At 41.3% G+C, this 72089-nt stretch overlaps 2 protein-coding genes and 1 long non-coding RNA gene across 6 annotated transcripts in view; 1 reads left to right on the top strand and 2 right to left on the bottom strand.

Annotated features, from left to right (window-relative positions):
* Positions 1-2011, bottom strand: part of LOC132992780 (neurexin-3a) — a 78131-nt gene extending 76120 nt beyond the window's left edge. For 3 of the 4 annotated variants that reach the window (XR_009676378.1, XM_061062283.1, XM_061062284.1), the window contains exon 1: positions 1711-1842. The gene's annotated coding sequence lies outside the window, so the exon portion shown is untranslated. Of the gene's footprint in view, positions 1-1710 lie in introns of all 4 variants that reach the window. The other variant, XM_061062286.1, reaches the window with a different exon arrangement.
* Positions 2012-12423: 10412 nt separating this feature from the next.
* LOC132992782 (uncharacterized) lies at positions 12424-14821 on the top strand. Its single transcript, XR_009676379.1, has 2 exons — positions 12424-13635; positions 13716-14821. It is a non-coding gene; the product is annotated as an uncharacterized LOC132992782 (long non-coding RNA).
* Positions 14822-46969: 32148 nt separating this feature from the next.
* LOC132992781 (neurexin-3a-like) lies at positions 46970-71378 on the bottom strand. Its single transcript, XM_061062287.1, has 5 exons — positions 71063-71378; positions 59544-60646; positions 49690-49710; positions 48869-48895; positions 46970-47469 (listed from the first exon to the last, which is right to left on the bottom strand). The coding sequence occupies exons 2-5, from the start codon at positions 60226-60228 to the stop codon at positions 47336-47338; spliced, it is 867 nt and encodes a 288-aa protein (XP_060918270.1). The 5' UTR covers positions 60229-60646; positions 71063-71378; the 3' UTR covers positions 46970-47335.
* Positions 71379-72089: the final 711 nt, after the last annotated feature.

The raw sequence follows: 72089 nt of genomic DNA, 5'->3' as shown, positions 1-72089 counted from the left end.
CTACTTAGTTTGGTTTCTTGAAGTTTAGAGTTTCAGCTCTTGCTCTCTTCTCTTCGGACTTCGGTCCGAATCACTTCTTTTAAGTTTGTGCCGTAGAGACGAGTCTCTGCCGAACTTTCTTTTTCACGCACAATTTTTGGAACATCAATTCTTTCTGGCTCAAGCAAGGTTTTTGAACTTTCTTCTCCAAAGTCTTTGCTCTTCAATTTTGAATGCCAATTACTTAGTTTGGATTCATCAAGATGGCCATACGGTTAATCTGAATTGGAAATCGACGTATCAAAAGACTCTTTAATATTTTTTTTCCTGTTGGATCCTCTTGGAGCTTCTGAGACGATGGCTGAACCGACGTACAATCTCCATCCCAGCTGCACACTCCGACCAAGTTGTTAAGGCATCTAATCTGGGCCTGAAAAGAACCGCTTGCCAGAGACTGAAACGCGGGACCAGCCGGCGGAGTTCAATTGAACACATCTCACAGTAAGACTGCTGGTGGCAAGGGGTGTTGGAAGATTGAGTCTTGAGTCGTGTCTATTCAGAGCCCTCCTTTAAATCCAAATAGAATCCCAAAATTCCTTTATCAACTTTTTCTTTTTGACCATTTTCTGATCAAGTCATTCAAACAATACCGCGTCTTATCTCATTACTAAATATATAATGTCACCATACATTATAATTGCATTATCCTGATCATAATAATCCTATTCTTTATCTGTTTCATCTATACATTATTGTTTACCCCTCTTTATATTAAATTTTACACATAAAATTCAGGACTTTGTCTGTGTGTTTTCTTGTTTAACATTTCCAGAACTTACTTCTTTCAAGATATGAAACTGACTGATTAATTAATTAACTTAAACCATTAAAGTTATTTTCTTCCTTTAACAGGAAGTGGTGCCCCTTCTTAAATCCGAGGTTAAATAAAGATATAACATCTTAACAATTTAATTACGCTACACCTATCTCATAAATCTCTTTTTGCCTTAAAGTATGATTTGTTGTGTATAAAAATCAGTTTTTATTTTTCCTCTTCTTGGAATATGTTTGTGTTCTGTGAATAAAATCTGATTTCTGAGTTAAATCTCAGAAGTTAAATTGATATTTCAGTATAATCCTCTCTACTAAAGATTCCAATAGGGGAGGTCAGTGAACACATCATGTTGGGCAGCCGGACCAATCTGCTAGACCTTAAAGACAAGTCACACCAGCATAAATGATCTAATTACTGATTTATAAATGGAGGTCAATGAAAATAATCCTGGCTTCAAAATCCATCCCTGTAGAATTTCTAGATTATTCTAGATTATGTTCTCACTTTTGGTCTTTGAGTATAACAGAGACTTCCTCAATCCCGCATTCAATTTCCCTTTTGTGAGCTCTGACACAAATCTATTCTACTGAGGCAAGCAAATAGTGCAGACAATGAAAGGAATGGTAGGTATAGGAAATTATATTCATCGAGCTGTGGCATGCCATCCAGTTATAAACCTACTTCAGATGTACAAACTCTTCAGTCAATGTGCCAAGTTGGAGTTCAAATGCAGCAAAGTTAGGGAGGCTGTTGTAGGTGGCTAACTCAATGCTAATAATAGCTAGTATGTAATAACTCAACTGGAGTAAGGCATCATCAATATTCTGTATTAAAAAGGCCAACAACCAACCATTACATTCACTATTTTCCATATCACCCTCCACCTCTGTGCATACCTGCCGCAGGTTGCGTGTCACTTTGACATCGTGCCACGAGTTGTCGTTGAACTTCCCATTGACTGGCTCCACGATGGCCTCAAACGCTCCTGAGCCCAGGTTGATGACGAGGGACACGGCTCCGTCCTTCAGTGCCAGGTTGACGTAGTCAGCTGACTTGCCCGTGTGGAGGATAAGGCCATTACGTTGCCACGTCTTGAAGGAGAGCGTGATTTCGTCGCTGCTGCTCTGGATGGGGTTCTGGGAGAGATCGTAGCAGAAGTACTCCGAGCCCCGGAAGGTGGCCACGTTCTCTTCCCTTGCTGTGATGAGAAGAAGAAAAGAGGTGTTGGGAACAGAATATTTAAAATCATCAGACAGCATGGCAGATTCAAATTAGGCACAAGATTCAACCAAGGCTCAAATTCTGTCAAAGCAAGTCCAAAGATCAATAGTCCAGTCAAGACAAAAGTCTCCATCAGACAACTGAAATTCAAGTGCATCTCTTTTCATGCTCTTGAGCTTGTATATCACTTTTCTAATCTTCTGACTACTCAAAGCGCTTTTACACCGCAGGTCACACCTACCCACACAGAGGTTGCTATGTAAAGTGACCATCAGTAAAACATAATCCCATTCATACACATTCACATGCCACTGACAAAGCAGTGGGAGCAACTTGGGGTTAAGGGCGCACTCACACTAGGCAAAGTTGTCCTGTACAGTGCTGAAGCACAATTGTCCACCCTCACCATTCCCCCGCTGGCCTGCACTCACACTGCTGCAGGAATAACCGGCTCTGAGCACGGCTACCTCTTGTACGGTATTTAACGTTGTAATAAAACACATGCATGGCTTCTTGAAGCGTGCTTAGTCTACAAAACAGGCGGACTCCCAAAAAATAAAGTGACAGCCACTTTACTGACTTTGTGTCTTATTGTGAGTCATGTTAATCAGATACAGACAGAACACTCCGGGATTTCTCCATAATGAAGGCTGTCCATGTTGTGAACCCGTGCTTGTACTCATTCATGAACTGTCCCATGCCGAAGCACACCTCTTCCAAGCGTGCCAGGGCCAAGGAAGTGTACTGTGCGGGGCACTCAAACTAACTGGACTTTAGGGGTGAAGCGTGCTTAGGATTTCCTAGTGTTTGTGTGCCTTAGCCAAGGACACATCGGACATGTGGCTACAGGAGCCAGGGGTTGAGAGACGACCAACGCTTGGCCCTAATGCTGAGTTGTAGACAGCCTTCACCTGGTGTTGGCTTTTCAGAATGGAACTCAAATGGAAAGGGAATTCAATTATTACCTAGAAATCATGCAACAGGGAAATTAATGTACCATCACCCAAAACCATAAACAGAAAATGTTGACAAGGCGATAAAACATGTTGTACTTTTGTGTGGGGAGTTATAAATCATTAACCAAATAATTATCACTGTATAATTTAAGTCCTTTCTGACTGGAAAATAAATAGATCTGGAGACTGTCCAGAAAATTTTAACCTTCAGAAATATTCAGCACATCACAGAGAGAAATGCCTGCAATGGCAGAAATAAAGAGAGACCGCCGATAGCTATCATCTAACGACATCAAAGGCCTAATCTTGCCAGTTGAAATTGCCATTTCCTGTCAAATAGCCGGCTTGTGACACAGTGGTTACGCTTGTGATGAGATGGAGAGGCAAAGATGGGAGGAAAGCCACAGAGAGAAGAGAGGAGAGAGAGAGCCCTGACTGTATTTTTCACTTTTGTAGCAGAGAAAGGGGGAATACAGGGATGTGCTGATAGAAAGAGAGAGGGCTAACACAGAAAAATGGTTCAGTCAGAAGTCGTTATCTGTGAGATCATCCTCAATTAACTCTCTGTCGCTTAAGCAAAAAATACCAGACTGTGAGCTCAGCCACAACACAGCAGCACAGCACAATCTATCAGCCAGCGAGACGCTACGAGGATCCGCATGAGTGCAGCTTTCATGTGCTCTGCAACAAAGCCCCACCCCCACCCACCACCCCACGCTGAAAAAAAAAAAAGAAAAGAGGGAAAAATGAAACAAAATGGCCACGGCTTTCATCTCCTTAACACAGACACCTCGGGCATCACTTCCTCAAAGAAGACTCATCCCACACAACACGGGCCGCTCCATCATGACCGAGGGAGTGAACGCTTCAGTGTTTCGTTTACGGAGGCTTTGAAAGCTCAAATGAAACGACGATTATATCTGCAAGACCCAATTAGACTCAACCTCACGTGCTTTCACCTGCCACCCTCCCCTTGTCATTACTCACAATGCAAAAGACGCAAACATGCATGATTCAAACAACGATGTAGGCGAAAAGGAAAACTTAAGATTCATGTGGCTGTCAGAATCTTTACGGCCTGAAGCTCAAGACTATTTCATTCATGGACAACCAAAATATGCATTGACTAAATACAGTGTAGACATGGGTGTAGACTCTGGTATAGAAAGTGAAGCCAAGGGGGGCGCCAGATAGCCTAGCAGTCATATGGCACGCCCCGTGTACAAAGGGCTATTGCCCTTCAAGTGGGCAGCCTCAGGTTTGAATCCAACCCTCGTCCATCGACTCCATATCATTCCCCACTCTGTCATCCTTGGTTCCCAATCTATCCATGTCTGTCCTATCTTTGAATAAAGGTGAAGCAAATGTAGAAGTGCTTTAATACTGCATTTATTCTAATAGCCAGCAGGGCGGACTCCAAATCCAAAGATATAGATGCAATAATACATATAGGCTACTTCCTGCAATCCCAATAGTGTGAAAGAGCCATAAATCTGCATAATTTCGAAAGAGCAGAAGGGGGCAACTTCAGTGTTAGCAAAAAGATGTCCCTTTGTTTGAAACCAGATGGGAAAAGGACATTTTGACCCATGATTTGTTACCACAGTAAACATTTTCCAAATGAGTTTAAGGTCTCTGAGTCATTGATGTCAAGGCTTCCTTCCAAACAGTGCCATGTTCACTTGGTGAATTACGGTCCAATTAAGAGTGATGGAGCAGGGTACTGTATATAAAGGGTATATTTAAGGGCTTGGTAGCTGTGGTTGACAAGATGCTACAAAGGTATTGTAACTTCTTTGAATTGTAAAGTTAAAATCCCTGCTTGAGGCTTCAGAAGTTCTGTTCACAAACCAATTGGTGACGCCATGGAGTCTTCGTCCACGTCTTGTATTGACCAAAGAGTCTGAATCAGAATTAAAATCAGGGCTTTTTGTGTGTGTTTTTGTAAGTGTTTGTGTTTCAGAGCAGGAAGCATGGAAGTAGTAAAATCAATGCAGAGTTGCCTTAAACCTGCCCTGCACCCGTTGTCATGGGTGACCCCAATGGTTGCAAAAAGAAGTCTGATTGTATGAAACCAGACGGGAAAATGTGTACTATATACCTGTTTTACCTCTCGAAATGAAAAATTATTTTTAGCAGTTGATTATCCATCAATATTAAAAATCTAGATTTCAGTTATCTCAAAAATAAACTCAAAATGTCACAAAAAAAAAAGGGCGAGCTTTCACAGTCCTTCTAAAACCATCACAAGTTATCTCAATGTCCTTCCAGTACCTGAAGTCTCTGACAGTTTAACTCTCATAACACCTCCAATGATGGGAGAATGATCAATTATTTATTTACAGGGATGATTTAAACAGAGCACTCCTTTATTCACCGGGTCTTTAATGCATAATGTATTGACAAGAACTAGTGAATACGCTGATTTACCACGAGTGTAAGGCCGGGGATAAAAACGTAAAACGAGGAGGGGGTAAATTTAAAGTACAAACTGAACAGGGAAGCTTTGATGTGAATTCAAATACTTCCAAACCATATATACTTTGTAAGAAAAATAATTTAGGAAAGCTAACTACAATGTAATATGCCAAAAATACCAGGATATCCTCCAGTATGAAAGCTACAATATACATAGTGGAAGATCTGTGACATCCACTGGCAATGCAACAAATCTAAGGGCATCAAAGGTCAAATTCATGACATGTCCCAATTATATGTAAAGATCTTCTGAGGCACTTAGTCTGTTTGGGCAGCTGCAGTACGTCATATAGCGTGATGAAAAAGTGAGTGGTTTCTAACACGGGGACAGTCACTAAGAACTGCAGACGCTCGGCCCCCTCAGTTCTCCGCTGCTTTTAACCTAATGGTGTGATCTCAGCCTGTCATCACACAGAATTAGTCCCACATACGAGCAAATCAACAAAACACTCTCTTAGTGTCTGCAGTGCACGTGGGCCGAGCAGCGTGACGAGGGGAAAAAAAGGGACAGAATGTGTAGAAGAAGGACAAAGAGAAAACGTGGAGAAGAGAAGGAAATACTTTTAAACTGTACGTTCATATTGATTCTGTGGCGGCGTAATAATGGCGTCCCAGTCTGTAAATTCATGTTGCGTTTCGGCACAGTGGGAAGTCCAAATAGACGCACAGTGCTGAGCCCTCCCGTTGGCTCCACTGAAACCGTCTCGCCCCTTTAACGCCTCTGTGACTGACTCTGAAGACAGTGCAGAGGGGGGATGACTTCATCCCTTCTTTACACCTCTGCAGCATTCAGATTGAAGGTGAAACATCACAGGGGCGTACATAACGCGGCTTAAAATGACAGTCTGAATAGAGTTTAAGATTTCTATAGTAGTATGTTGTATATATAATTTTGTATTAGGTTCCATATTTAAACCAAAACCTAAATCTTTACCTGAACATGGCCGACTAGTTTTGGTTATTTTTGCTTTTTCAGAAGGTTCACAACATTTTTATTATTCTTACCAATACACAAAAAGTCCAGTTAAATCCTGCTGATTGATACGCATGTGTAATAGACGATCGGGCATTTTTATTCCAATAAAAGTCAAGTCTGTGTGGAATTACTTTTTACCTAGTTGAATTCACACTCACTGGACATCAACTGTTTATGGTATGGCACCAGAGATAAGAGCATTTGCTGTTATCTTTTGGCCCGCCAATGGGAAACTGCTGCATGTTTAAATGGCCTCTAAAGGTGAGAGAGCATACCTGCTTCTCTCTACATCTACAACCCTATCTGAGGAAAAAACAGCTCTGAACTCCAGCTGCAAGACTGCAAGAATACTTCCCTGCCTTTCATGGCTGGTAAAAGTTTTGAAAAATCAGCAGAAGAAGAAAGGCAACTTTCCCTAAAAAACAATCAGAACTGCAAGTTTTCAGCTGTTATGTTATTTTCTATAGACACACAGACCTAAACATTTGATATAAGAGTATATAATCCTTGTATTTCTTTATAGAGAAAGAAAAGTCAGCCCAGGATTACAGTCACCCAGAGAGGTAGTCATAGCTATTTGGTTGGAATATGAAATGGTAATGAATCGAGAATGAAAAGAACTTCTTTATGACCGAAACGAGGATGGAGTGAGGAGATTGTTATCAGCCCATAATGGTTTTAATGGCATCCGTAAGCTGTTCCATTTGGAGCCTGCGCGTGATGGATGAGCTCGGATGAGTCCTGCGAGGGGTCATCCATTAAAATGTCACGAGTAGAGGTGGCATAAGGAAAAGTTATGGCCGCTGTAAATCTCCCACATATTTAGGAGGGAACGGGAGGTGGTATGCACCATGTGGCTAAGTGCTGAAAATGTGCCCACTTTTTTTTTTTTTACTTTAACTTTTTAACTTCATGTGATACAATGCACAAAATGCATTTTAATTCCAGCTCAACGTTGTGGCTTTAAGACCTATGATTGAGATAATTACACAATTTATTTTACATTATTTGTGTGGTTTTTTTTTTGTTCTTCTGCAGAGTGTTTCTTGAGCCCTAGCTCTGACACCATGATCTAAATCGCCTGCCCTCATTGGTGTGACATGACGTGGCTGTTCTGTGCAGCAGTAAGCTTTTAGCTGCTTTTCATCATAAGGTCATAAAGTTGTCATAACTCAAATTTAAACCCTTGGTGAGAGTCTAAATATGATGTAGTATGTGTCATTCTTGGGGGGATTTTTTCCATGTTGTCCAAATGATGGGACTGCCTGATTGTAGGTGATTTGGGAAGTTATGGCAGGTTTTATAAATGAAGAAAATGGCCAAACTTGCAATACAAAACCATTGTGTTTGGTCTGTATGCTCTATATGTGCTTTCCAACCTCTTTACGTGTGCAGACCCTGGAGATGAACTGATTGATAAATCCAGGGCCAATATGTTTGAAATAATTAAGCTGATGCTTGATACCGATGTTTTTTCATCACTGTTTCTTAATTCTTTGTGTCTGCTTTTCAAATAAGCTATGTGATTCGATGAAATTAAAATGTTTTACCAAGGCGACATTAGCCTAGTGGTTAGTGCGCACACCTCATGTACGGAGCTTATAGTCCTCCAAGCGGGAGGCCCGAGTTCAAATCCGACATCTGGCTCCTTTCCTGCATGTCATTCTCCACTCTCTCTCTCTCTGATTCTGACTCTATCCACTGTCCTATCTCTAAAATAAAGGCATTAAAACCCCAAACATTAACCTTTAAAAAAATAAGAAATGTTTTATGTATTCTAGAGATCGACTGATTAATCAGACAGTCGATAATAGCGACCAACGTTAGCATATCACTTGACTATCTGCATTGGCTAATTTAGCTCAGAAATGCGCTGATTTAACAAGATTTATTCAACAGTAAGACGGGAAGGTCGAGGGTTTGATCCCCAGCTCCTGCAGAAACAATGTGGCCTTGGGCAAGACACTTAACTCCGATTTGCTCTCGCTGCTTTGTGGGCGGTGTATGAATGGGTATGAATGGGGTTAGTTACTTCTGATGGTCTCTTTACTCAGCAGCCTCTACCATCAGTGTGTGAATGTGTAGGTGTGACATGCGGTGTAAAAGCACTTTGAGTCGTCAGAAGACTAGAAAAACGATATACAAGCTCCATTTACCCATTTACCATAAGGAAACTTTATACTGGCTCGACTTTGGGCTGCTTTTAAAATATTTTGTAATAAAGTGTAACAGAAATGAACATGGAGTCTCAGTTCGTAATGATGGACAGAAAAAGGCAAATGTGCATCTTGGAATAATCTCTAAATGTTAATTTAACTCTGCATGAGGGAGAACTTTAATCTGCTTACACTCCTCTAAAACGGGGAGTTCCAGTCCTAAAAAGGGTTAGTTTGTTTAGCCATCTTAAAGATTGAAATAACCTTCTTTCTTGCTTAGATTCAGATCTGTATCCTTTAAATGTATCATGTATTGGTCTGTTTCTTTAATTTGTGGTAGGAAAGCGTACCCAAGGCACAATTAAAAAAACTGTCCCAGTAACCTTTATTTCACCCTTTACTTGATTCCTCTGAGCGTTGTCAGATTTATTTTGTCATTTTGTTGGCAGACTTCTTTACAGCTGGCGGATGTTTCCTCATCTTTTTGCTCTAAATATTCACCTCAGGTATAAAAGTACAGAGTGTAACCAAGATGTGTTTGGAACTCAGAGGCTGTTTCAACTCCGACAGCTTTTAAGTGACAGCTAAGTACATGCATAATAAGTTTAATGACTGAAAACCTCTGCAGGATGAATAACACGCTTTGTGTGGTATCAATCATTGATGCCTTGACAGACCTCAGTAACACCAGGGTAATGGTTGTAGTCTGAGTATGAATCTGCAGTAAATAAGTCATCGGCCCATAAATAACTGAGTGGCATGATGATTTATGATGATGTAGTGGACTCATGAGCCCTGCGCACAGGCTGGCAGGCAGAAGAACAAGTTTGAGAAAAAGGAACGGAGCATCTTAAATCAAATACTTGATTTCCATGCAGCCTGTCTTGATTTTATGTGGCAGTAATTAGGAATTAAAAGCTCTGTTTTATGCTATCCAAGAACCCATTACTCCATGCCTCATATGTCCTTCTGACCTGATGACAATATTGTACAGGTGGGAAACATGTGAGTTAGCAGAGAGGAAAGAAGGCTGCTGACAGAAAGTACTGGTGAACATGGGAGAAGAGATTCAGGGCTGCAGAGAGAAAGAAGAATTATCTAAGGCGCTGTTGAATATGAATGTGATTGCTGGTTTCTTCTTTCTCTCGGGGTATAGGGACAGTAAATTAGAACTGAGTGAGACACTTAAGGGGGGGGGACAGCATGTACAGCTGCACAGCCCTGCCATATCGAATGGAGCTGTTCGCCCACACCATCAAAGACGAGGCTTCCTTCATGTGTAGATTACAGCTCTGCTTTTAAGGAGTGTTTAAATGTATAATGATGTGATCCATTCTGCACTGAAGTTTGTGTAAAATTAAATATCACAGTTCATTCAGGGTGACGGCTTTCATAGAAGACTATGTTTTTCTAAAGCAGGGGAGCGCCCTGCCTTGGTCTTGACTAGGTCTCGTTCCCTAAATGTCTTGGTCTTGTCTCGGTCGCCGAGCACTCTGGTCTCAGGTACGTCTTGGTCTCGGTTAGTGTGGTCTTGACTACAACACTAGCTGTTACCTGTCAACCAGCAGAGAGACAGAATATGAATCCACCCTCTTGCATGTGCTGTATGGAAACCGACGGCTCCGGGCAACAGCCAAAATGTCAAACTCGACTTGACTCTGCAACCACTTCTTAAATAGTCTACAAAAACAACAAGAACACTTTCTAAAGCAATGTGATGTGATGGCTCAAAAGCAGGTGTTGCTTAGAATAACATATCTAGAAATCGGAGTGAGAGGAGATTCAGAGGCCTCCATTTTTACAAGACAAGTAGATCAGACAGAATTGATTTTGACCTCAAATACAATAACTTAGTCAACTAGTCAAATTCAAGTTTTTTGTGGTTACACAGATTTCCCCGCTATTTTCTGCAGGAGGCGTTCTGTACATAACCACAAAGAAATGCTTTATAATGTGATTATGAATTAATAGAGAGAGAGAGGGAAAAGGGGCGAGATTATCCATTTTTAGCCCATAACTCTGCTTCTTTTTCTCTCTCCCCTAAGATGAAAATTAGTCCTTTCTGTCAGAGCTGCAGGTCATGCCACCAAACCCCACAGAAGCCGGCAGAGTGGGTGCCAAGCAGCTGTCCTGTAAGAAGCCTTTCAGAGCCAGCTCATTTAAATTTGCCAGATCCGTTTTCATCTTCTGGCATTAGCACTGTTTCATTAATTCCATCATCTTTTCAATTACACGTTTGTGAGTACAGCGAGGGCGACGGGGAGGTGAGGGAGGATGTGGTGTGTGTGTGTGTGTGTGTGTGTGTGTGTGTGTGGAGGAGAGGTTGAGACGACTACACAAACACCCGAAAAATCAGCAAAATACGCTGTGATGTTGAACATACAGGAGGTTTATATATAACCTCCAGTCAGTCACTGCAGGAAGCCGAACACCTGCTGGAATTAAGCCTGTTTTTAATAACATTTATTTATGCTTCTTCCTGAAGGATGGGTGGGTATTCTCTACTTTCTCTTACTACAACACTCACATCATGTCAACTAAAGAGTTACTCCTCTCTATTCTTACACTTTAAAGGCTTTATATGCGATTTTTCACATTTAAATGTATCAGAAATCAAGTATGTCCGAACTCTCTGAGTCATGACTGTTTACAATGTGTGAGAAGCGCCAGTCCCACTGGCTTTGTTGATATAGAGGCAGTGTTTACGTCGCCAGGACGGCGGCCTCCTCCCTTAGGCCCGCCCCTTGTGTATAATAGCGCAGCAGCAGACCGCCCCCACACAATTCAAAAGCAGAAGAAGAAGTGATACAAATGGCCGACTCCAGTGCGGAGAGTACGACCGAAGACCTTCCACCGGCTGGTCCCCCACCTAAAAAAACATCGGTCTGTTGCTAGAAAAGCATCAGACAAAGACCAAAATGGAACTAGAATCAACATTGGGCTGGCTTTTCCACGATGGAGAGCCCTACGCACAACGAAGGGGCTCGAACACAACTCTGAGCTGGCGTTGCTTCTCCTGGATGCGTAAGTACCCCGATAGATTCCTCGTGGTCCTGGCATAAACTTTTGTATTTTTTCTTTTTTCTTTTGTCTTTGTAGGAGACGGTAGGAACGACTCGCCAGGTAAAACAAGATATCAAGATATCATAAACCATGTTGTTGCGTTTATGGAGAAGCTCATTGTCACACTACTGTGTTTTCGGAGTTTGACAAAGCATTTCCAATGTATACTTATGTAGACATAAAATAAATATCACAATGGAGACTTGTTGGGGACTTTACTGTAGTACATATCCCAACTACATTTTTTCAGCGGCTAATCATCTGGCGGTCATCTGTAATCATGGAGAAGGAGGCCTTCATCCAAACTGTGGAGAAACTTCACAAAGAATTCAAACTTGTGGAGTTCTGCACGGATGCGCATACACAGATTGCACCTCATGAGTGAGTATATGTGCATAGTATGAAAGTTGGTTACATGTATATGTCATAGTGAAATAATATGACAGAAATATTCTCACATTTCAGACCCAGAGAGAGGACGTTTCAAAGACCTTGGGATATGACACTCCCTGGACATGTGGCATGGTGCCAAGAATCTTGCCAAAAAGATAGCTGCAGTAAGTGTTATTTGTTAACCATGTATGAAGTTTGCTTTATACATGAAAGAACCATATTCTTATGTTTGTAATTGTCTCTCAAGGCATCACAGGGAAAAGGTAACGACATACTCCTCACATGGTTGAAGGACATAGTCAACCATTTCTGGTGGTGCTGCAAAAAGGCAGTTTTTTTTTCTATTCTTTCATGTGAACAAACAAAGATGTTAGTGTCTGCAGAACATATCTTTGTTTTATTCCAAGCTGGTCTTACACTAATATCTATCATTTTTAGAAACTAATTTACACAATCTGCATGTATCTCTTCTGTTAGCCACTCTGGACAGGAATCCTCCACCATGTCTGTGGTTGTCACACCTTCTCTGCCATAATTTGCCATCAAGACCATCTTGAAGATTTCAGCCACAAGGAATACATTAAAGGTCCCATATTATGCTTTTTCTGGTTTTATATGCCCTTTAGTGTGTTTTCCAAGTGTCCTGTGCATGTTTAGACACATCTATTTGCAAAAATTCAAAGTCCGCGGAAACGCAGCTTCTCCTACCTCCTCCTGTTAGCTGTAGCATTAGCTGCATGTAACGCTCGGTTCTAGCCCCCCTCGATAAAAATTTGTCAGTCCGACGTCATTGTCAGTGTGAGATCACTGATCTAAGCCCATTGGCTCGTTGTGGCAAGCCCAGCAGCTCATGTTGCACGCCCGTTAACTTCTGTAGCACGCCCACGATATGCCGTAGCCTGCGGTAGCACAGTAGTGCTAAGGTGCTAATGTTTATGCTCCCCTCAGACGGAGCCAGTGGCTGCATTCCCAATATGGTAAAAGGGGCGGGACATTTCCGAGAACCGTGCTGAGCAACTGACCAATTACGGCAGAGCCGACAGGCCGACCAATCAGATCAGACTTGGCACACGTGGGGACTCTGAACGTGGGCACTTCAGAGCCTTAGAGAGAGTCAGAAGCGAGCCGGTGCATGGAGCGACAGTACATGAAAACAGACACTTTTTTATAACTTTAGCTATTGTGAACATACTTTAGTAGGTACATAGATTAAATATATGAACCCCAAAAAGGGTATAATATGGGCTCTTTAAGGAGACGTCAGGAGCACACAAAGCTCTTCTGGGCATTGTACATCACAAGAAATTCCTGAAGGATGCTGAGAAGTTCTTGACCTTCAGGTAATGTAGTTTGCTAGTTTGTAGAATACAATAAAATAAATTGTTAGGCCATGTGTTAAGTATGCGTTACTTTTCCTTTAGATCTACTGCAGACTTTCCACAGCCACCTGCTGATGTATGCCAGCAAACGGTTTGCATTTTCACCGCCAGTGTATGAAGCTCGAGTCCTTCTTGTGGCCATTGACTACAACTTCCATAGGAAGAGGCCATACAGGATTTCAAAAGATGGCAAGAAAATGTGAGTTATTTATGCAAAGAGGGTCTCAATAACTTTTAAAGTTGTCATGTACATATTGTAATTGAATGTTGTTTTCTCAGCTATAATAGGCTGTACAACAAAACAGCCAAACGCTGGAAGGTGTATGCTGTCAAGAGCCCAGAGACCTATGGATACATCAGGGAATTGCAGGCCAGGATTGTGTCGAGGAGGCTCTCTTCAGGAGCAGGGATGCCCCTGACAAGGGACCAGCGTCCAGACGACCCTCGGAAGCTTGGCACCTAATGGGGCTACTGGGGCTTCTGGTAGCAAAGCCTCAAGTGGGCACTCGAGGAACTGCATTTTGTTTTTGCAGTTCCCAAATGGCTTAATTTCTCAACACCATGAGGTTGCTGCTTGGTAAAAGCTAAACAGGCGGGGTTTTTTTTGTGTGTGAACTCAATTATCTCATTGAATCCCCACTGTTGAACCGAGCACAAAGAGCTCTTCTTATCTGCAGAGCATGTTTTGAAGTGCAGCACCAGATGTTGACTGCTGTGACAGCAGCTCAGTTAATAGTCTGTCACATTTTGAACAAACCTCCTTTTAAAGAGCCAATCTGCACAATACAATCCTTTCCTTATCTTTAAGTCTTTAACACCAAATTCCTTATTTTCTGTAGACAATGAAAGACAATGCATGGAGCAATCAATGAATGGACATGCATCATCCATGTGGACACTTTATAGACCATAAACCTGCAACATGGTCACAAGTCTTTAGGTTTGGTTGCACAAACACTTCTTTCCATTTTCTATAAAACATTTAAGGCAAATAACCGAGTTTATTTGAAGAGCTGTTGTCATCATTTAATTGCTGGAGGACAATATGAGAGAAAAATAAGCAGGATGGACAAAATTAACGAGAAGCACAGAGTAGAGCTGGAGCAGCAACACGAGGAGCCAAAGGAACATAAAGAGACATTTAGCCTCAGTTTGAAAAAGATTGGACGATGTCATCAAGATCAATACAGTAATGTAGCAAACATTCTGCATACAGAAACACACACAGACACACAGACACACAGACACACAGACACACACACACACACACACACACACACACACACACACACACACACACACACACACACACACACACACACACACACACACACACACACACACACACACACACACACACACACACACACACACACACACACACACACACACACACACACACACACACACACACACACACACACACACACACACACACACACACACACACACACACACACACACACACACACACACACACACACACACACACACACACACACACACACACACACACGCACGTGTGGAAAAAGACCAAAGAAGTTATTACGCGCCCCAGTGAGTGCATTATGATCTCACAGCAACGACACGATGGCCGCTGGTGCTCAGATGGTAAAAAAAAAAAAAAAAGAAAGAAAAATAGAAAAGAGGGATGCAGATGATGACTGCAGGGGACACATTTAGCCTCTGGTGTCAAAGAGGACATCAGTGACTCAAAACAAAAACATTTTCCCCCAAATCCAGACGATGACATCGATCTAATTAGTTAAGAATTGTGTTCGTTTACTTATGAGCCATGTCGACTGAGATGCTTCTGGACATGTTGGTATCTTCTGATTTTTATAACAATTAGATTCTTTAAGTGTTGTTTTAATGCTATACACACACATCTTTGGCTCTGTTTTATGTGATTAACTTTGTCAACATTAAACATTGACACTAACAGAGCAGTCGTTTTGACTTTTTTTTTAAATTTTGCATGAGATACAAGAAGCTGTTTAGTTTTAGGACCTGGACTTTTTCTAAAGGTGTTCATTGTTTATTCTCACTTTTCTAATTTTAAATTATAAAGAACAGTGTAGTTTTGATTATTTTTCTGCGGAAGCCCTAAGTGGACAAACATACATTTATTCAAAACACTTTCTTGTGATAACCTTTTTCAGTTCTATTCTCAGGATCTCGACTTTTTTACCTCAAAAATTAGCATATGAGAGAACTTGGACGACAATTCTGGTTTTTGTTAAGATTTATTTTTGGCTGTTTGTGCCTCTATTAGAGAGACGGGACAGTTGATAGAGTTGGAAATCAGGGAGAGAGAGAGAGAGAGAGAGAGAGTGGGGAATGACATGCAGGAAAGGAGCCTCAGGTCAGATTTGAACCCGGGCCGTGTTGTTAAATATATTATTATATTAATGCAACATAACAAGGTTATTATTACATTTTGTGTTAGCTAACCAGCTAGCTAGCCTGCTAGCAAACTGTCCGTAAGCATACGACGCCGAGGTGCAGGGGACATTGCCATTGAGACAGCGAGCTCCACCGATCAGAGACGTCGCTGTGACACTATGGTCGTGAGTAGTTCAGGTCATTTCCCCGATATCGCAAATAAACCATGTTTTTCTTAAAACGAGGTTGATGTCATCCTACAGGAGCAGAAACCATCGTTCATCACACAGGCAGCTCGTGGTCAGTCTACCTTGGACTTTTATGACATCATGGCTAATAATCAAATTTGCTATGGAGAAAATAAGTGGGATTTTTTTATCTCTGGAACCACACTGTTGAGCTCTATCGACAAGCTGATGGAAAAAGTCTCATCATTATCCTCATCTTTTTTCAATTAGTATCTCAGCACTAACACTGCTCCCTGTATTTCTGAAGCTGCGGCTACAATATGGACCAGAACCTGACAGGCAGACACAGACCTCGAACACACAGCACTGAAAAGGACACATTTTTTAGAGCGTTTCATTCGAGCAGCTGGAGGGTCTGGGGGGGGGGGGGGGGGGGGGGGGGGGAGGAGAGAGGAGTGGGATGGAGCGAGAGAGATAACCATCAGTAATTTCAGCGAGCTGGCGGATTTCCATTTGTTTGGTGGCTTGACCAATGATGCGTTGAGATGTCTGCAGCAAACGGCGGTGTGGAGCAGAGGCGGGAGGGCGGAGATGGGGAGGGGGGGGGGGCATTAGCTGAGAGGAAGAAAAGGAAGAGGTGCTGCCATTTTGACGGCGTCAAGAGAGTGAAAGCCTGAGCTCCTTCACACACAGACACAGATAACAGATTGATAAACAGCCGCCGTGATTGGTGTCGCCTGATTCTGGATGTCAGAGGTGTCCGTGCTGAGAGAGAGGCCCTGTCCAACTGTGCACAAATACCAACACTGATGCCAGTATTTACCTTTAGGTGAGATAAAAACAAACAGAGAATGTATTTACAAATGACCAGGAGAGGCTCATTAATTTGGACATGGACAAACAGCATGCAGGAATATGTCAGACGCTCCAAAATCATTAAATCACTGAAGACGGCAGAACTTCAGAATATTAATGCTTCCATTATTCTGAGCTAATAGCATCACTGGCAACAAAAATAATGCTGCATTTTTCGCATGCATAAAATAACTATTAAAAAGAGCTCAAGCAGGCAGCCAACAGGAAAGCTAGTTTGCATATTCATGTTTAACTTTAATTAAAACTACAATAACTAAAACCTACCTCACTTTTACAGCAGACCACTAACGCTTCCATCTTTCACTTCATAACGCCTCACGATCGTTGATGAAATCTTTACATTCATGCACCTTAAAACTGGCTAATCATTATTTGCTAAATTCTGTTCAAATTGGTCTAAAATATCAAATAAAAGCTTTAAAGTCTTCCTGTTATGCACCAGACAGCTGAGGCTTTAATCTTTAATATCGATCATGATTGTATCTGCTGAGAATACTTTTATTTTTTTTTATCTATCCATCCATTTTCCTCCGCTAATCCGGGGCTGGGTTAATATTATTTTACAATGCTGACATGAGATAATGTCAGTTTAAAACGTGCTGATGATGTATGAGATAAGGTGCAGCTTCCATGCAGTGATGGGAGATCAGCGTTTCCAATGATTAAATCAAAATCTACAATATAGCTAGAGCTTACATCCAAAGTTACTTCTCATTTAGATTAAGTGATTTTTACAGACGAAATTATCTAAATGTCTTTTCAGAGCATTTGACTAAAAGAGCACATCTGTATGGAACGAATAACTTAAAGTCAACCTGTCATCTTAAAATGCAGGAATTTTTTTGTTTTATTTTTAAGATTTATTTTTGGGCTTTGTGTGCCTCTATTGTAGAGACAGGACAGTGGATAGAGTCGGCAATCAGGGAGAGAGAGAGTGGGGGAATGACATGCGGGAAAGGAGCCCAAGGTCGGATTCGAACCCGGGCCGCCCGCCTGGAGGACCACAGCCTCCACACATGGAGCGTGTGCACCAACCACCGCCCCAAGATGTACAGATTAAAGGAATAACGACATTGTGAAACTAGCTGGAAAATAATGAGAAACACCATTAAAATGAGTGAAATCACAAATGTATGAAGTGGTGGAGCATTTCTATTATTTTTTAATTAACATAAAAAAATACAACTTGAGAAATTTACAAGAAAACAACCTTGAATGTTGTCTGACATTACAAAAAAATCACAAAGGTTGCATTTCTTGTCTCGGTTAAATTTTACTTCAGAGTATACCTCAGAGTGTGTGTGTGTGCATGCATATGCAGGAGGCAGTCATGAGTGTGTGTGTGTATATTCACATGTGCACATTTTCCCACATATGCAGCGGTGAAGGATGAAACCCTCCAATCACACACACACACACACACACACACACACACACACACACACACACAGGAATCTCTCAAGCATGACAGCAAGGTTGGCTTCGTCCCTGGGGGCTTTTCATTTACTGCCCAACATAATGCCACATCCCCCCCCCCCAACCTAAACACACCCAACACACTCTCTCACACACACACACACACACACACACACACACGTACTCACACACCTCCTTATTGGCTATTATCTGGGCTGTCGGAGCCTGTGTTGATACCTAATGAAGGGCCACGGTTGCCATTTCTCAGCTGACAGTCACCATGGTAACGGAAAAACAGGGGGGACGTGTGTATAAAAGAGTCAAATTAGACAAAGAAAATCAGAGACGAGGAGAAGAGGTGGTCAAAGCAAAGTGGTTTTTATGTGCCTTTTATCCGCTTTTTGAGAAAACAGTTTTTGCAGAGTTAAGTGTTAATAAAGACAAACATAATGATGGAGAGACGGGGAAAATGTGGAAACTGGGCAGAGATTACAAGTTATAAATCTTAAGTGTGCAAGACACTAATACGAAGTTTTAACATGTGTCCCTAGTCTGTCTAAAAAAAAACAAATTAAGTCCATCCTCTTCGTCTTCTGCCTGCTCCACTTTTCAGAAAATGTGTGCTCAAACAGGCCGTTTGGAGATTTTCCCTTCATGACATCACAAAGGGCAGTAACCCCTCCCCCAGGTGGGTGACACTCCCACAGCTAGGTGTTTGTTCTGCCCTCTGAGTCTGCCTTTTCACTGTTAACAATAGGACATGGAGCGAGAAAGACACAGAAACAGCCTGTTCTGAGCAGGGCTGAAATAGAGGGGTTTATAGACATGATCAAATACAGGATCAGCGTGGATTTAGAACAAGAAACTTCACACACATGTTTTGAGGAGCTCTGAGACTTATTTAAACTTTTTTGAAAAGGAGGATAAAATACTTTCTTTTATTTAGTGTGTTGCTATTTTAAATCAGGGTAGTCTCGTATTTTGACAAATACGCTAAAATACCCCGTTTGACAGCTTGTTTTGTAAAAAGGAGGATCATTTCTATGAGCCAGGGTGTGCCTTATTTTGTTTAAATCTCTATTAAAGTTATTGATCACTCAACAGGCTCTCTTTCTCTTCAGCCCCTGGAAGTTTGATGAGGTGCCATGATGGTTTCTCCTCTTCTTTCTCTCCTTTCTGACATTTAATATCCGTTTATATTTCTTCTGTGATTTTCTCCTCTCTCTCTGCTACATTCCTCTCTGTCTGTCTTGTGCAGTAAAACAACATTTCTCAATGACCCCGAGCACCTTTCTCTCCTGCCATTTCAGTTTGATTTGTAATCAGACTCTTCTGATGGACGCTGTGTCCTTTACCTGCGGGACATTATTGGGTTTTCAGAGGGACAGATGACACAAGAGGCCAGATTAATCACAACGCTAAACTCATTTCTGCAAGACGGTTGTAAGGTGGCACATGATGATTACACACGCGCACATACAAAATCTTCATGCAGGAGTGTACGTCTGCGTCAATGAGATGTGGCAGGGCTAATACTGTGAGCACTCTGCAGCCTAATGAGAAGACGCCGGGGTCAGGATGATGAGACGCCTGTCAGCCTCCGCCAAGACTGCAGAGTCCTCTGAAAGAGCAACAGGCTCAGTCAGTGTGTGTGTTCCTGATTTATGTGGCAGGCTTAACACATTTGCAATCTGAAATCTTTTTTTTTTATTCAAAATGTATCAACAACGGGGTCACCGGTAGCGTCTTGGTTAGTAAGGGCGCCCAATATACTTAGGCTAGTCCTCCAAGCAAGAGGCCGGGTTGAAATCTGACATGTGACTCCTTTCCATAAAATTCATAAAAAGCCAAAAAATAAATAATAGATGTTTCTCATTTTGTCCTCGTGTCTGTGCTTACGCTGTGACTTTGTTTGTTCTTGTCGGCTTGTGTATGTTCATATCATAAAGTGTTTGTGCCTTGGAATAAACTGATGATGTTTACAAATATATGTAAATAATATGCCAAGGACTGCAGGTCAAAATGAGCCTGTATGAAGAACTCTTTTACGTAATCATTTACGTTTGGCTGTAAACCTGCACTTTAACTTTGTAAGTAGAATAAAACTAAATGTATAAAATGTCTATTATCCAGACGTACACTAATTGTGTAAAAACTAAGGATGTCAGACGATGAATCACTGAGAATCAATATAGTTAATCACGATTCATACATTTAATCTGTAATACCATCTTTGAAATTGTATTATTTTGCATTTCAGAAAAGTTTTTTTGTGCTTGAATGTATTTTTATAATGTCTTAAGCTTAGGGTAATTTACTTCCTGTTTGGATCTTTAACGCTAAGAGTAAAAACATAGCCTTTTTCTTGTTTTCTTAAAGTTAGTGTTTATTTGTCTCGTTTATTGTTAGATTTTGAGTTGCGGTTTTGCTTTAAATTTAAGTGTGCTTTGTGTGAAATTGTGTCTAATATTAGTGTTTAATGGATGTGAGTATGCATTTAAGTCGAGTTTGTTCAAATACGGATACAAAAAGCCCTTTTTCAAAAACAACTGCAATGCAAACATTTTCCTTTTAACAATATTGTTTATTCTGGCACAAACACACTAAACACACTAAACACACACACACACACTGTAGGCCTTTGTGTGAGCGTGTAGGGGTTTTGGATGGGGGGGGGGGGGGGGGGGGGGGGTAATGATGGGTTGAGGAAAATCGTAAGTGATTTTGGATCGGAGCAGGGAAGCCCATCAGTCACACACACCCGCAAGCTAACACACACGCACACACACGCCCACACACACACACACACACAAAGGGCCTCGGCAGGCCTTCCTTGAGGCTAAGTGGCGTTAACCTCTTTCTCTCATGGGGCTCAGACAAAAGCCCCAGAGGAGGGCTAATAATCACCTCTCTATCTGCCCCTCCCCCCCCCTCCTCAAACACACCAGCCCCAACGCTTCAGTTGGGGCCATACAGGACGCAATACTAAAGGAAACATTTCCCACGATTGTTATTGTTATTGTTTATCATAAAATAAATATATATTCCCCAAGTGTTATGAAATACTAATCCGGAAAATTATAAAACAAACTATAAATAAAAGAATATGATTTTAAGACAGAATCTAATATTTTAGATTTTAACCATCAGGCATCGGTTTGTGGCCTTCTGACCCTGATGAAGGCCACAAACTGAAACGCGTCAGTCTAATAAAGTTAATCTTCATACTACAAGTGCTGTTGGAGCTTTTTGATCTCTTCAAGCCTTTCACTCGTCATGCACCTTGGCAGTTGGTGAAGTTTTGCCAGAAAGCCCTACTCTGCCTGGTAAGAAAGCTTTTGGCCCCGTGTCCACCTAGCATTTCTTTCTAAGCGCCAGCGTCTTTTTATACTTCTTTTAATGAGAGAGCGGTCGCAGCAGCAGGTGGCCGCCTGGAGAAAAAGCGCAGCTCCAAGCGTTCTTTTTTTCCAAACGCTTCGCCTTTTTTGTGCAGCCGCTCCGAATGCTCAAGTTGAAAATCTTTACATTTTTCAGGCCCTGTTGACGTCACCGCCGCTCTTTTTCCAAATGTATGATTTGCCCGTCGTTTTTCCACCTATGGATATACCCACATCCTCTTTGCTCAGTATGGGAAAACCTCTAGGTGGAAACGGGGCCTTACATGACACCACACTTTCCCAGGTGTTACGTTGTGTTTGTAGTGTGTTTAACGGTTTGTAATGTGCCACCTTGTATAATGTCATATCTCGTATTTTAAATATGTCTGCAGACACAAGTCAAAGTTTGTCATGTCTGCACACGTCACTGATCATTCTGCCGTCCTCCCTGTGCTGCCTGTTTTTATATCGATTATGGTCATGAAGAAGTGATCTTCATTAGACACAAAATGACATGACACCTTACAGCATAATAGATTTACACTTGCATGTTCACACATAAAATATTCATCACCTGAACTGTAATATGTGTGTGTAGGTGATACTCACATCCTATAGAGGAGAGTGGGTAAAAAACACTGGATGATATATGAGGCCTATTTTGTGAGTGTGTGTGTGTGTAGGTGGGGGGGCTGAACAGCTGAGGGTGGGTGCAGTATTGAAGTGGAAGTCACTGGTGTGTATCGGCACACACACTCCTCCTTGATTGGCTTCGTTTCCACCCACACCACCCCGCCCCACGCAGCATCGCCCCCCCCCCCCCCCCCCCCGCCCCGCACCAATTCTTATTGAAACAATGCTTACAATTCACTCCTCTGCTTTCTGTTCTTCACTCCCTCTGTGGGCAGGATGGATAAAAGACAAATAAGAGAAGGTGGAACCAGCAAACAACACAAGATTTATTTTAAAATGAGGCAGTGAAAGTGGCCAAAAGGCTTTGTTTTCATTTAACAAGAGAGCCATAAACATACTTGAAGTTTAAATGAAAGTTTATTACGTTAAAGTGTTTGGATATTACAACCTCAAGGTTTGAAATGCTAAACGTTGAGGTCGGAAAATATTTCCCTGCAAAAAAAAGGTATTTTAAAAAGCCTAAAAATGTTCTGAATTGTTGTATTTTTTATAGTGATAATAAACTGTAGATGTATAATTGCCCTGCTGCTTGGTTGGAGGTCAATGGAGATCCACTAGGATCTGTTTTCACTGTTATCTAGACTACTTATTTACATTACAAAAAGCGGAGGAGTTGCATAAAATGTTTAATCCTCCTTAATCTGGTGGCTGAAGCTAAATATCTGGTGGTCCATATAAAGTCAAATGAAAAAATGAAACAAAAAAGACAATCAAAATGCAACATTATACAGGATATCTTAACTGTAACAATTGAGAAAATTAGAAATTTGCAATAAAAATATACAATTTCAACTATTTAATTCATTTAAATGCAAACCTATGTTCCTAAAATGTGTTACAATTATTCCTCCCTCCTCCCACCATTGTCAGTCATGGCTGCCAGAAAAATATCAGAGAAATGAGGGAAAGATGTGTAAGATGTGTAAATATTTCTACCTCTATGAAGTCATGATGTCATCACCTAAAGTCAGAGTCGGTGCTAGCTTTAGTGCTAGCAGTGGCTAATTTGTTCACCTCTTGAAGCGTCAGAGCTAACAAGAAGAGGCAGTGCTAATTATTGTATATGTACATCTTCTTAAACTTCTCCACTATCTCTTAACTGAAGTAGCATCGAGCTACGCTAACACACATTGAATGAATTTGTGGTGTTTGTGAAAATGTTACATAAGCTAATGGAGGCGTGCAGTATGAGGAAAAAACTTGGTGGCCACGTAGCATAACGTATGAAAGGTAATATTTGAAAGTCACAGGGGCATTTTCATCGTCCACACCTCATATCAAACCCAGAAATAGTCATTAACGTAGCTCAAAATGATTTCTAAAATGACAAGCCAGCACAATGTTAATGTCGCATTTAAAACAGGGCTGCAACTAACGGTCATTTCATTGTGCATTAATTTGCCATTCATTATTTTTCCATTAGCGTTAATTAATGTGAAAATGCTCATCACAATTTCCCAGAGTCCAAATTTGGCTCTACTAATTGCTTCTTTTATCAAACCAACAGTTCCAAACCCATGAACATTTTATTAGAAATACAACAACAAGAAGCAAATCCGGAACCAAAAAAAATGTTTGACGATTATTTCGAAAACCACCCAAACCATCTAAACCATGAATAAGATCATCGATTGATCATCACAGCTTTGGGTTAAAACACTGAGCCCTACAGATTATTAGAAGAGAATCCTGAATTATAAAGATGAACGTAATGAATGTGAATGCAGTGATGTGAAAGGGGAATGCAAGGGAGGTGTTGGGGGTGGGGGAGCGGGATCTGGAGGGGGAGAGATAACCGCTCTCTCTCTTCTCAGCTGTCATGTGAGCGCCATGTTTCACTGAGCGACTGGCCAACAGAGATAGGGCCAGGGCCCAGCACCGTAATCTGCTCTGCAAACACACACACACACGCACACACACACAAACACACCTTATCGATGATCAAATTTACTCAGGCGAGGTGTTCATCAAAATCTGTGGGCTCAGTAAAACGTTGCTTTTATTCCAACAAAGCACCGTTTGAGGAAACGAGCACTTTACCTGTGCAGGCATACATGTATGTTTGAAAGTAACCGAAAGCAAAGGTGAATGTATATCCATGTGCATGTGCACGTATAGACCCCTTTAACCTCAATCAACGAGATTTACATACGCCTGCTCTAATTTTCTGTCATGAGCACACACTCACACAAGGCGCTCTTCCTTTTTAGCCAATGCCACTAACAGTTGGTATGATATTTCACAAAATCAATGCACAATTTTTCCTTAAACTACTTTTGCACACCATACACATAGACTGTTTAAAACATCTACATATAGTCACATTGACGCCACCCAATGCTTTCTGAAGAGGTGTTTTGAAGCCCAACATTGGCGATCACCATTTTGGAAATGTTGACTCCTACCTAACTTTCGATCAGTCTACACAAAGACAAAGAGGTGGATCTGAGTTAAGCGTCCTGACAAACACCCACAATATGTCCACCTGTCAGTCAACTTAGCCACACCCCTAACTATGCAAATTAATAATTCACTTTTTGGCTTAACTAATAAAAACGAAAGAGTTATAAAACTGTGCAGTACATAAATGTCAGAAATTAAACAAGATTATTAGAAATGGAGACAGATTTGGTAAATAACTGATATAAGGACATGTGAGTGTACACTACTTCATGTCAACCCTCCTATCTTTGTCAGCCCCTGGGTGGATGGCAGAGGTGTTGGACAATGAATGAAGAACTTTATTTAGTGTATCGCTTTTTTATGTTTGTCTCACAAAGTATGTGGTTCCCAAAGCTTTCCTTTGTCAGGATTGCCAATGTGCTGTCATTGGTTAAGGGAGCTATGTTACATTAGGTTGTATATTTATTTTCAAAGGATTCCAATATGTCCAAATGTTTAAATCTTTGTCTGCCCTTTCGGTTGGTTGCAGCCTCTGCAGGCCTCATCTGATTTCCTTATCTCGTTATTTTCCCATATTTTGTCTACCTGGGTCCACATGAAAGCCACATTGGAGATTAAATGTGACTGCAGTGTATATATAAATTAGGAGAAATGACCACTAATATTTCAATCACTTTAAGATGCCAACAAATAAAGGCCAAGCTGCTGGTCGGATTATGAAAAGCTGAAGCACAAAATAACACACAAAACGCTGGACTGCATTGATAACGATTACAGATTGCAGATTGGCCTCTACAAATGGGCTAATTTCACTCCTTGATCTTCCTGCTTCCAACAACCAAGGCAACACACATTCACACACACTTGTAACCCAGGAACAGACACTCAAACACCAGCTACTCTGATCCCTACAGTGCAAACACAAAGACAGTGGAAGCACAATGTATACACAGACAACAGATACCGTGAGTAAAGCACAAATACACACATGCAGCAACACACACAGATACAGTCATTTATGCAGCAGCACCATGACATGACAGGATGACCCTGTAACTACTCCATGACTGTGTGCGTCAACACCAGATGAAGAAACCGATACAGTCCACAGAGGTCCCACAGTGGACAGCATAATGTGAGGATGATAAGGTGGGGTTATGTCATTGGCGATACTGCACGTCTGTCATATACTGTACAATAGAATACTAAATCCAGAATACACATCCGACTGAGAAGCTGGGTTTTTCATCTGTGTAAGAATAGCAACAATAAAAAAAAGAACAAAAGACTGTTCTTAAAAGAGCGCCATCAATACAATAGAAGGCAATTAAATGTGTCCGATGGAAAATAATCAGAATACAAAAAAATAAATTATACACAGAATGACAAAGCAAGAAGAATGTTTCTTTGTTTTCTATGTTTTTAGAGGCAATCTTGATGTTGAAAACCTGTCTGATCAACACAATTCAGACAAACCAGCCATTTCACAGCGAAATGTTTTTGAGTCCATACAAAGAGAGTCTTGTTAAAGAGTCAAATCCCTTGTTTGTGTCGGTCGATGATGCTAATTCTGACCAATTTATTCACTGATAATACTTTGTTTTCTGACAAAGAAAGACATAGACTTTTGGGGCACAGATGGCCGAGGCAACAGACCTCCAAGCGGATGGCCTTGGTTCAAGTCCAACCTGCAGCTCCCTTCCTGTACAGTATGTCATTCCCCACCCTCTCTCCCGGTTTCTTACTCTATCCACTGCCCTGTCCAAAAAAGGCAAAACACAAAAATAAAACCCTGTACCTCAGTTTGGATGGTCATTCACTGAATGTACCACGTGGTGGCAGGGGAAAGGTTCAGAGATAACGCTGTTACCCATTATTGACATGCTTTTATTGTAGGCTGAGTCATATAGAGTCTATGGAGTGGTTGGAGTGCAAGCATGGAGCAGATTTTTATTTGGTGGATCTATTTAGAGTTCAAAGTAGTGGACAGACACATGTACCATGTAGTGTAGGGCACTTAAAATGAGGAATGCACCGATATAGCTCAGATATCGCAACAACCAGCGGGTCAATAAGAGCAATCTATTCTGTTCAATTCTATGCTATTTTTGTGTCTACAGCTAGCATGTACCTGTACTATATCACCCATTTCTCAATTTCACGCAACTCACACAACAAAAAGCGGTCTCCAATAAGCAAAGAGTTTAGTTTTGGTTAATATCATATACTGTATTCATGTATGGACGCCTATGAAGCACCTAAATAGCTCTGTGATTTACAGATATATGACTTGTACTGTATTTGAACAAAACCCCAAACACCAAAATCATGATCAGGCACTGGAAACACACATGAATTCTAAAGTGGTGTATAAGTATGAAATCCCAGATTACCATAATGTTTATCTTTCTTCAAATGATGATGCTTTTTTGCCTATTTTTTCTTCTTCTTGTTTTACCCCCATCAGCTAGTATGATCACAGACTGTTGTGCTCTATGCTGCCACATTGAGACAATAAGTAGAAATAAAAAAATGTATTGAGTTGTTCTGATGTCAGTGCATAGAGCCTGGTATGAAATGTAATGCTGGTATACCTTTTTGGATCTGCTGCTGCAGTGTCAACAATGTGACTTCTACAACAGAAATCCTTATAACGATATTTTGAACATTGTGTTATTGTTGGCCCTGCTCTGGGCTCTATATGTGGCTGTGTCTCACCTCTCGCCTCATTTTGCATCATGTCAGCGTGTAAACAGTAACACTCTAGGCAAAGCTAGTGGACAATTTTACAAAAATGTGCTTTTCCCAAACAGGAAGCTGTGTATAATTCACCACATGATTAAAGGAAACGGTCAGAAGAGCACCAGTGACTTAGTTAGTGAAAGAATAGAATCAATTTAAAATAAGCCATTGGGGGATCAGCCATTGACTGTTTTGAAGCCTCAAACTTGCTTAGTTTGCTTTCTTAATCAGTTTTTGTCTGAAGTCATGAGTGACCATATTTGGAAAAGAGGGTGAAGCTAAAGATAAGCTAGGTGTAAGCATATTCCAAATTATCAGCTACTTCTAATGCCATGTTTTACCCTAATTCACTTTAACTACTACAAACCAGAATTTGGGTCAGTGAAAAACAGGCTTGAAACAAAATGTACTAACCAAGCATAACCTCTGATGTTGATAAATGAAGCCAATGCAGAAGTACAAAAAAGACTGAAGTTCCTTAAGTGCCCACTTTAGGTTGGATGCAAAAGCAGAGGAAGTCCTATTTACACCCGTTCCAAAAATATATATTGGTTTTCAATTGCTCATGTTTTTATCAGTACACACTGTACAAACATTTACGACTCATTTTTTTTATTAGGCCTGAGAGTAATTCATAATTAGGGGCGTGGCTGATCCGATTGACAGGTGTGCCCATTTTAAATGTTTACTAGGAAGCTTAAGGCTTGCCGCAGCTCCACCTCTTTCCTGTTGCTGGGTTAATTTGAGACAGAATTTCCAATACAGCAACCACCATTGTTTGGCTTCAAAACTGCACTTGAGAAACTAATGGATGATGTCAATGAGACTATGTCCATGTTTTATACAGTTGATGGTATCGACACAAGTGTATTTTACAACAACCAAACGTTGAACAAGTCACTGTTCAGTTTGCCAAATTGGCAACCTGTCAATCCCAGGTAGCCATGCTCTAACACCTACCCTACTTGATCATATTTTTTACTCTAAATTAGGCCATCATTTATAAAAATGGACATCATGCTGTTTTGATGAAGCCTTTGGCATGCTCAAACTCATCAGGAAAATGTTTACTGAGGTAACAGATAAAGAGAGAAGTGGCCTTTCCTCACTGACTTGAATATTAACAAACTTCCCTTTTTCACACAGCTGAAAGACCCTTAATGAGTGCATGTTCAAGACATGTTCACATTACCGGAAAATTTGCAAGTCGATTACCATGAGTAAAATAAGCAATCAGACATTTTAGCCCATATTGTTTCAGTGGATGTATCCACCATGGTCCTCAGAAAGACGGGAAAAACAGAAAGTGTGTATTATTAGACCTCACTTTTAACCAAATGCCTGACAAGTTCCCCTGAAGGAGTTCTTAGATCAGTCAGGGAACTCTTCTTTGATGTGCCTGATTTATTTTCTGTGCTGTACAATCTGCAGAGAGGGTGGCTCCCAGAATACGTGTTCTGCTCTGGTGTCCTTACAATGCCCCAAAGACAAGGATATGTGTGTGTGTGTTTTTGGAAATGGTCCCAGGCTTGGCCAGATCCAGGTCTCATGTTCACGCCGTATTACCTCAACCGTGACACACACCCACAGCAGAGAAACACTAGATGAGCCGAGGCCAAAACGATAAAGCTTTCTAGCATCTAAACACGACAAACAGCACTGTGATACCTCAAACAAACAGACCGACTGAGCCAACAGTCCGCTAACCTGACTCACAACTCGGCAGCAGGGTGGGAGTGTGTGTGAAAAACAAATAGTAAACCCTTTTTAAGGGTCTCTGGTGATATACATCACAACCCTAGCCAGAATAAAATAGTTTTTCCTGCTATGCTTTATTGTTGGACCAAGTTTATTTGCATGTCTTTTGGGCATGTTAATATTGTTTTCTGTGCATTTCTTATCCAATTTCCTGCCCTCATTTGGGCATGCAGATTCTTTCTGCAGGGTAACCATTGGGTGGGTGTTCACAGTGATAACTTCACAATTAGGGCGGTGGATATGAGAGGCCAGTTCTACAATCCTCTGTGCTGTCCAATAGACTTTAGTAGAACTACTTTTGGAATATTTTAGAGAATGAGAGCCCTGATAGTTGTTGGAAACTGCACAACAGAAATCTTCATTCTAGTGGTATTATGCATTTAAAGACTGATATACTGTATATTCATAGGCTCTTCAATCTGGACTCTCTTTAAATTCCCACTCATGTCAGTGTAACTCTAACTGGTCCATGAATGGGTTGAGGTTTAAAGTTGGACATTATCCATAGGAATGGCAACCAGATTGCAAGGATTTTGACAATACCAAGGTGGATTTTTTTTGCACATGGCATCCAGAGGTTAACACCATTCAGATCACTACATTTAGTTTCTGCATAATAAAACAGGATCCTTGGGCTTGGTACAGGATTTTTGGTGTTGAAAATTTTCTGGTTGTATTTTGTAATCTGAATAGATGAACAAACATCGTTGCAAAGAGAAAAATAAGTTGTGGCACGAATATTTCTAACCGCTTACATGAAAAGATGCTTAAATAAACCCACCATAATTTGCAGTTTCTTCCATATGGATTATCATTGAAGGATGATTGCTGATGGGTTGTGAGATTGATGCCACAGTAACCCTATCATATTCATTTTCTGGAGTCAGTGCCATTGGTAAAGTACTTTCTGTCTTCCATTTGGGCTCACTCCGATCTGTTGCACTTAAAAATGTCCTCCTTTTGGTGGTCCAAAGCTCTGGTAGCAGCATATACATCAATGATTTCTTAGTGCCCCTAACTCCGAGTAAAATTGTGCTAAACAGCTAGCAAGTGTAGGAAACTCTTACAACATGAAGACTTTAGAGAGAGCCACCAGAAGACAGAGGGAAAACTCGAAATGATTTTAGCCAAAATATTGATACAGTCTCAAGCACTGTGATGAAGTGCATGGAGTATGACCTACCTAATTTGGAGAATTATTCATTTACTTTCTTTAAACTATTGAGCTTAGTTAGTTTTCACATTTATATAAAGACACAAACAACAAAAGTTTGCAGTTAGCATTCTCCTGCTCTGCAAATAAACAACCCATTTCTCACAATTCTGTTGAACGGTTGTTCCTGAAAGACTTGGAGAGAAAGCAATCTTTTCTATTACAAAGATTTCACTACTTCAGGTTTAGGACAATGTTTTCAACTTCTCCTTTAGTCTTCGAGCATTATTGTTTCAAGCAATGGCTTCTATTCTTTAACTTTCAGGCAGCTCAAGTTATATGTCATCATATATTTGGCAAACAGTTTGGCTAATAAACAATGTCAGGAAATAACTTTAAAAAATGTGAAACATCACATGGCTGATAAAAAAAAAAAACACTGTGGTGGAGCATTGATTTCCAATATGTGTACGACTCAGAAATCACCTTCAAAAGCCAGGAGAGACAAAGGACCCAATAGGTAAATGTATTCGGCTCTTGGGGAAACATCTGCAAGACTAGAGAGCTACAGCAGGAGTCCTTGGAAGACATACGAGAGATAAGTGCATGTGTGCAAACTGACCTCTCATTTGGAAAATAATTAAAGATTAAAGTCAGAGCACATAGGCAGCATGCACTCTATATCATTACAGATTATAACTGTAGGAATAATCATATCCTCAATATCCAACCACATACCATTCCGCCTTTAATATGGACTAATGAGCTGATAACAAACCATTCAGTTTAATCAAAAAAGTAGCATGTATCTACAAACTAATCTACGGAAAACTAATAATTTTACTGCAGATAAACAGACGGACACTATGTTCATGCCAACATACAGCATCCCACTTCTATCAGGAACAAAAGCAACTCTATTAGAGTCCAGAAAACACAGTGCAACCAGACATGGAGAGCCTATCCATCACTCGCCTCCATCCGCAAATGAGTGTTATTATTGTGCTCAGGAGAGTGCAGAAATCTCAGCCCCGAAGGAAAGCTTTTCACTGGAATGAGAGGAAGATACTGCCAGTGATGGCAGGGAGAAAACACAAGAGCATTAGGGGAGCCATTTGTTTTTTTCACTCCACAGAAATAAAGGACACATATGCTGCCTCTTTTCAACACAAGAAGATTTTATTTTTAAATAATAAATCACTTGCATAGAGAAGAAATCTAACTCTATCTCGAGGCTGATACATCGATTATACTTAGGTCTACTCTACTATTGCTGCATTGTTTCAGCCAAAGCAAGTCCTAGATATATGTTTAGAAAAGCTGTGAACACTGACTTTTTTTTTTTTAAATCACAATTTTTATTTTCGTCATGGAGGGATTTATAAATTGGTAGTTTTACGAAGTATATGTTGCTGGATGCATTACAGCATTCAATAAAAGTGTTCCTTGTTTCTCCGGCTTTTTGCTTGTATTCTTAAGGCTACCAACGTCAATTTACATGGGGCTCTACGGGGATTGACTCACTTTTGTAGCTGGTCCAAAGTGGCTTCTTGAGGAACTGTAATTTTTTTCCTCAATTTTTCAGCCCTCAAGGTTGCTATTTGATAAATCCTTCAGTTATGGTTAACATTCACATGTTTAAAAGACTTCAGTATGATTTGAAATTTGCTTAAAAGGGCATTTTACATTCTACTTCAGACTAAACTTGGACATGCCACATAGACAGCCCTGATAGTGACTGAAAATAAAGTTTGAAAGTTTTGAGTTTCCTGAATGTTCCCTGTAAAACCCAGACATTATTCCTGTGTCTCTACTGTGTTGTTTTATTTTAATTTAATTTGGAACATGTCCAATATTACACATCAATGTTGCCATTTGATGCATTTTACCAGAGTTAGCCTAAAGCTAATCTACATCACGACAAATGTCATGTGTTGAAGTCTGTACTTCTGTATTTGATGGCTATAACAGCTCCTCTTGAAAAACCTCTGGAGCGCTCTGAGAAATGGGTTCATTATTATCCTGCATCCATTATGTATCTGCAGAGAGGCTCATTGTATAAGCTGTGTGGAATTATGTAACACTCTCTCTAGGTTGATGAATGATGATTGTACCTTGGCATTCTGCACAAACCACTTCACAACTGACTTCTCGAACATGACTGCTGTATCTGTCTGGATAGAGATCTATGAATATGTTGTCCCGGGGATTATGATTGTATCAATAAGGGACTAATCACTGAATCAGTTCTTCACTTGTCAGTGAGAGGGAACATTTGCTGTCTTTGTCCAGCTGTTGGCCATTTCCATTCAGGGTGTGGTCCGCCTCTTCATTCGCTGCCAATGCACCAAAATACGTTTTGCATACATTTTCTCCTTCGTCCAACGCTTGACAGTCAGAGCGTCTTTCCCATATTTTCCAGCTCTTGCATTGTTCCACATGACTGCGCTCCAATGATCAACCGATCATTTTTACTCCACTATAACTGCAGCAATCATGAAGTTATGACAGAGTAATACGGGTCATTTTGAAGGGAGAAGTGCTTCAGTGTTGCCCTGCTCTTTGATATTCTTAGAGTCTGATGGGCTGCTTTTGAAGCATTTGACCCCAGAGAGGAATTATCACTTCTCAAAATATGAAATGAAGAGGAAAAATGGGAGAGGCTGTAGTTGAAGGTGACCCGCAATCTTTCAGCATTAGGCTACAGCGTGGCAAATTAAAACGATGGCGCTATCAGATGGAGAAAGGCTAAGCGGATATGTACACGCGTCAGGACGGCTGAACAAATGTAGGAGGTGAACGCGTATCACTGATTGATCTCTCTCAAAGATGAACCCTTCTCATGTTATTCGCCATCAGCATAATTCCACCTACTAAATATACCCTTCAGCCTGTAAGTTAATGCAAATTCCCACAGAGGAAGGTGAGCGGAAAATGTTTGCGCAGTGTGCAGTTATTGGAAATAAGATTGCTTTTATGTGAGATGCACCTCAGGGCTGCGTACCAGGCCTTTTTAACATTTATAGGCTCAGATAAGAGAAGTCCATTATGTCTCATGCAGAATGCTTTATAACACAGAGACACTGGCTTTGAAGGCTCAAAAGCTGTGAGGGATTTCCCTCAAAGGTCAGTGTGATATCTGAAAGTCTATGTCCACAGTCTTACAGAAAATGTCTCACATAATTTTCAATTAATAATACACTAGATGATGTAAATTCCTCACCAGATTCAGAGTAAAAGTGAAGCCATAAGAGCCATTACCTGTAGTTATTTTTTTTTATTGTCAGCAGGTAGTAACTCCTTTGGTAGTAAAAGAGATCAGAATATATAGAACATGTGAGAAAATTAGCCCCTTTCTTTAAATTTATTACCTCAGCAAGCATAAACCGATTAATTTAGAGTTGCAAGTTTTTCTTCAATATGGGATGATGTTCATTTTGTAAGTCGCCTTTGGATACAAAAAGACCATAAACCAGGGTATTCTTTAGGGCGTGGCTAACTGTGATTGAAAGTCAGTAATGATCTGTCAACCAGGCCAGAGCCATGTCCACCTTTATGCCCCCTCACTGCTGCCTCATTCTCAAGATGAGAATAGCCAAATGCCAAATTTTATGTTTCAAATCATTTCAATTCAATTCAAAAAACGTTATTGTAAAAAAAGAAGAAAAAAAAAATGAACAAAAATATTCAAAACAGTATTACATAAACCGATGGGTGACATCACTTTCCATTTCTTTTACAGTTTAAGGTCCAAACTGACTAGGTTAATTGACTCGACTCTAGTCTTTTACACTGCAGGTCACATCTACCCATTCACACACTGATGGATGTAGTGAGACCATCAGAAGTAACTAATCCCATTCTTACACATTTACACCAACGAAGCAGCAGGACACATCGGACATGTGGCTGCAGGATCTGGGGATCGAACCCCAGACCTTCTGGATAGGAGATGACTTTAGGAATGACAATCATTTAACTATTTTATATAAAGCAATGCTTTGAAGAACAATGTAAGAGATTTTAGCTGCATTAACTTTAACCTTTATGCCAAACTTTAAAAAAATGCTTAAATGCATTGAATACAGAGACTGGCAACAATTTTGTCAGCTGCTTGCAGGGAAAAAGTTCATCGTTTGTTCACCTGCAGAGAACTCCTCTGGGTGGTTGAACTCAATTTAGTCATGCTCATGTGGCTCACACAAAAGCCCCTGAGGGGTTATAATAATGAAGCATACCTCTGTGTGGGATTTCAGACTAGAACGGGTTGGGAAACATGCTTTCTTTTTCATAAAATTGCATCTTTTAGCTGCTCTGTTCACACCTGCGGCCAGAGAGGAAGACAAGGCTCATCAGCATGATGAATGCCATCAACCTGGTCAATGTTTTATGAACCTTTCTGAGGGGATGTTTTCAAGTAAGAATTAGTTTGTTTTTTATGATGCTACACAGATTTGGTTATTTATTTACTTTAGTCTGTCATCCATTTGAGAAAGAAGTTGTGTATGAACGAAATTTCAAGGAAACGAGGCGGAAATTTTAGAAACACATTAAAACACGGTTGTGGCCGTGTGTATGTACGAGAAAAAGAAAAAGGATTGTAAAAATCAGTCGTCAAACACAGCTGAGAGGGTATAAAGGCAGATGGGGAGAAGTTAATAGAAAGGAAAAACCAAAAGAGAGGGAGAGAAAAACAAAGAAAGAGAGAGGGGGGCTAGTGGCTGGAGCCCAAAGTGGGAAAGATGAATGATGGAGCCTAAATGAAATGTCATTCCCAGTAATAGGAAAAAGTCCCTGCCAGAAAGCAGGTCACTTAAATTACAAAGATATACTTAAGGAGTGTAGCCTGCAGCACAGTGCGCTTGACAAAACTGTTAACATTAACTTCCCCAAATCAAAATGAATGGAGGGAGGACGGAGGGGGAGGGAAGGGGAAATCAAAATGCATCGCTCTCTGCCTGCGACCTGTGAGGCCTGGCTGCTCTCGCTGGGTTGGTATCAGCACGAGCAAATAGAGCGCTCACGGGCGATATAACACACACACACACACACACACACACACACACACACACACACACACACACACACACACACACACACACACACACACACACACACACACACACACACACACACACACACACACACACACACACACACACACACACACACACACACACACACACACACACACACACACACACACACACACACACACACACACACACACACACACACACACACACACACACACACACACACACACACACACACACACACACACACACACACACACACACACACACACACACACACACACACACACACACACACACACACACACACACACACACACACACACACACACACACACACACACACACACACACACACACACACACACACACACACAAGGAAGCATCCATGCAAACAGACACTTCTGCAAATATGCCCCACTCTCCTTCTCCCTCATGCATATCATATGTCATCAATTGGTAGGTGTGGCCCTGCAGCTTTAAAGCACGAGCTAAATCAAGTCTGGCAGCTGCACATTGTTACTTAGAGCTCAGCTTTGTTCCTTCTTTTAATGATTATCTCAATAGTTTGTCAACTGCAATAGTCACGCCCGCCACAAGTGGAAAAAAAAAAAAAAAAAGATCAGCCTCTAAACCAGCATTACAGAGCACACTCTCTCTTTGAAAAACACACTCTGCCTCTGGCACAAATCAATAGGAGGAGGATAAAATGCACTTCCATTTAATTAAGATAACCAGCACATTCTTGCACATAATCTCTCTCTTTCCTCCTGCATCTCTCTCTCTCTCTCTCTCTCTCTCTCCCCCTCCATCTTTCTCTCTGTGCCGCAAACCCGTGTCACTTCCCTCTGGGGGGGATGAGAAATGTTGTCGGTTGGAATCTGGATTTAATCGTTTCCCAGATCGACGCCATGTTTTTCTTCCCCCGGAGCATGTTCTCACTCCCGCACCCCCACAACCTCCTCTTTGAAATGTCGTCTGGGGAGTGTTCTGCAGCCCAAATGTGTTCGCTCCGGGGCAAATGGACTCCTGGGGTTGACGTCTTCAGCTGAACGGGTTACAATTCATTGTACAGGCGTGTTTGACGATGCAGCAATGCTCTGCTGGACAGGGTTCAGCTGCATTTGGTGGCAAATAGCTCAGAGTGCTGCTTTGGCAACAGACGAGAAAGAAGACTCAAAGGAGGATGTTTATCTCTCTGCTCTCTATGCATTAGGTTTGAAATGTTTCAAAGAGACGGTTCTGGACTTTTATAATTCATTTGAGCAGGATTTGAAATAAAAACAGGTGGGGGGACTTTGACCTTTATTATCTTACACTGCTTTAGGACATGAATGTGAACCATGAACCTCTTTTACTAAATACAATTTAAGGTTCACTTTGTCCTGCATCACCATTACAGCGTATATCTTCAATATAATGACCAGCTCAACGTGCATCCTTTATGTCCGTCCGTCATGTCCACCTCAGTGTCCATGAACTATACAAAGCCATCTCTCTACAACAGAAATAAAAGACATAATACTTGTCTAGAAGAAGCACAATTAAAGCCCTGAGTGTTCTTGCTTTTAATACGCAAACGCAGGACATCAGCCTAGCGTATCCTGCGGTGGTTTGGAGTGCTGGTTGTGCACATCCTCAAAAATGAACGCTCCACAGCTAGATGCAATATGCCTAAAACCACTAGGAGCAGTGTAGAGCTGTAAGGCAATGAGATCGGAAATGACACCATTGGAGACACCAGAGAGCCGCTACAATAATCATGAAAAGTTTAGAAGAAAAGTTGACAGATCAAGTCCTTAAACTATGATGTGTCATTGTCGTTACATAGCATCCAAAAACATAAAAAGATGAATTGATGGCAGGAATTTAGGATTGAATCCAAATGTCTGATAAAAGGCGAGGGCCCCAAACGTTACAGGTTCAGCTTCATGGTGTGCGGACTATTTTTACTACCTTTGAATTCTAATGTGCGGCTTTTGCTACAAAAATGGAGATAAACAATTGTTGTTTTCTTGTTACGTTTTTTTCTACAATTTGTACAAAAGTTTAAACTTAACAAACTTAATTAACTCTAAAGTTAACCTCTATTTAACTGTAGTTCACTATATGCTTTTCACTGAAACAAAGTGGAAGTTAATTGATCCTTACAAGACATTACCCCACCCTGAGTCCTATGATTTCTGCTTTTGTTTCTGTTTTATCAAAGCAGCTATCAAAGTTTTTTTTGTTTCTAGTATCCCATTGACGTTTAAAGACTGGTATTGTATATAGGTATTGGTTTACTCTATGGAGCGTACAAAAGGATTCCTGGAGATAGAAGCCACCGGTTCATAAAGGAAAACACAACACGAGTAGTTCAGAGTCTCCTGATGCTCTGTGTGGTCTATAAAGTGGGTCATGTTATTACTGAAGGCACCTTGTTAAGGAGATGGAGTGGACACTGCTGTAGAGGCCCTTCAGGCCCACAGGATCGTACACATGGAGAGCAGAGCAGACTCTTACACACACTGACATCATGTCATGCAACAAGAATACATGTCCTCATAATGTGTATATAGAGGTTTGCAGAATATGATGCACAAAGATCGGAACATCTTTCTTGGCCTTGTTGCAGCACACATGCATTCAGTACAAGGACATAAGCACAGAAAAAAAACATCAATGAATTAAAAAGTAGTGTATAGTGCACTTTTATTGTAAATGTACTTCTCAACTTAAACAATGTAGTCAAAGCAAATAAATACAAAACTAAAGCTTATTGCATTGGTTGCAGTCTGGACGCAGAGTGGTGTGGGTCTCCTCTCTGACTGCAGCTGGGTCTGCTGCGCGAGGCTACACTGACAGCCTGTGAGAGCTTTTGGAAGGGGGAGGGGCTCACGGCAGCACCCGCTGCTCGTTGAGGACAGTAACTGCAGAGCAATACGTGCTTTCACGTCAGTTTCTTACACCAAAAAAGTCTCCAATAACACCAGAAAAAGTCGCTAGATTTGTCGCTAGTAGCTGTTGACAAAAAAAGTCGCCAAGGGGGTTTGGAAAGTCGCCAGATTTAGCGAGAAAGTCGCCAAGTTGGCAACACTGTTTCCTCTTTCCTGTGAGCGCCACAGCAGACATGCGCAGCAGTAAGCAACATACGAGGCTCGCTCACGATGGAATTTTACAAAATAAAAGCCAGTGAGCAACAGACTTTCACAATAAGAAAATAAATAATAAAAACTGCGTTAATATGAGATGAAATAATTGTTGGCGATAATTAATTAATGAGTTAATGCAAAAATAACGCGTTAACGTGCCCAGCCCTAGTATTTACTTATTTTGCTGTCTTAAGCGAAGGGTGCTTTACTTCTGGTTTACCTGCTTTTATTTTGAAAGAAAATAAAGAAGATCCTGTAGATCGAAGGTTATGAATTTAACTTGACCCCTGAAAAAAGCTAAACAGCTAGAGGGGTAAAAAGTAAAAAGGTGAAATGTTTGCTGTCACAATGTGGCTCCGTTGGACTCATCGACGGATCAGCGCAGGAGTTCATTTGTAAAGTGAAACGAGCCGTTCAGAGGGGCAGTGGTGTCGTCCATTCCCATTTACTGTGACTACAGGAAGGGGCTGCGATGGCTCACCTATGATGCACGCCTGAAGGGACAAAACAGGACCCTATTAATGTGAATAAAAAAATGAATGCCTTAATTTCTGACCTCTTTTCTTTTACAAACTTTAAAAATAACGGCCACCTGAAAAGGGAAAACAATGGGCCCAACATGGATCCCTGAAATAACCAGGATTATACAAAATGACAAAGAATGAAAAACAACCACCGTCAGAGGTGAACAGCATTCTACCAACTACCTCACTGACTAACGCCTTTTTATACAAAGGACCATTTCAGAAGAAAGGTTATGAGTCAGATTTAAGTGTCTTGGAAATGGATGACATTTGAGCTAATGTTGGAGATATTAAAAAGCAGCTTTTGAAAGTGTTTTTAATACAAGTTATAATAATATAAATCTATTTAAGAAATGTGGAATTGAGATGCAAATCATTCTCCCAGGTAAGTTTATTTGGTGGTAGGACATTATGTGACAGTTGAGCATTTTATGGCTTCCAATATCATTGGTTGGAGCCATTACTTCACTAAATGCTTCACACAATCCGGTTTCCAGGACGCTGCGTTGAATGGAAATAAAAACAGGCGTTGGCAGGTGAGGTCTGAGTGACTTGGAGATCATCATAGCGGGTGTTTACACAGCCAGTATGAACCTTGGATCTGTTACACCTCCGTTTTGCCCTCTCACTCATTGACTTTGAAAAGTTGAAATGTTAGCCAAAATCTCACTGCAAAGTCGAGCAAATGACTCTGGATGTGAAATAAGGAGATTTTTTAACTACACATCTGACAACGCTACTCAATAGGTGTCCCAGACTGACAAAAGAACTGACAGACTCTCCTTCAACTTATTTCAGAGTATAATAATGAATTACACAAAGAGAGATTTCTATTTTCCAATGTGTAGCAGACTTCTGGGTTAGACCAGTGTTTAGTATGAATCATGATGTATGGGTAGAACTGTATTTTAGTCATGATTTTAAAAAACAGGATTGTCGTTTGTCGTATTAATAACCCCTTCTTTCCCAGGTCTCGCCTCTTTGACAGGTCAGGTCTGTAATCTCTTGGTCAAAACAGGTCAGGTGTTTATATCTATCACATATCACCAGGTCCAATTTGATCTCTCGACACAACCTTGGGCCATCAGGGTGTTGCGCTATCATTTTGGTCCTGTGATTCTAATGTAAGCAACTGGCCGAGTGTCAGAGCCAATCAAGGGTGAAATATGTAATAAATGATGTTCTAAATCTTCATGAACCAGGCTGTTAAATTAAACACACACCTGCGTTATCAATCCAGCCCGCTGCCTAAGGAGAGAGTGAAGCGGTCATGGTAAGAAGCAGAGAATTCCCGGGGCTCATCATCTCCTGATTATCAACGTCTCCTCAAGGTTAGAGAGAGTGCACACCTCTGTCGAGCAATCAAACCTGATTACATGATTAGCATAGGACTTGTATAATGTCGCCACATTTCATTACCCATGGAGTTCATCCCCCTCCTTCAGGAAACACTGATCCTTTCCACCAACATCCATGCACATATTGCATAGAAACAACAACAACAAAAACAACATTTACAGCTACACACACCATGCCAAGGTTGAAAAAATATACTGAAACAGGGAATATCAAATAAGTCTGTTGTAAAGGCTGAATTTATCCAATCCTTCTCTTGTTGTTTCAGTTTAGGGACCCTCGTTGTTTACTGAAAAAAAAGAGTAGTTGTCTTGCCCTGTTTTTCTAGAAACTGTAATTTCTTCACGACGTATCTGGCTACTTGTTGTTTAACATATGTGGAAGATAACTCGATCCTGCAGTCAGTTCAAACTCTTGACTGGTTTCAGTAAAGAAATTGAAGGTCTGTGGTAGTGGCAATGGTTATGCTAACATATGCTGTTTTTTAAATTCTGACTCTGACAAAAACACTAACATGATAACAGACATGGTACATCAGTACAAAGACAATTCAAAATGAAAAATGTAATTCCCTGCTGAAAAAAAATTGTGCAACGACTTCATGGAAAACTAGTCTGTCAAAGAAGTCACAAAATACATTTTCCCGGTTTTAATCCAGCATTCCTGTTTAAAATGTGAATTTATAAAGCCATACTGCATGAACTGCTTTATATGTTCCCTGCTGATTCCTAAAGCTCTCACCAGCTGTAGCCTTCAATCTGATGGACCCATGACGTCTCTTCCTCCATGAACTCGCTCTCTTTGGTGAAAAGTTATTTTATTTGTTGGGCCTTTTTGGCTTTCTTGGATAGAACAGCTGAAGAGAGATGGGAAATGTTAGTGCGAGAGAGCGCGGGGGGGGGGGGGGGGGGGGGTGGGGAATCTAGCAAAGGCTGAGGTTGGACTCGAACCCACAGCCGCTGGGACGAGGCGCTCTGTGAAAGTGCTTTTTGTGTGTTTGCCCCGTCATCTTGGTCTGAGCTGCAGAGTCACTTTGAACTAGAGCATTTAGTGATTTTATGTCTGAAACTATTATGCTCCATTTAGACCGGCTGGTAGAGGTCACATATTTAACATATCATCACTGCAGCCTGTAGTCTGAACGTATATGTTTGATAAATTATGAGATGACACATCACACTTCTGTCATCATAATAGAATATTGATCACTGGTATCTGTTTATGTCAAGAATCAGCTGTTCCAAGCAGCATTAGTTGAACTCTAATGGATGGTACGACGAGATCATAAAAGTTCTGTAGCTTAGAAAATACATTTAAAAAAACAAGGGAAGGAAGAGAGACAGGTCTGAACAAGGGGAACAAATAAAAAATGTGGTTTGTCTGTGTTTTGCTCTCTCTCTCTCTGTTTAGTCTGGGTCTCTTGTTTTTGTTGTCATCGTTTGTTGGCATATGATCTCTGCTAGCTCAGGACACGGCACAGTGTGAGACCGCATGAAGCATTTGTGTGTGAGCAACTCGAGTGGTGTTCTGGTCGAATCACATGACGAGGTGTGTGTGTGTGTGTGTGTTTGATTTTCTGCATCCCGTCTGTTATATTTAGAGAGTACATTAATACCATTTATGGAAACCAGTGAATCAAATATATATACATTGGGAATATATTTTTGCCGCAGAAGGTCTAATAAGTAAGGCCTGTAGATGACTAATAATATCACCTGTGATACATAACATATATAAAACAAGTGACGTTGTGCCTCAGCTGCACTCTGTGGGGTTCCAGTATTTTGTACTTATTGTCTCCTGAGTCACCACCCAACCAGCCTGAATGCATTTCCTCTGCATCATGTAATATCAGTGACGCATGTCTTAGCCGCACAGCTGATCCCGGCAGAGCAGAGTGGGGTTAGCACATGGACTGCGCAGTCGACAAACTAATAAGAATATAATCTATGTAACCTAAAGACACGAGTATCTCCCACTGTGTCAAACCCAAACCAAAATAAAACTGTGTTAAACTAAACAGTCTGGGAATGTTTGCTACTTGAAGTTGGTCTAAATTAGATCTTCTGTCAGGATGTTGAGGTCCCAATATCTCATTAATTCAGAAACAGAGCAAATTCTATTTTCTCATATGAATGTAATACGCTTCTATGCATTGGTTTTTCTTTTTTGCAGCAGCAAGTTTCTCGTAATGACAATCTTGTAGTACATTTATTCTTGTCAGTCATCGTAGATATCCTCACTAAAAACAATTATTGCACCCATGATAACAAAAAACTATCTTCTAGCTAAAGCCCCATGAGAAGTTATTTCCCGTTTTTCATGTTTTACTGGTGCAAGTTTGTAGTGTAGTATACGAGATTCAATTATTTCATTTTGCATATTCAATAAGACTTGATGAAACAGATGAACAAACAAGCCAAAAGAAAAAATTATCTGAGCACAAAATCCAAATGAAACCGATCCACCCGGTTAGATTTACCAGGTTGAACCCGTATCATTGCTTTGTTCCTCGAGCACCTGATCAAACAAAGCCTTGCTCCACGGCTCACAGTCTGTGTCTTTCACCTTCATTCTACCTGCCCCCCAGGCACACCCGTCCACACACCCCCCTCTGTCACTGACGCTGGGCTATCCCTGCCCTCCATGTCTGGCTCGCTTACCAGCACTCAGTGAAGCGGAGAAAACACAAATGTCCAGGCACTCCCTCCCTCCTTCCCTCCCTCCCTCCCTCCCTCCTCTCCCCTCCCCTCAGTGACCAACCAACCCCCAACATGTCTGTTCTTCTCCACCCTCAAACCATCATGACACCGCTGATCCAGTCAAGAGCAGGTCTATTGGATTTTATTCTTTAACTCACCGGACAGAGCAAGTGAAGTGATAGCTGTGGGATTACAAACATGCACACACACACACACACACGCAGAAACACACATTGGTAGTAAAACAAAAAATTAAAGGAGATGATACATCGATGTTGGAATAATTTGTACGAGTTATTTTCAATCATATTTATCTAACCTTTGGATAGATGTAAATATAGCCGAGAGATCCTGGTAAAATTATTGCTATGAATTATTTCTAACTAAATTAAGATGATCTTTTTGTACAAAATGCCCTTTAGAAAATATGAAGCGCATCTGCTGACTGACTGGAAGCTCTCTAGACAAACATTTTGAAACCTAAGCAAAAAAATCAAAGAGCCTTCTCTTCCAATCTTCCACTGCTGGCAGATCAGTAAGAGTTCAGTACATGTTCGAGACCGGGCAGTCTGAATGTGGAGACGCATGAGTCACAGTGCTGATGTTTTCTTGTTCAGTTCACAAACATGACTGAGGTGATCGAGAGAGAAACGTCTGCTGAAAGTCCAGATGATGCAACCCCAGAGATGGTTTCACTTGTACCACTTTTAGCAGGAGCTCCTATCAGTGATGAAAGAGCAGCAATTTAGGCTCAAAATGCTAAACCTCTAAGAAGCAAAATGATCCCACATTATCGCGTTGGGGGGGAAATGAAGCATAAACTTTGGAGTAGGGTTTTGGGGAAAATGGCAGGTAATTGGTAGAAAATAGTTTAGTTAAGCAGATTTCAACAAGTGTGAAGTTAACTAATTTGACTTTTTGGGCCTCCATTGGATAGAACAGCTGAAGAGAGACAGGAAATGCTGGGAGGAGAGAGTGGGGGGGGGGGGGGGGCGTCATGCAGCAAAGGGCCGAGGCCAGACCCGAACCAACGGGTGCTGCGACGAGGACTATAACGTCTGTACATGGGGCGAACAATATAACTGCCATGCCATCCAGCCCCACCAACCATTCATCCATCATCTTTACCACTCTTTCCCGTCCGGGTCACTGGGGGGCTGGAGCCGATCCAAGCTGGAATTGGATGAGAGGCGGGTTACACCCTAGACTGGTCACCAGTCAATCACAGGACTGATATATAGAGCATTCACAATAGTCAATAAGAGTTCCTTTTGTAAACTCCCACAGAAGGAGGTTGAAGTCAGATCTATGTGTATTTCAGTTTTCTGATAAGTACCACTCATAAAGACGGCTTTGGTGAAGAAAAAAACAAATAAATAAATGGAGTTGATCAGTATGAAGGTTTATCATTTGCTTTGTGCAGAAGGGTTTCACAACTCTGGAAAGTTATCACAGTGTCATGCTCACCAGGTGAACAAAGGAATACAGCAGGAGTGTTTGATTGTCCAGTGCATTGTTTGATCCTGGATAATGTGACTTTATATCACACATTCAATGACCTTGTGAGTTCTATGTTGGCTCCACTGCTCCGTCCAGAATCAAAGATGTACTTACACTAAAATGGTGGCTGGATAAGATTGCATGGAGATATTGAACAAGAACAGAGAATGAAGGTAATAAAACTGAACAAAAAAAGATTGGAAACTGGCAGTAATGTTAGAAGAAGGAGAAAGAGGTCAGAGAAAGGCAAAAGAAAAAAAGAAGGACACAGTAATTATGGATTGAATGAGGAGTGAAAATGAAGATGACAACAGAGACAGCAGGGGACGGCGGAGATAACAGAAGAAGAAGAAGAACAAGGGGAGAGTGACCGAGAGAATATTAAAATAGAGTCGGACAAAAAAAGAGTCCAAGAAAAAATGTAATGAGGGGAGAAGCACTCTGTTTCAACCCATGACAGTAAAATGGGACTCCTCGACAACAGAGACACCGTTTCCTATTATCCCCCCCCCCCTCCCCCCCTCCCTCTCTATCTGCTGCCCCACCACCAGCCGCCGCCATGCAAATAGAGCCAGAATGAAGACTGTGTCTGCCTAACAGGAGGCGACAGGGAGCCTGATGCCTAATAATGTCGAGCATCTCGCTCAGGGATTAGACACAGCAACGAAGAGGAGAGACAGGTGGTGAGGGGAGAGGGATCTCCGGGAGCTTACAGCAGCTTTTATTCTGTGAACGGGGGGGAAACCTGTACAGGTGAACACAGCAGGCCGCGACACCTTACAGCTTCATGAGGCAGACACATGAAGACACATTTCTGTATCCGAGCCGCTAACACTTTCTGTGTGCTACCATCGGGATCTGTAACGTCCACCATTTTCAAGCTGAATCAATTTGTGTTTGTCTTTAATAAAAAGGTTCAGACTGTATGTGTTCTCTAAAGAGCTCAACAGTGAAGTAGTACAGTCGTTGTGCCGGACCGTTGTGGTGAAGAGGGAGCTGAGCCTGAAGGCAAAGCTCTCGATTTACCAGTCGATCTTCGCTTCAACCCTCACCTATGGTCATGAGCTATGGTGACCTAAAGAATATGATTTGCGGATACAAGCGGCTGAAATTAGTTTCCTCCAGAGGGTCACTGGGCTCAGCCTGAGAGATAGGGTGAGGAGCTCAGACATTAGGGGGGAGCTTGAAGTAGAGCTACTTCTCCTTTGCAACGAAAGGAGCCAGTTGAGGTGGTTCGGGCATCTGATTAGGATGCCTCCTGGACGCCTCCATCTGGAGGTTTTCCGGGCACGCCCAACCGGGAAGAGACCGCTGGGTAGAAACCAGAGTTCGCTGGATGGATTATATATCCCGTCTAGCCTGGGAACAAGTCAGAATCCACCAGGAGGAGCTTGAAAACGTTGCTGGGGAGAGGGAAGTCTGGATGGATGGATGGATGGATGGGTGGTTCTGGAAGCAAATTTCCCCATTCAAAAACTCCATTGACGTTTCAGAAAATCTTTATATCAGTACTTTTATTCCTGGAAGTCAACCAGCAACCCGAATACTCGTGACTATAAAACATTTGATTTGGCGTATAAAACAATAACAGAATATTTACATCTGTAAAAAAAAATGGACTATCAAACAACATATTTATTAAAAATGATGGATCAGATTTGGCTTGGTATTGGACAGCGAGTGGATGCCAGCTTGCTGCACTGACTGAGAGAGAGAGAGAGAGGGGGAGGGATCTGTCTTGATCTGTCTAAACATTTTTTTTTAAACTGGTATGACAGAAGAAATGGTTAGTTTTCATGGTCATTTGAACCTTTATATACCAACATCTACAAAGGCAACACAAGCGGCAAAGTCTTCCCCTGCTCTTCCTGAATTTCATTGTGCAACTGACAGCACTCACGTCTGACCGTTATATCCGTCTGAGAGGCAAAACTAAGAACAGCTCAGTATTTTCTACATCCATGTGTTTTTTCCAAAAGTCTTTGAAGCCTTGTCTGCAGGTTTAGAGTCAGACATGTCACAAGACCCACCATTTTCAACTCAAGTCTGCCTTAGTCTAAAGTCTCCAGATCTCTTTTTGGAGACCTGTTCAGACAGAAAGCACACAGAGTATTCACATGAAACAACTTGCTCACGCACAAAAAGGTTCTCCCACAAAAAAACAAAAACACGGCAACAAGCGGGGTTTTTTGGTTTGATTTGGCAGCATTTCCCCCAGCGTGAAATAAACCAAATTCATGTTTTTTTTGCAGTACAACAAACGAGTTATGCCGAAAAATCCCTTTAGTTAATGGAGTTAAAGTTTAAGACAATGCCTCCGTCCTGTAAATATTACCATCAGGCAGCCGTAAGAAGGAATTATAAACGTCCTCATTTGAAGTCAGCTTATGCAGACGTCAGCAACGAGTAAAAGCGCTGGTTTACTGAGGAAAAAGGCGACGCTTGTTCTTTTGAAAACTGATCCACAGTGACTGTTGTTCACTTTGCATCACAAAACTGTCTCACAGTGTGTTTGCATACAGCGCTTTGATACAGTCTACACACACGCGCTCGCACACGCACACTCACGGCAAGAAAACACAAAGCCAGACACTCTCTCTTTTTCCTTTCTCCTTCAATTAAGGTTGGCTTAATTACTCGCTTAATCCAAGCACCCTCAGTGAGAAAGCATTACAAAAGAGACACTGACAAGCAAACACATTAGAGCTCTCAAACACTCACAGAGCAAGCGGCGCTTTTCATACAGGCGGAAAAGGAAAGATTGGGAAAAAGCTGTACCTTTGCTTTTAGCTAGAGGAGCAGCAGGTGAAGGCGGAGACAGAAGAAAGGATCCACAGTCCAAGAGAGTCCAGAGAGAGAGAGAGAGAGGAGGAGGAAAAAAGAGGAGGAGACATAAGTTCAAACTCCAAAACACATCAATGTATATAGAAATACATGTCACAGGGATACATCATTGTACAGGAGCAACTGAAATGCAATTGTACATCACAAAAAAAACACTGCAAAAACATGCAAAAACACATCAGATAAGAAGGGATTTCTGATTGTCTCATCAACACTGCACACACACAGAGCTACACACAAAGAAGAGGACACAAACTACACAAATGGTTGTGTGAAGAAGGAGGTTTAAACTCATTAACAGGGTTCAAATGTCACAGACTATATGTCTACATGATACTTGAAAACATGGAATTACTCTGCAGATTTTGTCGGGGAAAATTTAGACCCATCAATATGTTTTATAAGACTTTACGAGGTTCACTTATTTAACTCCTAGTCTGGTAAACAAAACATGTAATCATTTAAATTAAAGCTATGATGTTGACCTTTGAACTGCACAATATAAATGATGAGGCTAACGGCTATAACTGTTTTATATTGTCATTTGTTGGAGTGTATTTATATATGTTTAAGACTCAGATTGATGAATATGAGTTGTATAAAACATGTTCAAGGATAGCTTTAAGTGTGTTTTTAATTTATGCTTTAGCTACAGCTAGGCTAAAGCTCTGCTTACAGTATGCTGTTGTCAAAATGTACCACATCGTAATCAGCATGTGATGTGGGAAAGTATGACATCATCAACATGCAAACATAAGATAGGAGGAAAAAGGAATGACAAATTACTTCTTTGTGATGTGAAGATTTCTGAGCTTATAATGCAAGACAAATTGAATGTAAACGGACAATAAAGTGTTATCTTATCTTATCTTTAAATAACGCTGACGATGAGGGTTTTTAAAACACTGGACTAAGTTGATTTCGTATTGAAAATGGGCGTTCCCATCACACGCTTAAAAAACGCCAACAAAATCGTCTTTTCATAGATTCATTAAAAAGTCAAATTCAACTTATTGGGAAATCCGAGTTAACCTGAAAAAGCACAGTTTGTTGCGCTGGATATAAGATAACGTCATTTCACTTGGTCTAAGGTTTATTTTACAGTGAGGGCCAATTTTTCAAACTGTACGAGGCTATCTACATGGTTTACACCAAATGTGTAGTTTTCATGTTTTGTCCTCCAGCAGGGCAGTAGAAAATATAGTTGCATTGTACGAAACAATATACTTACACCATAGGCTTAAATAAACAGTAGTTTCCACAGCAACACAAACTCATGCAGCTACATGCTACAAACACAAACAACAAAAAGAAATGAGATTTCAGAGGAAAAAGAGCAGCATACCTTGTTCTGCCATCATGTGTGCAAGGCCTTCAGGAGGAAACCGAGGGAAGAGACAAAAGTGACAGAGAACTCTTAGTTTCAATACTCGGCGGTATTGTGATGAAACATGTTTTTTCCAGGAGGAAATCATGACATCAGCACACACGGACACACAAAGCTTCCTGCATGTGAGTCAGCAGGAGGCTTCCTCAGAAGAAATACTGACATGTTTGTAAGAAATGAAACACTTCATCCCTCCCTAATCCCATCTGCTCAAGAGTGAAACACTCTGGAAATATTTGATCATTTCAGCATCTTCATCAAAAAATGTGTTTCACGAGCTGTTTACTAGTTTAATCAGGTGACTGTGCACTGTGAGAATACATTGTCTGTGTTGTTTTTAAGTGTTGGAGTTATGAGACAAGACGTGTAACTGCACCTTCTCCATTTGTTGCGGATTAATGGCACTTATCTTGAGAATCAGAACAACTTATTTCATTAAACCTCGTCCTGTTTTATGGATGGCAGTTCTTAGAAACATGCACCGAACTGCATTTTCGTTTGCAAGTAATCAGGAAGTTGTGCTGTAATTTCCTCTTTATGAATAAAACCCTGAATGGTGATTAGAAAACCCAGCATGCGTGGATTCTAATTGACCTGACACACTGCCTTCATATTTAATCTCCATGTGCTTGTACCACTGGCCTCATACTGCTGAATCACTGAGCACAGACTGTGTTAGCGTCGCCCCAGCTAGTCCTGAAAACAGCTGAACAAATAAAAGCTGCGGTCGTCATGTGAATCATATTTAGATTTTTTTTTTTTGTATTCATGAAACTCACCTGGCATATTGTTGTTGACCCCTGGAACAGGCGGAGAGAGAGAGAGAGAGAGAGAGAGAGAGAGAAAACAAAAGGCAAACAAAGGCAGCATTAGATACACTCTTTGCACTTGCATGTTGACTGTCATGCAAATTATTACACACTTCATATTTCATACAGAGGGCCGGCACAGGGCACAGCCATGTGTATGTGCATAAATATACAGCAGGGTTTTAACAGTGAGGAGTTAAACCGTCAGATGAAGTTCAGAGAGAAATATCCAGCGTGAGGAGGAGGAGGAGGGGGCATCTCCTCCTGATTTAAACACACACTTTCAGTTTCTCTGTTTCCTTCCAGAAGAGACATGTTACCCCGTTCATTCAAGATTGGCATGTGCTAGTACCAAATCATAGAGAAAACAAAACCATAAAAGGGCATAAAAAAAGCATCCTTTAACTTGTGTTGTTTATAGTCCATACAGGCTGAAATGTTGTGTCAAGACTTGGGCCCATTCTGAACATGTTGCCAGTCATAATGGGACAAAAACTGTGCAATGTGTTAAACTTAGGACCCATGGAAGAACCACAGTAAGACTTTAGAGCACCCTGTAATCAAAATGGTACAATGTAGGCACCACAATGTTTTTTTCTCATTGTGTTTTCAAAAGTTCCAAATCTCTCGAATACACAACTGAAAGTAAACCTTATTTGACTCAATAAATCACAATGATTAAGATTTGCAGCACACAACATTAATCCAAAACAGTTCTGATTGTAAAAACATTTCATCACACTCCAGAAGTCGTTTAAATTCTGTTCATGTTTACATTTCAGATATTTTCTTTCTTCTGAGCAAAGTTCAGAGGACAAGGTGACTTACACACTCATTGGTGATGTCATCTTTAATGCATCTTCAAATTTAATTTAATTTCCCTAAATTCTTTACAACCCAAATTGTTATGTATAGTAATGCCTTGGATATAAAGTTTTAAAGGTCACATATTATACTCTACTTTTCAACCAGTCAAAATAAGTCTCAGAGCTCTGTGAAGTTTCTTGTTCTAAATCCACTCTGATCCTGTATTTGATCATGTCTATAAACCCCTCTATTTCAGCCCTGCTCAGAACAGGCTGTTTCTGTGTCTGTACCTTTAAATGTAAATGAGCTGTGTCTGACCACGCCCCCTCTCAGGGAGGGCTCGGTTAGCTCGGGCTTTCTCGCTGCATGTCCTATTGTATACAGTGAGAAGGCAGACTCAGAGGGAAGAACAAACACCTAGCTGTGGGAGTGTCACCCACCTGGGGGAGGGGCTACTGCCCTTTGTGATGTCATGAAGGGAAAATGTGTGCTCAAACAGCCTGTTTGAGCACACATTTTCTGAAAAGTGGAGCAGGGAAAAGACGGAGAGGATGGACTTTTTTCATAATTGGGGGGTTTGTAGGCCGACTAGGGATATTTCCTTCAAACAAGCAGCTTAACAGAGCAGATGAAGTCTATGATGAAACCCCTTCCGCTTCTTTGTTTTTTTATGCATATATGTGGCCTTTTTGTACTTCACTGACTCACAGAATTAAAGTAGTTGTAGAATTAGGAACAAGGTAATTGAGTTGAGATGCATTAAATGTTCTTAGCAGGGTCTAATTGGGCATGTTAGACTGTTAATGTGAACACAAGCAGATGGAAGTCAATCAGATATGCATTAGATATTAATTCAGTTTAAAATGAACACGAGTGTCAGCTGTGCTCCATCATGGAACGAGCTGGTCAAATGGTCATCTGGGAGAGGATGGCTGTGTGTGCCTGTGCGTGTGTGCGTGTGTGCGTGTGTGTGTTAGGATAATCTTGCTAAAGCTTTAATTCCTCTGTGTCTTTTCTGAACCGGTTGATTATTTAGAGATTTCTGCAGCATTGAACTCCGGACTCAAATACAGACAGAAGAGCAACTCTTGACAGAAGGAGATTAGAGCAGATTAAATGTGTGTGTGTGTGTGTGTACTACACCAGTGGACTTGTTTTGCTTTCTTTGTGAGGACGTCTTTCAGTTTCAAACCACTGTGGTGAGGACTTTTCTGCATTGGGAGGACATTCAACCCCATCCTTGTTTTAGTCTTTCAATGAACTGGTAGGATGTAAGGAAAGGTCGCTGTTAGGATTAAGTAAGTATTACAGCAAACACACATTGAGTGTTGCTTTCACACAGGAATCAAACTATTGTCCCCAAATATTATAATTCTTTTTACACATCCATCGGCCCCTACTTCCAACCCTTGATGATTTTTGCCATGCACCAACCTCTGAAGTTGAAAAATTAAGCCGAAGCAGAAGTGCAAAAATATCTGCAGTTCCTTGAGCGTCCACTTGGGGCTCGCGCCAAAACCCAAGATATCCCAATTTGGTCCCATATTAAAAGGTCAAATTTGCCAGCAGAACTACACATTTAGGTCTAGACAGATACACATTTTTACTGTAAAAAACTTCCGAAAAAAGGAGGGGCGGTGGGAAAAAGTCAGGTTGGTCAGGAGGCCCACCCTTAGCTCCACCTCTAAGCCTATTTCTAGATTGATTGACAGATAGTTTGAGATTTCAAATTTTAGCGACCTCCATCGTTTGGCTTCATAACGCATAACTTCAGAAACCAAAGGGTGACAGCCATGTTTTATACTATGACTTGTGCACTCTTGGAATAATGCCTCCAGACTCTATATGACTCTAGATTAGTTGCTGGATCATCATATTTTGAAGAGCTGGTTCACTGACCAAGCTGTTGATTTGTTGGGAGAAAACACAGTTTTGTACGTTCAGATCTGTGCCCGTTATGATGGAACGATAGAAGAGATACTCCTATCCACTGGGGAGAGAGTAGATAAAAAGAAACAACAATAGGGAGAGAGAAGATTAACAAATCCATCTTTCAGTTCTCTCTCCTGCTCCACTTTGACTCGCTGACTAATCCATCATTCAGGGCTCAATCTCTCTCTCCTGATGATCGGCTGCATTCACTCCCGTCCCTCCTGCTCTGTCATTATTTTGTTCTCCATCTTGACCTACTTCCTTTGACTATTTACTGTGTTGTGCCATCAGGATTTGATGTGTTTGTTTGGGGATAGATGGAGCGATGGGGATAAAAAGGAAAGCCAACATACATATTTAATGAGGTACCAATCAAACAGTCACAGGTACGATTCCCAATGGAAGGATTGTCGGCATTTAACTCGATACAATTACTGTATGAGGAGCTCGGAGACATCTTTCTCTGTGTTCTGAATGTAACAAATCTATATCCTCCAGCTCCCACGAGAAATTCCCCCTCAATATAAAATCCAGATCAACTTTCTTTGGGGTGACTCATCGGCGCTTTGACAAACTTATTTATTAATCAGTGAATGCATAATCTAGGTGAGAGTATGACTCTCTCTTTTAATTCAATACCCGAAAGGTGAGGCGAGGATAGCGGGGGATTAGAGCTGAAAGTGGATTACTTAAAGGGATGATTCATGATGTGTTGGATAAAGTGGGAGAGCGGCGTGATTAATGGGGTATTTCAAAATTCTGCCTTCTTTCAGCGCTGCAGGATTGTTTTCTGCGCGTTATTAACATGAAGGTAAAGCTGTACATACACACACACACGTCCCTCAGGATAAAGGATGGAGTCAGGGGATTTATTATTACTCTTTTCATTATCATCAGTGTAACAGCCCTCGCCTCCTCTCTGACCGATTGCACCAGCAGCCATGTTTCATGTTGGTATGGACATACGAGCGGCTGGAGGAGCAGTCAGGGAGGACCGGGGCCATCTGCTCACGTTGGGGAGTCAAGGCATACAGCTGGTAAACTGTCGGCCGGGTGTCAGCAGCCCCACGCTCAGACTTACTGGAGGGGAACTTGGGATTCAAAGTGGTAATGGATTGTAGTTTCTGGGGTCAGATATAGTTATACCAAATCTTGATGGAAAAGTTTCCAATTTGGCCCTAAAAAAATTACTTTCTCTGAGATTAATATGATGGCTGCAACTACAGTTATCTACATGGTAGATTATTCAATCACCAAATGTATTGAAAAATTGATATCTGGCTTATCCTGTCCGACGGTGATTTGAACCAGGAACCTCCTCGCTGTGAGGCATCAGCGCCAACCACTAGACCACCATGCCGCCGGCTTCAGAGAATTATAAAAAAAAGTTGAAATGACATACTAGGACATCTTGTTTTTGTCCACAACCCAGAGAAAAGCAGTTTGCCATTATAGCGAAATAAAAAATCACCAAGTTACTGAAACTTGTATTTGATTAAAGTAGGCTAGATGGTGATTAATCTACTATCTGAAAAGCAACTAATCAATCGCTGCACCTCTGCAGTGAATGACTAATTTGGTTTTGATACCTGGCCACCCTTTTTTGAGTGATGTAATAGGACACCTAACGGGGATTTCCTTAAATGAAAGGTAAGTTTTACAACTAAACAAATCAAAACTGCACGCTACACATCATGAGCTGTGATATAAATTCATGGATGTAAAAAAGATAATTGTTTGGGGCCTTTTTAGAGTTGTAGATTAAGTAAATAGCACCGTGTAGGAGAGAACATTGTGTCCCTGTAAATGCATATATGACTGCCTCGATAACATAAAGTAAACCCACATTCTGATTCAGATAGGGAATTACCATCAGCCCTGTTAATTGCTTTAAGCAGGCTAATCTAGCGCGTGATCACTGACTTTCTCTTACTTCATCGATTCCTCTCGACAAACTCAGCAATCCTGCGGGCTTTTTTCCTGCTCTGTGACTTCATCAATTAATGGTTAATTAAAGAGCAGAGGCGCTCACTGTCCTGTTTGCACTGCTTTAATCGGATATTGATGAACTGGCAAACTTGCAGAGAAAGCTCTTTCTCTACATGTATATTCATGCATGGAACGTAAACTGCAAACATCATTTTCACTCTTGGATTAATTCTTTCTTTTTTTTCAAATTTGTAGATTTTCAGATGTCAGGAGAGGGAGGGGACGGACTGGAAAGTAGTTTTAGGTGTTAATTATGATGTGCGTGTTTGTGTTTCCTGAAAAGAAAAAAATAAATCATATTTAATGTTTGATGCTAAGAATCTCAGTCGAGATTGTCTGGCCAGTATAACTTCTGCCGTTTAGCTGGATCCTTGACCCACTGACACAACAGTCAGTACAGGTCAGCAAACTTCAACTGACTGCTAGGACTTAGCTTGCCAACGTAAGACAACTAGTCCATCGCTGCCAAACAACTTAAATAATTGGAGAAGGCTTCCAGTCGGTCCATATCTTCTTGATGTTATCGACCCCTGGCAAAACGCAAAAATGGTCAGTGGGTTCATGCGTTCATGTGTCATATTGTCCAGATGTCCGGATCTATTAAAAAAAAAACAGGCAATCCACCTCAGCAAGCCTCATTAAGCCCGTTATTTATCCCTCAACAATCAACAATCCAAATTCTCCGAGGGCTGCTTGAGTTTCCTGCTTCCACTCACCTCTCACGCCTGGCAGGAGGCAGACAGAGAGAGAGAGCCAGACGTAAATCAACACTGGGAACTGATCCCACTGTGGAGGCTGTAAATCAAGGTTGGGAAAAGAGGCCTATCAACCTGCGAGGGTCAGCAGTGCCCTCACAGAGTCACGCTTCCCAGCGCAGAGGAGCTGCAGGGCGGGGAGGAGGTGTGTGCGTCTTTTAGGGAGAGAAGTGTGAGAGGACCATGGAGTGGGAGGACACTGTATGTAGAGATGCCTATACATGTAAAGTTAGGATACTTGAACACATTCAAATGCCTCTTCACTGTATCGGCCCATAAATAGAGCTCGAAATATGTATTATAAAACTGTATCCAGCACTCAAAGAAGTCATGTCACAGAGGTCAGAAAACGGTTGTAAATAGAAGCTTCATGAAGTCAGAGACGCCCATGTGAAAGAGTGTGAAAGTCATCACATCTACAGTATGTTATGTGCCCATATTTGGGGTTTTTCATTTGATCTTTTGTCGTTTTGTCGGAAATGTTGCTGTAGATAATTAGATGTGGATATTCATGGTTCTCAGAAAGTGATTCCTGATCATTTTTACATCGTAAGGTCAAAACTGTTCCCTTTGACTCGTTTTAATCTCCCACAGAGTTAGTGGACACAATCATTATTCTGCTGTCAGAAAGATTAGGAACAATAACACAGGTTCATGAGTGTCACGAAAAAACAAGAAGCAGCAATCAACTTTACAGTTTGCAGGAAGAAACACTTGACATAGCTGAAGACTAATGGGTGATTTCTGGGTCCTTTTAAGATTTAGTTAAAGCTTTTGTAACTTCCTCAAAAAAACTAAATTGTATTATCAAATGCAGTGAAAATAAAGAGCACGTTACTGTTACTGCTTCACAGAAGACAAAGACTTTTCATTTTAAACATGAAATAACCTTTCTTCTTTGGGTTAAAAACAATCTTTGAGAGAAAGCAGGCTGATCTTGTAATGAACTGCCATGAAACTCTGAAATTGCTTTAATGGCGGCAACTGTGGAAGTGAAAGCAGCTGATCAAAATCCTCTAAAAGGTGCTTGTTTAGTTACTGACTGACTAAGACTGTGCTTGTGTCTGACAACATAACAGGAAGGATCTCTACAGAGACAGACCGAAGTTAAAGATGACACAGCTGATACAGCTTGCTCTTCTAATCCATCAGACTTTATTTTCAAACAGTGACTGAAACTTAGAGGTCACATATGTCAGAAAAACTTCACCTTTTTTTTTTTTTTAACACTATTGTGTGTCCCTAGTCTGTCTACAACCTCCAAATAATGAGAAAAGTGCATCCTCTCCATCTTTTGCCTGCTCCACTTTTTAGAAAATGTGTGCTCAAACAGGCCGTTTGGAGATTTTCCCTTCATGACATCACAAAGGGCAGTAACCCCTCCCCCAGGTGGGTGACACTCCCACAGCTAGGTGTTTGTTCTGCCCTCTGAGTCTGACTTTTCACCGTAAACAAGAGGACATGGAGTGAGAAAGCCCGAGACATCCAAGCCCTTCCAGAGAGGGGTGTGGTCAGACACAGCTCATTTACATTTAAAGGTACAGACACAGAAACAGCCTGTTCTGAGCAGGGCTGAAATAGAGGGGTTTATAGACATGATCAAATACAGGATCAGAGTGGATTTAGAACAAGAAACTTCACACACATGTTTTGAGATGCTCTGAGGCTTATTTAAACGTGATGAAAAGGGGGGGAATATGTGACCTTTAAATACAAAGGGAGTTTATTGTCCATTGCTTCATCTGCTTTGTTTTGTGTTATTTTATGTGACTTATGAAACTTCAAAGTCACACTACAGTATAATACAAATTAAGAAATCCATGCTGAGGTAGGCCAGATACTCTCGTGTAATTTACTGACTCTGTCAAAGGAGTCTGATAGCATAAGGAGAGAAATCTAAAAGCTGTTTCCCCGCAAAGATTATCCTTAACGTTCAACACATTAGGCCAGGAGTACACTGAAGGATTGTAGAAATGTTGGGGTGGAATTTCGACTCACACTGTACAGCCCGATATTGTCAAATACACGACCTCGGTGCTCAGGGCGTACATGATTTTTGCCCTTCCAGAGAGAATTGGATAAAAGGGCAAACATTTCATTTCATAAAAATAAGAAGTATATATTTGACCAGGACTCAGCCCGGAGAGATCAGAATTTTGGCTCCTCATGCAGCGCCTGTCAGCTGCTGCGGCTTCTCTTCCGCTCGCCTGATGTCGTGACAAAGCAGAGGCTGAGCTCGCACATTCTTTTTACATACTCTACACACTAACAAGTCCTCTGCTGTTCTCAAGTGTCTGCCATGACAGACAAGTAGAGGAGAAACTGAAGCACAGACATATTTTTTACCCGAGGAGGCCGCTGTGTCAGTTAAATGTCAGCCAGCCCATCAGCTGAGCAAAGGCAAAAAACAGCCAAGACTCAGAGAGGAGGATAAGCACCGACGCCAGCCCCCACCCTTCCTCTCCTTTATTTCAAACACCGGCAGGGAAAGATAAAAAACCTAATCTTTAAATTCCAGATCCTGTGGCCCTTTGTCTGTGTGCGGGGGATTTGGAGTCAGTCCAAATGGGATGTAAATTCCATATTTGTGAGAGGTTATAAGGAGCGCTGTGAAGGAAAACATGGAAGAAAAATAACTGAATAAATACATTCTAACAAATCGCCTCTGATCTGAATTAATTAAGGGGGGGGGGGGGGTTCGGGGACTTTCTCATCAGTGGTATTGATCATCTCATAAGGACTTAGATTATTGTGTAGCTGTGCATTTGGAAAGCCTGAAGAAAGTGTATTGATTGTGAATATAATTAGGTACACAACAATAGTTTTTTATAAGAGTAAAGGAAAAAGCAAAAGCAGCCTGACTCCATTTCATGTGCTGACTGCATGTTCACCAATAACCACAACAAAAAGGCTTTATCATAGAACGCTCTGTGCTCGAGATTTATCAAATCCCAGGAAATCCAAGTTTCTATATAAGGCGAGGGGAAAGTAGCTTTCATTTGGCCTGCAGGCAGGAAATACAAGAAGGGGGAACGAGTAGAGGGCTTTCTTTTTTTTTTTTTAATAAGAATCAATTTTGGTCTGGGTACAGCCAGCTGTAGAGCGATTGAAACACAGCTCAGGCAAAATTGTCAGCACAAAAGGATGTGATATAAAACACCTGCCGTCTTGTGATTGGGTGAAGAAAGCGGGCTCAGGAGGCCCCCTTCTCTCTGCAGGCGTCCTTATCAGTGCCTGCAGGACCGATGTCATTAACCTGCGCCTCACTGGAAAACCGTGCTTAGATTAGCTTTCTGATTTTGTGGCTCAGACACACACACGCACACGCACACGCACACGCACACGCACACGCACACGCACACGCACAACCACACAGCCGTAACAGCAATCACTGACAGAGCTAAGCAAGCCCACAAAGTCAAACTGCAGCGGAGCTCATGATACCAGATGTTATACCAGAAACAATCGTTAGACAGGGGAGTTAAAAAGCCAAGTTATGTGAGGACATTGCAACCTTCAATGTGATTATGATGGTCATTAACATTCCTGAAAGGTGATGTGAAAAATGCATTGATCTAATCGGTTGAACTTCATCGCACAAAGGGGAAAACAACAACACAAAACATCAAGGCTGAACTGCTGCAGTTCTCTAAGTGTTTGGCTTCAGTGAAGCCCGATCTCCTTACCAATGAATTATTCTGATGTCCTTTAATTCCTCACGAGAGCCACGCTGATATTTAGAGAGGCCCTTATTTCCTGAACAATATGGTATGTGCCAAAGGGCTAACGTCTTTGGCAGAACATATAACACAGGGAAAAAAATGATTGTGTTGATAAAGAAAAGGTGTCACCTTTTAACAAGCAGAGTGTTCTCAGTCTGCATAGTACACTCTGTGCAGAACATGTAGAGGAGCATGCAGCAGGGCTGACAAGACTCTTGGAGTAAGAAGCTTAAATTGCTTAATATTGTATTTTGGCTGTTTTACAGGTTGTAAGTTAAACAAACAATGGGGATTTGAACATTTATATAGTTCAAGTACTTTTGTGGCAGCTTTTCAATCAGCCACAGAAAACCAATGGGTAGTAAAAATCTGAAGAAACATCGGGGAACATTTAAAGCTAAAAGAACATGTTGGATAACCCACTGGTTCCCAACCTGATGTCCGTGCACCACTGAGGGGAGGTGGGAAAGATCTCAGGGAATGGGCGAGGCTTTGATTGGTGGTCAAAATTAGATTTTCTCATTTTAACAAAAATCATAAAAACACACTTACTGGATAGTTTCTACAATCAGAATCAGAGTGAGTCACATGAGTGTCAGAGACTTTAAAGACGTGTTACCTTCGCTGCAGAAGCGGCCCTTGTACTCTGTTTTGGAGCAGTCACACACCGGCTCTCCGTCCACCACTGAGCATGTCCCGCCGTTTTCACACGGGTTCACCGTGCACCATCCCTCTGACTCCAGGGGCACCTTAAGGCTTCCCAGGAAGAGTGGCTGTGAGACGCCATATTTGAGGTCTGTGATTGAGCCCTTGAAGGGCTGCATGTTTCGCACTGTGGGCAGTGTGAGCGCTGCGCTGTGGATGTCCTGAGGCACTCCACCAAGGAACAGGTCACTGATGATTTTCATGAACAGACGTTGAGGTCGCACCTCGTCTGCTTTGACCTGGCCGTCCAGTATCATCACCGTGCGCAGGTTATACCTGCTCAGGGTGGCAAAGTGCCAACTGCCATCATCCACCCGTCTATCGGACACCACTGTGGTCTCAGCGCAGTCGATGCTGAAGCGCAGCTGCAGTCGACCCTCCACCACCGCCAGCTGCAGAAAGTCACAGTAGCCTCCGTCGTCAAAGTACAGCAGCAGCGCTTCGGACGCGTCTGTCTTGAATTGGAAGCTAAGGTCGCCGCGGGTGCTGGCGTCCCAGCGGAGGTAGCGTGCCCACTGACCTGGTGTCCCTAAAAACTCCAGTCCCAGACATGTACTGAGGAACACCTGCAGCCTGATAGAAAAACCAATAAGATCCATGGCTGCAAAAAATATTAATCCAATCAAATTGAATTGTGTTGTGCTTGGATGGATTCTTTAGAGATCCACAGTTTTATCCACACTGAGTGCAGACATATATATTTGTTATAAAAATATGTTTTTGAAGGGAAAAGGGCAGAAGCAAGAGAACAGTCGTTGTCATTAACAGTCTTATAGTCAAACACATTAATGAGTTGTCCAGCAGGAGTTGTGGTTTTCCTCCTTCGGGTTGAGGAGATGATATATGGGAATATATATATTTTTTTACACTTTAGATTTTATGCAATCAGAACTCATGGTGTACAGTCTGATGGAATTAACTTCTCTGGCTATCAGGGCCAGCTGATGTTCCTCCTTCATGTTTTCCACTGTGACATGGAGCTGACGAGGGATCCACAGGTCGGCCTCAGTTCCATCACTGTCAGAAACGGAGAGAGAAGAAGATTACATTAAGTCTTTTAGCATCGATTTTACAACTAATACTACATAACATATTCTGCAGTCCTTTCTTCAATCTAAACCAAAAGACAGCAGCACATCAGGAACGTTTGAAATCTAAAACAATCTTCACAAAACATCTTAACACTAGATTGTATAAATTTGAGAAAACTCTACCCATTTTGTCCACAGGGGCCACCAAAATCAACACAAATTGAAACTTCCTTACAGATGCTATCAAAAAAAAGGACTTGTATGTGTCTAGGAGTATTTCTAACTGTTTGTACGAGACTTGTGTCCCAACATGTTCCAAACAACCTCAAAACCCCGGAACATAATACTTAGGATGTGATCTGTATGTCCTCTGAGGGAGCGACAGCCCTGATGGATGGTACAATTAACACAAATTACATGTGGATATTGATGTAATGAAGACAAATGGGACACATATTGAGCATGCAGTTTCTTAGAGAGAAGAAAAGCTTGACTGTATTTTAGTAGTGTTCAGAGGCTGCACTACTGACAGCCAGTAATCCTAATTAAAAATGCCTTTGATACTGTTGCATTCTTCTCTTCTCCTAAAAGGTTTTTCTTTTTTGTTTATCGGTCATCAGCTGTGTAAATGAGCCCATTATTCTCATGGCAGTGTCAGGCAGTCGGCCTTTATCTGATGACAGGCCTGAGAGACAGCTTTCTGCACACACACAGATAAACACAAGGAGGAAACGAAACACTAAATATTAAGTGGCTCTGTGTTATATTTTGTTTATAAAAAATGTCATTCTGTTTTTTTCAAAACTAGCAAAACAATCTCTACCTCAAAACCCTGAAATTCATTTCCACTTTGTGTGTACGCTTTTCAAGAAACGTGCTAACTTTTCTTTCTTAACATCTGAGTAAAACATTCCCTGCCATCACTTTTTAAAAAGATTTCTTCTGCATGGCTGACACAGCTTGTTCTGGAAAAGAAGGTTGTCTCGATCAAATACTGGAAAAACAAGACTTTCTTTAAAAGATCTGCATAAAAAAGCCACTTGACTGACTTGAAGCCTGACTTGATGACTTGATGAATTTGTGGCCATGAGAGGAGCTCTGTTTGCTGTCTGGAAGATGTTTGGCTTTAAAAATCTGCAATATTTTGTTGAAAACCCACATATATATATATATATATATATATATATGTGTGTGTGTGTTTTATCTGTCTGGTTGTAGGCTTTCAACCATATGCAGCAATGACAAAGTGAAGCAAAAGAGTCAGACATCCCAAGACGACGCCCTTTGTTGCTATTTAGCCTAACCACTATACGTATATTTGCATAATTAGGGGCATGGTTGAGTGAGCTGACAGGCGGGCACGTTGCTGTCAGCTGCAACCATTTCCTGTTATTAGATTGCTCAAATGTTAGGTAGTCAGCATTTTCAACATGGAAACCACCATCATTCAGCTTTAAAACACCTCTCTACAAACCAATAGGTGACAACAGTGAGACCACATCCATGTTTTCTACAGTCTATGGGGACTCAACTGGGGATTTTAATGCTATAACATTTTCATATACAAGCTGTTAACAAGTCAGGAGAAACCTCTGACAGCTGCAGGTAGCAATATATCACAGCACAGAGGAGGCTGATGTAGCCGTGGAGGTGCAGTAAATCTTGAGAAGTCAATCTACTTCTGCCACTGACACAGTCGAGAGCTGTGGAAGAGAGGCTACAACAACTGCCTGGACTTACTCCTCCAGACTTGAGTTACACAGTCATGTGGGGAAAAAAAAAAAAAAAGAGTAGACGAGAGAGTAGCAGCAGTTCGGCTGGAGATTAGAGAATATCTTGTCAGAACTTCTTTTTTAACATTTGGCTTCTGTGCTGCACGTCTACTCTTAACCCCCTCATAACCCTACAGACTGTTCTGTCAATGTTGAATGAGCAGTCGCAGAACTTGCCGCTAGTCTATTAAAGGGGCGGGGCAATTATAAAACAAGGTCACCAAGCAGCAACCTATAGTACTGGAACATGCAGCCAATTGCAAAAGTGCAAACAAAATGCCATTCCCTGAGTGTCCACTTGAGGTTGGCAGTAAAAGCTAATGAATCCCCATTAGGTACCATATTAAAATATACATTTTTACAGCAAGGGGAGGATATTTTTTGCATAATTAAGGGCGGGGTTGAGTTGACATACAGGCAGGCGTGCTGTAGCCGTTTGCCAGAAGGTTTAAGCCCGCCTTCGATTCACCTCTTAATCTGTTTCTAGACTGATCATAAGTTAAGTAGATCAGAATTTCCAATATGGTGGCAGCCATCATTCAGCTTCAAAACACCTCTTCAAAAAACCAATGGCTGACGTTGCTGAGACTACGTTATTTTATGTACAGTCTATGGACGTGACACAGGTACAGGAAATGACTCCTGGTGAACAGCTCAGGATGACTCAGCTGCATGTAAACAGTCATTACTAAAGAAAAGGAGCAATTATGGTTCAATGAATGCCACTACAACAACAATAGCTTTGATATGTGAGAATGATTACCGCAACCGTTACAAACATCTAATTTCCAACAGGAGCAGCTGTGGTGACAGTTTTCTTCTATGGTTAAAAAAGGGGAGGTGCTGTGGCATGTTATTTCATCACTGAGGGGCTTGATACTACAATGTAGATCATTACCATGACTGAGTCTCTTCCCCGTCAAAGCCATCACTTGTTACAGTCGAGTTTGACAAGATAACATGAAGATTTTTTGGCCTGTCCTTTTCTTGACAGTGTAAGAGTAAAGGTTGGACTAACTGGAGACGAGACTTCCCACCATGATGGACAACAGGGGATACCTGGTAAAATGTTATAGTTTACAGTATCTGTCTAAATTAAAACAAATCTGTTGTGCTGTGCCTCTCAAATATGTGGCAGCCTTTGGGTGACTTGGAGTGTCACTGGTTCAAGTCCCGCTATGAAGTCTTGAAATTGGTCCGGTAGATGGAGATGTGCCAGTTTCCTGAGCGCTGCCGAGCTGCCCTTGAGCGAGGCACAGAAACCCCGCTCTTTCATGTTCAGCCCCCTCACTCTGACATCTCTCTACTGGTGCATGTCCATAAGATCCTGTTTGTGCATGTGTGGGTATTTCAGCCTGTGTGTGTGAAGCATGACTCAATAACAGAGAGTAGAAGTCATTTCTCTTTGTGACTATATCTTCTTCTTCTTCTTCTATTTGGGAGGCCAACATTTGTTGTACTGCCATTGCAAGTCATAATCTTTTCTGTTGTTACCAATTGAATACTAATGACAATCTATGATTCTAATATCACATAATAGTTCCTAACGCTCTGAAAATGTAGATATTTTTGTTTGGGTAATCCTGTTTAAGCTGCTCTAAAATAAAAACCATTGAAACATTATTTAAAAACATACATAACCTTTAGTCTGTATTTAAAACAGGGAAGTTAATTATTTGAAAATACTCTAAGAAATGCTCAGTTTGGGCCTCTATGACGACGTCAAATAAACTATAAAAAAATAGCAAACAAACTTCCCACCATCCCCATGAAGTAGATCACAGAAAAAGTATTGAGTGAGAGATACACGTCATAAACTATTTTTGCTGTTTAATATTTTGAGCTAAACTTTATCTGAAAACTTAGATTTCTATTTTACAACAAAATTAATCACAAATAAACCAGTACTTCTAAAAGTGTACTGCAAAAACCTGAGAAGAACTGCTTTAAGCAATTACTACTATTTATTGAATTACATCACCTACAATGTGGTCGTAGTCATTTAAAGAAGAGAGAGCAAAAAGTATGTCTGTAAATAACAATTATTTGTTTAAAAAAAAATGGAGAAAAGCAAATATTTCTCTTGCAGAGCTCTAAGGGTTAAACTCATTAGTTTGTTATTTGAAAGAGGGTTTCTAATGATGTCATCTTACTATAAACAAACAACAATTGGATATTTGTGTCAATCTCATAAAAAAACACAATTTGGGGTTAAATAAATTGACATTATTTGTGAACATGTCAGATAAAGATTTATCGCCTTTATTGGCCAGGACAGTGGATAGAGCAGGAAACCATGAAGAGAGAGAGAGTGGGAAAGACATGGTGGGAAAGAAGCCACAGGCCGGACTCAAACCCAGGCTACCCACTTGAGCACTATAGCCTCCCACATGGGGTGCAACATAACCGCTGGGCCACTGGAGCCCCAGATTCCTCACCTTTTTGAATCACTTCTGTTAGTACCTTTATCAAACATCTGATTCTTGAGCCATGAACCTGGATAATACCAGCCAATAAAAGAGGTTTTTGTTATCCAGCTGTTTAGGAGCGCCAATCATCATTTACTGACATGCTCCAGTGTCACATTCAAAATTAAATATTTGCAACATGCACTGCAATAAAAAGAAGCAAACAATTTAAACAGATCTGCATCAATGACAACAGGATCTTTCAGAAAGAGGCAGATTTACAGTCATCATGGAGGCCTTCTGGATCTTTTACAATTATTTATCTTGATCTTATTTTGAAATGTGTATCAAAATAAAGCAATAATTACAATAGATGTAGAATTAGGGGGATGCTATTATTCCTGCTCTCATCATCTGGCCTTGTTTGGATGAGATCCAGCTATTGTAGACACAGAGACTGGCTGGTCAGCAAAAAGGAAAAAGAAATGTGTGTCTGTCTGTTTCCACTATAATCCAATCATTCTCATTCCTTAATTAAAAAATAATTCATAGCACATATGAGCATCTCCTTTTTTAGTGAAGCCTACTGTGTTTAGCAGGGAAATACCTGAAAATGTTTCCAAACATTAAAGAGATATCTTCTCTACGAACAATCAACCATGAGATTTTTTTTTTCTATTTTGATGTGTTATCAACCCTCGCACAGACTCTGTTCACCGCCTGCAGGTCAGATCGTTTCACACTGAGCTGCTTATCAACTCGCTCTTAAAGACGAGATATCAGCCAATCAATGCTGTCCAGCTCTGACATCACAGACACTCCTCCTTAGCGATCGCCTGAGTATTAAACGCACGGTTTAGTAGCATTTTATCCATGACTGTTTGGAGCATTATTTGGTTTTATTCTATTATTTTAATGTCATTTAAAAAAAATGCTATTTTAGCTCCACTGAGGAGGCAGTTTTTCTTGATTATCAAACACATTTTTTTAAGCTGTCAAAAAATCACTAAACTGCAACATGATTTTTACTGTATGTATAAAAGATTTCATTTAAAAATGGTTGACATCTTCTTTGCATTTTCCCACAGTACACGTGTACCCTTCTAATTGTTGAGTTTCAAAAGAAGTGCTGAAAATAGCACCAAAATATCTGCGTCATGCAGCGCCAGTCTTTACCCACGTCAGGATTGGCCTTTAAAAAAGCCTGACTCATGTCTGCCAGGCTACCTTCAAGCCAAAGTTAAGCTATTTTGTTTGTCTTTTTTTGGACTATTAAAATATATGTGTTGTTCTGTTCACTCTGGCTTGTGTTGAGTTACTTTGCATGACGTATATTTACAACCTTTTTTCAGCTGATGGGTGTCTGATAATAAACACACACACACACACACACACACACACACACACACACCATCTCCTCATGCAGTGTACCCGTGTTTACAAATGCAAACTTGTTCTGGCATTATTTTCAGTTTTCTACAATGTGTGTGTCCATGTCTTTGTGCGTGTGCGTGCGTGTGTCTTTTGTTGCAGTGTGGGGAGCGTCAGGGGTTAAAAGGCTAAACGGCATGGATCATTGTTCTCGGTGAAAGGCTCCTTTGACCAACCCCACAGGGACGAGTCCACATACACACACTGACAAAAGGCAGCGGCACTCTGGATCCTATTAAAAACCACACACACTGAGACGGCGGCGTGTGTGTGTGTGTGTGTGTGTGTGTGTGTGCTTGTAAATGCAAATAAAAGCAACCCACCGGCAGGCCCCTTGTGTTTAAATGGATGTCACTTGCCAGTCATTTTACAGCAGGTGCCCTCATCAGACACACTCACACATTGCACACAAACACACACACAGACAGATGCAGAAACTGTGTCCAGGCGCAGTGACAAAATGTCCTCCACGGCTTGCAGATAAAATCTACAGAACAAGCTGGCTGAGATTTTTCCTGATCTCCTCAAGTCGCTCAGTGTGAGGCCTCTGAACGTGCTGCAGTTTGCATCTCACATCACATTCACTGAGGTGCCATTTTCCTCTGCATGTCTCTGGCGCTGCAGTCGTATACAATCCGACATCATTTGACCAGGACATTCAACCTGACAGAGGAGGGAGGAAGAGGAAGAGGTAGAGGAGGAGGAGACAGACGAAGGAAAGAAGGGTGGAAACAGAGAGAGAGAGAGAGAGAGAGAGAGAAAGCTAGGGGGGGGGGGGGGGGGGGGGGGCGACGTTCCACCTCATCCGCTCCCACTCATGCATCTCACAAAAAAACACCCTGACACTCCTCTTCCTCTAGATCACGTTTGAAACACACACACACACTTCAAGCCTGACACACACCTTTCTAGGTACACAGAGCACAAATGTAGCCACCATCTTAAAGGCTGATCGATATCCATCTTTTTTTGCTGTTTCATATCACATGTGAAAGACCCTGCAGAGAGAGGGCGTAACATGAAAAAACGCTCTCTGTCACTGTGATCCAAAAATCGTAAAAATCCACTCTCGACATCGTGCAGGCCTTCATCCTACACTGACACCTGGACCATGCCTCACACGAGCAGAAATATTAAAGGGAGAAATCCCAGTTTAGCAACAATCCATGACAATAAAAAAAATACCTCTGAATGTCAAACCATGTCCTTTATTTTATTCAGTCATCTTTACAAAGAAGCACCAGTATCAAAAACGCTGGTATCGATTCAAGAAGACAAGAAGACATTTATCAGCAGATTAAGAGACAGCTTAGGTGCAAGACTGGATTTTTTTTTCTTCAACAAAAATCAGCAGCTGCTTGAAAAAAAAAAGCAAACGTGGATTTATCTACAGAGGAACCCCTTTTTTCTACGTACAGAAATTGAAGCAGTCTAATGGAAAACGTAGGTAGCATAAATGTATAAGAGGAAGATGAGTAAGAGTGAGGGCGGGTGTGTGTGTGTGTGTGTGTGTGTGTGTGTGTGTGTGTGTGTGCGTGGGAGCGTGTTATTTTGGCGCTGGTTTGGCGGCGGGTGCAGCGTGGGCACCGTGTTGTTATCGGCTACTCTGCAGGCAGGACACGCCTTCTCTGGGCTCTGTGGTTCTGCTGCAGCACCCTTCACGGCATTACATCACCCAGTTAGAGAGCACCCAGCACCCCACAAACGCCTGCGCGCACACACACACATATACACACACACACACACCCTCTCTTACACACACACGACGCCTGCATCAAGCAGACATCTACACACCAATGTCTGCTTTTACACTACTCGTAAAATACACACCAGAAAATTTAAAAACACGTGCACAAATCACTGCAGACACAAGAAAAAAAAATTACACACGACAATCAAAAGCTGCTACACACACACATTTCTATCTACACACGAATCACTACACACACTCCACCAGTGAACACACCCACAAATACCTCGCCTTTTTCTCTCACCAGCAGCAGTTTATGTAACCTCACACCGCATACCTTTTTTTTTCTCTCTATAACGGTTTTGTTTGCATTTTAATTGTGTTTCTATTTCACACACTAATTGCTCGACCTGCCGAAATCTAACTGTGCATGAAATCACGCGCCTGTGCGTTTTGGGGCCTGAAGACATCTGAAATAATTGCAGCAAAAAAAAAAAAGATGATCATTTCATTTTTCTTCCAGCATCGTACTTTCAAAGGACGCCTGTAAAGACGGCACAGCAAAGAAAACATAAAGGAAAAGAGCATTCCCTACAATCCTGCGTAATATTTGCCTCTCCCCGCCCAGAGGGATTAGTGTTACCTTGAGAGCCCTTGGCTTTTTGCGCCTGATTTGTCAGCGCAGTTAATCGGCTGCCAACCAGAACAAAAAAAAAAAAAAGCAGGACAGCCAAATTACCCAAAACAGCCTCCATCCTACCCCCCAAACCCACCCACTACACCCAACCTTAAATATAGAGAGGAAGAAGACGAGATGGAACATTAAATCGAGATGAGAGAGGGAGGGAGGGTCATACTATTTTGTAGAAAATACGCACCGTGCATGTAAATATAAAGTCAGAAAAGAGAGGATTAGAAGTGATTGAATATTTTGATTTTATAACCGGGGAGTTTTGAAAAGTGAAAGCATGTATTACATCATATTTAATTCAGTCTGATTGTTTTATTTTTTTAGCATTCAGCTTAGATATCTTTAAAAAGGAGGAAGGGATGGTAAAAAAAAATCTTTACAATCATATGATCCACATTAAAAGGCCTTTTCATTTCTAACGAGGCCTACACCAAATAAAACCTATAGGCTACATATTGTTGGTGCTAAGATGCTTGAAATGTTTATCTAAAGCTTTGTGGTTGCAGGTGTTGAAGCACCTTTAGGCCCTTTGCAGGGAAAAAGAGACGCATTCCCTGGCTGGGTCACGCCCATTTTCAAGACATTTTTTTTTTTTTTTGCTTGAAAAAGTCTGATTAGGAATTCCCTCTGCATAAATGCACAAGAATCATCTAATCCTATTAACTCTTAAAATCCGACACATCGAAATGTGTGCTGCAGCGATGAAGAAATGTATAATTGTCATCCTCCTGCTTTGGTGGATTCGCACCCATTTGGACTCTTGAGTTAAAACGAGCGGATGATTTTTTTTTTCTCCAGACGAGATATGAATCAAAAGGCGTCACACTTACTGAAGGTTGAGGCCTTTACTTCTTGTTTATTTTTGCAGCAGATTGTGGTTTTTATTTGCATACACACACTGCACAAGGCCTTTTTCTTGCAATTAAAACTGTCAAATGTGCTGCACAAAATGGGACATCCAGCATTCGTCGCAGTGTGAACGACAAACTGAAGGCAGGGCGCGTTTAAATTAAAATGTTCGTCTGTAAATGGATTTTTCAGTCTTATCTACAAAGCAGGCCGAGGCTCAGGATTTTTTTCTCTAAAATGTGGATTGCTCAAAGAGGAGGAAAAAAAAAAAAAACTTGCCGGCTCGACGGGCAGCATGAAATGCAGTTTATTGGGAGCAGAGCAGTCACATTTCTGCAGACCTCCCTCATGTCCCTGCGGACGCCATTTGATCCACCAGGGAACCGAAATAATCCAAATCATCAGAATCCTCCCTACAATAAAATGTCATTTTTTATTTTCCTCGTTGGAATCATTCTAATGTCGCGTGGTAATAATTACTGCTGATGTTTCTTATTTATTTTAAATATTTTGAGCGAATTTCAACGTGAACAAGATGATGTGTAGAATCACATTTTTCAAACATATCGTTTGGGATTTCAAAAAAGAAAAAAAGCAGAATCCGCTTGATCAATGCGGTAAATGTATGTGAAACAGCAGCCTGCAACTGTATTTTTTTGTTAACGCATAGACATAGACACACAGACACACACACACACACACACACAGAGGAAGAAGGATAATGGAGGAATGTGATGGTGTCTGCATGCTGAGGAAGGAAGTGTGCAGCCTGCTGGTGCGCGCTGTCCATCTGCGTTTACACAGAAGGTCATGTATCAGACTGCTGCATGTCAAACCCAATGGTCGAATTACATCAAAATATGCATCTATATTTAAAGAGTGTATGTGCTCGTGTGTGGAGAGGTGATGTGCGCGCGTCGTGTCAGGGCGCATTTGTTTGACATTTTAACATGAAGCTGCCGACGAAAACAATGCGTGGACACCGGACACCTGGCGTTCACGTTATTCATTATTCATCATCCGAAAAAAAAAGGTGAAGGGGAGACTGCATGTCGCGTTTTAAGTCTTTTTTCTTTTTACGCTTAATGCTCCTAATATTTGATGCAGACGCGGATTTAAACGATGCACGACTGCATTTGATGATACAATTTAAATTATAATTGATAATTCGTATAGTAAACATCGCTCAGGGCAGCGGGGAAGACGTGCGTAATTCTACACCCGCCTGTCACTGTACCTCTCTCTCTGTTCCACCGGGGGAATTAAAAGGCCATCAACGTAAGAATTCCCTTTTTTTTTAAATCCCAAAAACGCCGCTTCCCTTTGCCGGAGACACCCACCTGCTCCGGCTCGATATGTTCACCGTTCCGGGGAACAGGAAAAAGTCCTGTCAAAAGTGGCAAGTTCCGTGCGGAGTCCAGGCTTCCTGCCTCACATTTCCTCTGGAACCTTCTCCTGTTTCTGCCCCCATGAAATCAAATTCAGAAGCTTTTTTTCTACGCGGACAAGCAACATGAACAGGTTGGAGTAAAAAAAAACAAAAAAACACGACGCTACTGACCTTAGATAAACAGAACACCAAGAGTATCCAAGTGCAAAAAAAATCCAGCCGTAAACTCCACAGAGCCGCAGTTTTTTTTAAATTCCAGTCTTCGGGTAGAAGCAGCAGTGTGTCCGGTGCTGGTGCTGGTGTTGGTGTGGAGCGGCGAGGGGAGGAGGGCACCAGGCGGTACCGGGGTTGGGTTTATGGTCCCTCACAGGTGCGTCGAGCACGGTGCATCATGCGCACAAAAAGCCGCTGTTGGCTCGGTGCGACTTGCAGCGGCTGCAGGCAAGAGGCGCACACACAGACACACACACACACACGCACAGGCTCACACTCACACTCGGGTCCGCCCTCTACTCAGCACCAGCACACGCCATTTAAAGGCGCACAGGCTCGTAAGCGGGCCGACACACACACGCACAAATACACACTACACACACGTGGCAGCATGTATGCTTCAACACCTTTTATGCTTTTATTATCAAGAAGGAGGTTTCTGATTGTGCTGCTTAAGCATCAGTGTATCACTGCGGATCAGTCTGCATCTGCAGAGTTTTCAAACAGGTACCTGCTGTCCACACTGATTTATGTGGCTGCATCATGCTTTTAATCGTGTACCTGTCTGTATAAATAATGAGCCTATGTTCAGTTTACAGACAAACATCCAACAGTGACCTGTGTCTCCCTTATTGAATTCAAAGGCCTTTGACACATATATTCATTTAACCTTCAGTAAACCAGGACTGAATGTGAAGTCACACTGAAGTGTAAGATTGATTTTTCTATGAGTCTATGGCAAAGAAATCACACAGCTTCAGAAATGAAGCACAGCAGATAAGAATTAAACAACTAAAACAAACATTAAACAATACATTATAAATGAACATTTAAAACGTCTCCTGCTGTGGTGTAACTGAATCAAAGTCACTTTGAATCATTTTGAACTCATCTATAAATGCTCTTTAGGGTGCTCAATGACTTTCTTTTTTACGTTAATTTGTTGGCCTTTATTTAGAGGTAGGACAGTGGATAGAGTCAGAAA

The sequence above is a fragment of the Labrus mixtus genome, chromosome 18 (genome assembly GCF_963584025.1).
Source record: "Labrus mixtus chromosome 18, fLabMix1.1, whole genome shotgun sequence".
In the NCBI taxonomy this organism is placed as follows: Eukaryota; Metazoa; Chordata; class Actinopteri; order Labriformes; family Labridae; genus Labrus; species Labrus mixtus.
The sequence above is the reverse complement of the archived record's forward strand: the minus strand, read 5'-3'. Positions and strand labels throughout refer to the sequence as shown.

What these genes read in the sequence shown, in the direction of transcription:
- LOC132992781 (XM_061062287.1), bottom strand. Translation starts at nt 60,228, where the DNA reads ATGGATCTTATTGGTTTTTCTATCAGGCTGCAGGTGTTCCTCAGTACA. An exon ending in GGTCAACAACAATATGCCAG is followed by an intron (nt 48,896 to 49,689) that starts GTGAGTTTCATG and finishes TTCCTCCTGAAG; the next exon opens with GCCTTGCACACATGATGGCA. An exon ending in ACACATGATGGCAGAACAAG is followed by an intron (nt 47,470 to 48,868) that starts GTATGCTGCTCT and finishes CTGCTCCTCTAG; the next exon opens with CTAAAAGCAAAGGTACAGCT.